At 32.1% G+C, this 72,089-nt stretch overlaps 2 protein-coding genes across 9 annotated transcripts in view; both read right to left on the reverse strand.

Annotated features, from left to right (window-relative positions):
• Positions 1-3,890, reverse strand: part of LOC100806636 (uncharacterized) — an 8,237-nt gene extending 4,347 nt beyond the window's left edge. The window contains exons 1-3 of one of the 4 annotated variants that reach the window (XM_041012461.1): positions 3,548-3,890; positions 1,056-2,818; positions 693-932 (exon numbers count right to left, since the gene is read on the reverse strand). In XM_041012461.1, coding sequence (XP_040868395.1) covers positions 693-932; positions 1,056-2,330 — 1,515 coding nt within the window. In that variant the 5' untranslated portion in view covers positions 2,331-2,818; positions 3,548-3,890. Of the gene's footprint in view, positions 1-692; positions 933-1,055; positions 2,819-2,906 lie in introns of all 4 variants that reach the window. The other 3 variants (XM_041012462.1, XM_041012463.1, XM_041012464.1) reach the window with 3 other exon arrangements.
• A 9,306-nt stretch (positions 3,891-13,196) lies between these two features.
• On the reverse strand, positions 13,197-23,829 carry LOC100775799 (uncharacterized protein At2g33490). 5 transcript variants are annotated; one of them, XM_006604105.4, is made up of 11 exons: positions 23,458-23,829; positions 23,029-23,104; positions 22,136-22,210; positions 21,950-22,011; positions 21,779-21,847; positions 17,615-17,643; positions 17,331-17,538; positions 16,996-17,235; positions 16,707-16,760; positions 14,116-15,043; positions 13,197-13,532 (listed from the first exon to the last, which is right to left on the reverse strand). In XM_006604105.4, the coding sequence occupies exons 1-11, from the start codon at positions 23,569-23,571 to the stop codon at positions 13,522-13,524; spliced, it is 1,866 nt and encodes a 621-aa protein (XP_006604168.1). In that variant the 5' UTR covers positions 23,572-23,829; the 3' UTR covers positions 13,197-13,521. The 5 variants fall into 5 exon arrangements, with proteins under 5 accessions (XP_006604168.1, XP_040868399.1, XP_006604166.1 ...); XM_041012465.1 differs by having other exon boundaries at positions 23,029-23,101; positions 23,458-23,828; XM_006604103.4 differs by having other exon boundaries at positions 13,197-13,541; positions 23,458-23,827.
• Between the last annotated feature and the right edge of the window lie 48,260 nt (positions 23,830-72,089).

Consider the following 72,089-nt stretch of genomic DNA (forward strand, 5'->3'; position numbering starts at 1 on the left):
TATTTTTTGCCCAAAAAAATATATTTCGATAGCAAAGATACAATTGTTGGCACAAATATGTGGGGACTAGCTTATAGCCCAGTTCACACCAGCTTACATGAGCCTGCATTTAAATGGACCAACCTGCATAAGCCCATATTTAAATGCAACTACATTTAACTAGCCATACAAGCCCACAGTTTAACAAACTGATTTAAGACCGACCAGTCTACAAACTGCTAATCCTTTTTATTCTCAAAATGCTTTTTTTTAATAAAAAAAAGTAAGTTAATAAACAATTGAGTCCATGGATTAGTCCACAAGCCAAAATGATTTTTCTTTTACTTCTAAAATGGTTTTTTTTTTTAATATTTATACAGATAAACAACTTGGTCCGCAACCAAATCCGTTTAACACATGTGTTATGCGAACTAACCTGCATAGGCTAATGGAATAAGATTTTGCTGACCTAAGCCTGTGCAGCCTTGTGTGTCATGTGAACTGGTCTGCAGGCTGTGTAACCCCACCCCACCCCCACCCACCCACCCCTTATTGACACACAATTTGTTATTTATGAACAGTACATTTGTCCCTTAATGCTAAGGATACCATACTTCTCCTGCACATTTAAAATGAAGGCTCTAACAGATTCATCTGAAGGCACTTAGATACAAGGGTTAAAACTTATAACAGTGAAATGTGTATATCAATACCAGTTGAATCCGTCCCTTCATTGGTATACGCAAACGGCTTTTTACAATTTGGGAATCATTTTTTCCAAGCAATTGGCCTCTAAACTTGTTTGAAGAGGAATTTCCTGCAAGATCTATTGATGCATAATACAGTAGATAGCAATCTCCATCCACGCTAGTAACAGAAAATGGAAGCTTCTGAGATTTAGGAGAAAAGTTCCCCCCAGTAATGCTTAGCACAGCAAGAAAACCATCAATTTTCTACATATAATAAGAATAGCAACAAACAACCATGGGTCAGTTGTCTAAAAGTTTTCAGTGCACTGAATTTTAGAATCATGAACAAGATCAATTGACAGTATGGTAATTAGCATATAGCCAGACCTTGCTATTGTTTCCAGATAAGAACCGGCCAGATAAAAGAGACTCCTCAAATGAACCAACTAAAGACCTCCTGACCGAAAGCCCACTCAAACTTCTAGTGAATCTCATCGAGTGAGAAGTGGGAGCTGATTCTTGACATAGTGGCCAACTCATGTCGGCAATGTCATCCAGAGAAGATGGACAGAAATCTTTGCATAAGAATTCAACATCATCAAAAGATTTGCGTGCAACTCTGGAATCATCATCCTTATAATTTAACATGAGACGTGAATTGGAATTGTCAAGTGATTGTTCTATACTCCTTGAAGTTATATTGCAATTCTTTATCTCTTCAACAACATTCCTACATCCTCCAGCAGTTTTTATTCTTTCCGAGAATTTACGACCAAGAGGTGACAAGGACAGAGGAGAGCTCACATTTTTAGGAGATATGGATGTTATGCCATTTTGAGGCCTAACCTGACTCAATTCACTAAAGTGATCAATTCCAGCAGTGGGTGAACTACCCTGAGACAGAAGTCCTCTATTTTCCTTCAAAGGACCATCACTTTGAAAAAAGGATTCTGTACTGTGTGGCACGATTCTTTGCTCCAAGCAATTTGTCAAGGACCAAGAAGACATTGTATAACTGCTTTTACTTCCAATATTTGCCTTCTTATTATCATGTGCAATGGAATTTCTAACATTGTCATTCTTAACAAGGGATCCAGTCTCATTATTTCTGCAGCCAATGTCAAGAGGATCACCTTTGAAATGACTTGGGGAGAGGATACTGCTCAGTGGAGATAAAAGTCGCTTCCTGACCAATGAACTGGCTGACTCGTTGTCATTGGCTGGGAAATTAGTAGAAACGGAAGAATGAAGATTTACAACTGAAACATCAGCCAAACCATCGGTTGAAGTATTAGTTTGGCCTGATTCAAAACCAACAACCCTTAAAGCAGGAATATGAACATTGCGTCCACTTTTTGGAGCAAAAGGAGTACTTTTATCTGTTGAACCAATCTTCAAACTGTGGACATTGGAAGCGACTTCCATGGCTCCTCTATAAAATGTATCGTCAGAAACATTTGAAATTTCTAAGGAGGCATTCTTCGGGAAATCATCAAATGAAGATCCCAGAGTACACCCAGCCAACCCACCAGTGTTTACACTGTTCAAGCTGTTTATGGCAGAGGGGCTTGCATCAGAAAAATGTGGCGAGCTAGTTAAAGCTGCACCCACAAGTGCAACCTTTTCAGCAGTTTCATTTGGGGGAATCTGTGGCAAGCCCATCACTAATATTTAATTCAACAATGTTGATCTTGATCAACCTAAGGAGATGAAAAACTAGCTTGAAATTACCAATGTGGTCCCTCGGCAAGGTCTTAAATGTTCATTTCACCATTTTTGCTTACCAGATGATAATGCTAAGACACACGGCTATCAACTTACAACTGCAACCCTAGCCTCCAACCCTTACCAGTTTTACACTACTCAACCATTCAATCTACCTATCAGCAACTACAATTACAATTGAAATGCTATCATTCTGATCAAGTAATTCTAAACCTATAAGAATTTCCAAGTTCCAACTGTCATGTATCCATCAGTGGCATCCGCATTTGAGACATTGCAATCATCATTTCCTTTGCAGGGCATACAGAAAAAGTCCAGGACATGATAATATACATCCAAGAACGACAACAAGAACAGATCTCTCGACCTCCGTACTGGCAGCAGATGAATCCCAAACAATTCATGGTAGGTAACCAAATCAGTGCCTGTAACAACATTTGAATAAATACATGAAATTCCCAGGGTTCACAAGCCACAAGAAGAAGCACATAAAAACACATATATATAGCTCACAATTTTCTCAAGCTTCCCACTTCATTGGTTGCATTACATAAACATATTTTCACTTAACATAAGATTCATATTAAAAAAAAAAAAGGCTAACTTCAGATGTTAATCCTTGAGAAAGGATGGAACTGAATTTTGATCAATCAACAATAGGGTGGAAAAGGAAATGAGGTAATAAAGTTGAAAATACCTCAAAGAAAAAAAATAAGGAATAAAAGTTGAATAAACCATCCATCTGAGCCAATTTTCAAGCTGAAGTAATAGTAATCAATGCCCATATACAGAAGGTTTCTTCAGAAACGATCAACATGAAGAGAAAAAGAAAATAAAAACGCAGACTTGCAAGACACACATTCACCGAAAACCCCTCAAAGCTTTTAAGTTGCCATCTACCACAAGCAACAACGGTGTTATTTTTTTTATTTTTTAAATTTATTTCCTTTAAGCTATTCTAAAGTAGAACCTTAAAAAACCGAAAATCCAAGAAAAAATAGAAAGAAAAAAAAAAACAAAGAAGCAGTTTTGTGATACCCCATAAACCCCAGAAGAACAAAAATCAAAGAAAACCAAAAGAAAAATCAAAGCAAGTCCAAGAAGATTCAAGATGATCAAGATAGCAAAGAAGAAAAACTAAAAAAAAAACGCACCAATGAAGGCTGGTAACAGAGGAGTCCAAGAGATAAATCATATCAATAACCCTCTGCAATTCAACCTTCAGATCAAATGATAACAACAATAACCCAAGAGGAAGAAGAGAAAAAGAAGAAAAAAAAAAGTAAAAGGGTGTTCCCCAAAAATGAAAAAGAGAAGATCTTTTGTTTTTAGGTAGTGGGAATTGAAGAAGGTGAGAATGAAGAAGGGTTATGTGTTGGTGTTGGATTAGGGGTGTGGAGTTGAAGGAAGACCCATCAGTTTGTGTCTGTCCACAACAGCATCACCCCATGTTTATGTTTATATTACCAAAAATACAAAAAGATTAGCCCCATCATCATCATCCTCACTGCAGGGTAACAATTCACTTTGCTTTACCATCAAAAAAATTTATGCAATTATATAACCATTATTATTATAAGAAAAATGTTGTGAAAATTATCTCTGGTGTATTTTTTACACAAGTATATACAACAAATAAAAACTAGGAATAAGAATATTATGTGTCAATTACAATAAATAACTCAATGTAATCGAGTTAATTATTACATGTTTGAATTAAAGTATTATAAACTTAAATTTAGGTCAAATTTAAGTTTGTAAACTAAATTTATAAAATAAAATCTAAGTTTTATTTCAACAGAACTGAATGTCTAAGTACTTTTAAAAGGATAAATTAACATAATCAAAAGTTTATTAGTTATCTCTTATAACAAATTGATTAGATTAGTCTAGTCGTTTGATTCTTGTAGTTTTATAATTCTTACCTTTTTTATTTCTATAGTTTGAAAAAGATTTTTTTAATTCATATACTTTATATTTTAATTCTCTTTTCGTCCTTATAGTTTTGAAAATAATTTTTTTAGTCTTTATTATTTGTATTTTAATTCTCTTTTAGTCCCTATAGTTTGAAAGTGATTTTTTTAGTTTCTATACTTTATATTTTAATTCTCTTTTAATCTTTATTACAAAAAAAATATAAAAATAATTAGCTACAGATATCAATTAGTTTTTTATTATAAATTATCTTACAATAGATTAGTTACGAATTACTTATTAATATTTTTGTAGTTAATTATAATTGATAATATTGTTTATATTTTGATGATAAGAATTAAAAGAAAATTAAAATATAAAATATAGGAACTAAAAATACTATTTTTAAATTATAAATTATAAAGACTAAAAGAGATTTAAAATATAAATTATAAAGACAAAAAAATCACTTTTAAGATTATAAAAATTAAAAAAAAATTAAAATATAAATATAGGAATTAAAAAAATTACTTTCAAACTATAAAAAAAAAATCGTAAAAATATAGTGACAAATAAGTAATTTAATCTTAAAAATTTATTAAAAATCCGTCGACTATCTAATACTTTTTTCTTTTAAAAAACTAAGTCACAGTAAAAAAAAAGTGATACGTAGTTTGTCAATATGATTTTTTTCACATCATTCAATTATAATAAATTATATATTACTATATATAATAAATTTGTTAATTTTTTTAAAATAATTATTATAAAATTTAAAAAATATCATATATTATATATGATAAATTTGTTAATGTTCATAATAATTATTTTAGAAAACAATTATTTGATATTCACAGTATGTTCTTATTAATTTTAGATATACTAATACAAATACAACTATATATCATGATATTATGTTTGTATTTCTATTTTGTTATTGTATTTTTTCATCAATAAATAAAATAAAAAAATTTAAATTTAATTTAAAAATCTCAATTATAAAATCCCTTATCATTTGAAATTCCTTTTATACATTTATACATAAATCAATTGCCAATTGGGAAGGTGCTTATAAAAGGGAAAGAATAAACTAACGGTGTGAGGAAGTGGGTAGTTTTTTTCTTCTCACATGACAAATAGTACGGGTGGTTACACTACCAGTGGAGGACAAAAAATTTGAAAAAATTGCAGATAAGAGAAAATTATTTAATACAGGAATAACTGTAAAAATATTAAGCTTGAGTGTGAAGTTACTGTACTAGTTGAAGAATAATTTAATTCAGCAAAATGTGTATACGAAAACATGCCTTTATATATTGTTATAAATATATTAAAACAACTCTTATAAAGTAAATAAAGCATAAAAATTAAACTCTACTAATTAATCAACGTGAATATATAACCCAGTAAAGGTATGGAAAGTCTGGACAAGATCCTACTTTAACTTTGTTACTACCATTGTAAAAAAAATGTGAATATATTTCATGTCTTTACCACACACCGTCGTGTAATCGTGTTCCATGCGGTGTGATTATGAACTTCTTTTCTTTATTGTACATTTTTTTATCTTCTTTGGTGTTTAGTTATTTGCTTTTGTTTCCGTTACCTTTTGCAGCTTTTGTTTTTCACCCTTGAGTTTGATGAGTGGCCGCAGAAGTAATTTTAATTTTTTAAAATTCGAGATTCCCTTTTATGTGATTTGATTTGATAATGTTCAGTTTTGTATTTATTTTATCCTGATACAAAGTATTTATAATAAAATTTAAAAATTATATACGGATAGTCTAAAATAAATTTACACAATCAACTAAATAAAAATTAAATAATTTTTATAAAAATTAATAAACTTATTATAAATACAAGTAATTGTTATTGATAATGATTATTTGTGATGGAATGAAATATTAAATTTTATAATGCAGCAAAGGCATCCTCGACATGAGACCCCTAACCGGTTCATAAGGGGTGGTTTACCCAACTATATAAGCACTTATCATGTTCATGAATTACCCGATGTGGGACTATTCTTAACATGAAATTATATAACCTATTTTTTTCATTAATTGAAGTTATATAAATTTATTTCCTTTTTACTTGAATTAGAAAATTAACTATTTTATCAAAATAGATTGACACAGATTGACACAAGTGATTAAAAATTTGAAATGAAGTTTTACCTTTTTTATGGGTGAGGGTTCAAATCCCTTCATACTACATTCCTCACTTGGTAAGTAACCCTCTTTATAGGGAGATCTCCTAATGCCTAGGGGCTACTTACCTAACTGTTGTGGTTCGAATCATGGGTGACACGGCTGACGGTTTGAATCTTTTAGGTGAGTCTCATCCGGCAACTCCAACATATCATTGGCGACCTACTCGGTATTATTGAGAGTGTCTTCTCATTTTATCATTTTATCCTAAAAAAAAAATTAACTATTTTGTTAATGCTATTAGACACTGTTTCAAAAGATATATATATATATATATATATATATATATTAAAGACTAAACAAGTTGAAAGATTAAAAAATTATGAGGGCTATAACAAGTCCAACCCAAGTAGCCATCTCATCTATTTTCTATGGGCAATGTCACGGCTTTGTGAACTGAATTGGACTTTCATGCGTGAATCTGTTTGAGTTGTGCTTTTCCACTGCGTGCTTTTCTCTTGAATTATATTATTGTTTGTTGCTGGTTATGTTTTCTTATCCAACTAGTGGTGAAATAGAGTAAGATAAAATAAAAGATAAGACACGGTTGAAGTAAAATGAGGCAGCGTATAATAAAATTATCGTACTATTATATACATATTATAATTTGATTAAAAAAAGTATATTTTATTATTTAGAAAGTGAAGAAATAACAAGGAAATTCATAAATAATAAATTCAATTCATTTTATGTCTTTAAATTAAAAAAACAAAAGTATTATATGTGTGAAAATGCCAAAAAGTAATATGTAGCATGAGAAGAAACAAATTCTTTTATATTATATTTTATCTGATTCTAAATTATACAAATAACAATAGTAATAGGTAATATTATTTTACTTTTTTATTTTATATCAATCTAAATATAACTCCTTGAAGATTTTTATTGATTTTTTTGCATAAAAAGCATACTTGAAAATTTAATTATAAATGTATGTTGTTCATGTTATTCATATAGTGTTATTTTTAAAGATATAAAAAAAGAAAATAATTGTATAAACTCTGATTACATAATATTAACAAATAATGTTGCTTTCCATAAATAAATTAAAAAACAAATAATGTTGCTCAAAAAATATTTTTTAAGAGCAAGAATGTCATTTATATAACTTTAACTTATTTATACATTTGTGGTCCTGATATCACTATTGCCTACTTAAAATGGCTTAAAGATGGCTTCCTCCCTGATTTGGTCAATGTTACCAATGTAGTTCTAATTTCTAAGTGTGATCAACCCTTCTCTATGAAAGACTTGTGACCCATTTTCCTTTGCAACATTCTTCATAAGATTTTTGCCAAAGCTTTGGCTAACCATTTCATATCAGTCATTGACAAATGCATTTTAGAAGAGTAGTCAATCTTTATCAAAGGTTGCTCTATCATTGGCAATGCCCTCATCACTACAGAAGTTCTTCATCACCTTAAATGCAAAAGCAAAGGAGCCAACGGAGAGATAGCCTTGAAAATAGACATTAACAAGGTGTATGATAGGGTCAACTGGGGTACCTTTCAACAATTATGACCAAGATTGGGTTCCATTCCAAGCGGGTGAGGTGGATCATGGTGTTTGTCCAATTTATTTCATACTCCATCCTTGTCAATGAAGATTCAATTAGCCCAATTTCTCCCTAGCGTGGGCTTCATCAAGGCGACCCTATCTCTCCCCTTTTGTTCATCCTCTGCCCGGAGGGTGTTATAGATAGAGGGAGCAACATGAAAATCAAGCTTTAAAGAGTTTGACTTTTACATGCCCAACTCCTTATTGAGTGAGATTTGTATTGCTTGTTGTTTTTTATTCTTAGTTTGTTTGTGTGTACATCATGCATCATTATATAGAAGTAAGAAGATAGTTTCTTAGATGAGAAACATCTTCAATGTTATATAACTTTCTATTTTAATTGATTACACAAGTCTTTTAGAAACTTGCAAAGAGATCATAGTTGTAGTTTAATCGATTACCATATATCTATAATCGATTACACAATTTTTTTGAGACCATGTTTGTTTTCGTGGATCTTTGGTTTAATCGATTACATCATTCTTGAAAGTATTTCTAGAAATGATCAAGAACATTTTAATCAATTAAATCAATATTGTAATCGATTATATTGTTCTTGAATATTTTTCATATTTTGGGAAGAACACTTTAATTGATTAAAAAGAGAATATAATTTATTACTCTCACGAGATAATTGATCACATTGTCATTTTAATCGGTTACATGTGGTTATAACTGTTTTTTCTATATAACCCCACCTTGTGTTCTCACTTTGAAGCAATTCAAAAAATACGTTTTTGAACAAACCTTTACAACTCATAAACTTCAGTTTTCGTTTCTTGGAGCTTTCAAAAGGAAATATGAGTTGTAAATACTTTTGAGATTAAGAGAGGTCCATTCAATCAAGTTTTTTGTTCTTGTATTTGAATGTAAAGGTTGTATCTCTCCTTGACTCTGTTTCATGTAGTTTTTATATATTGTTACTGCATATGCATGAGTTTTACAACATGCTAGAATAGGTGTTTCTAGTTTGAAGTTAAGAGTAGGTTTCTCTTAGGCTTAGATTCACAAAGGACCCTAGGGTTAGGTGCCTAAGTTTCATTTTTTAGGTAGAATTTGAAATTGCTTGTAAGAACTCACATTGCATTGTGAAAATCTAATTTAGGTTGAATTAGATAATTGGAATAGCTTTTCTAGAAAGAGAGAGTGAACCAGTATAAATCTAGTTACTTATCTTCTCTTGACTCTCATTTCTCTTTATTCATTGTTTATCAATTTACTAAGGTTCAAAGATATTTCAAATTGATGCACGTTAACAAAAAGATATTATGTTCGGGTGATTGATTCAATATTGGTTTTGAACAGAAAGTTGTGATACGATCCTTATGAAGCAAAAGTTTTTAAAACTTTATTTTTCTTTAGATTTGATTTTAAAACCAATTCACCCACCCTCTTGATTTGGTGAGTCCATCATCTTTTTCAGAGGGGTCGTCTGCACTCATTAAACAAGCAGAAGGAAGGGGTCTACATGGGGTGAAAATATGCAAAAGGGCGCCCTTCATCACCCACCTTTTGTTTGTCGATGATTGCTTTTTGTTTTTCAGATCCTCTCTCAATCAATGTGCAATTTTGAAGAACATTCTCTCTATTTATGAATTGGCCTCGAGTCAAGCTCTTAACCTTCATAAATCAAAACTCTTCTTTAGTAGGAATGTGAAGCAAGAAGACAAGTTGGTCATATTACAGTTCCTCCAAGTTATCGAGGCACACGTCGTAGGGAAATATTTAAAAGTGCCACCTATTGTTGAAATAAGCAGAAAAACAACATTTAATTATATCAAGGAGAAAATGTGAAAGTGAGTCAACTCTTGGAGAGGCAAAGCTTTATCCATGGTGGGTTGAACAATCCTTCTTTAATATATGGCGCAAGCTTTATCCATGTACACTAAGTACTTACCTTCTTCCAGTCACATTGAGTGATGAGTTTAACAGAATGATGGACTCGTTTTGGTGGGGCACATGCAGGAATAGGGGAAGAGGTATTAGGCGAATGGCTTGGGGCAAACTTTCTATGAGGAAGGAATTTGGAGGCATGGGATTCAAAAACCTATACGCCTTTGATTTAGCAATGCTCAGGAAACAAGGTTGGAAATTATTAACCAATCCAAAAGCTCTTGTATCTCATATTTTCAAAGTTAGATATTCTCCAAAAAGGGGATTTCTTGGAGGCTTCATTAGGTCACAACCCATCCTTTAGTTGGAAGAGCATTTGGAGTTCACAAGTTTTGTTAAATAAAGGGTTCAGATGGAAGATTGGAGATGGAACCAAGATTAACACTTAGTCTCAACCTTGGATCATAAGTGAGTCTAGCCTTAAGCCCACTACTTCACCCAACCATGACTTATTGTCCCTGGCGGTGCACAAGCTTATGGTCCTTAGGAAGAAGAGATGGAATTCATAGTTTGTTGCTATGATTTTTAATCAACAGGACTCGAGTGCTATTATTTAGACCCCTTATTTACTTTAGTAAATGAAGACTGGCACATTTGGTTCTTGAAAAAAATGTCTCTCATTCTATTCAATCATCTTATAAATTGTTTATGGTTAAAGTTGCTAATGGTGGTCATTTGAAAGTTGAGGGAGAATGGGATCTCATTTGGAGGTTAAAATTTCACCCAAGGGTTAAACTTTTTGTTTGGAGGGCTTTGAGAGATTGTTTACCAGCAAGAATCTGACTAAGGACCAAGAATATTGATTACTTAAGCACTTGTGTTCAGTGCAATTCTGATTTAGAGAACTATTGGCATGTCTTCCTGACCTGCCCAGTTAGCCTTCAATATTGGAATGAGGCTGGTTTTCATTAGACAATCAATGACAAAGTGTGTAGTGTTGATTCTTTTAAAAATTATATTTCCAGGCCTTGGATGAGGCTTTAAGAGTAACTTTTGCCTCTATGATGTGGGGCATTTGGAAAGGGCGCAACGACATTTGTGGGAGAACAAAAAATGTAGCCAACGCATATTGTTTCCCTTTCCTCTCGCTTTCTCTCAGAATGGGAAAAGCCAAGGACAATCAGTTACAATGTTAGCCATCTCAATTCTTTAGACCTAAATATTACCTCTTAGGAGCCACCGCCACCAGACTATCTGAAAATCAATGTTTATGTGGCTTTTCACAACAACCAGAACTTATCCAACTCGGGATCGTGTGCTAAAGACAGTCAAGGTGATTTTGTTTTGGCATTTTCTAGTTGGCAACCTCTTTGTGTAAGAGTTTTGGAAGGTGAAGCCTTGGGCTTGTTGAAATTCATTTGGTGGGCTATTTTTTGGGATATGACTCATGTTATTTTTGAAATTGATTGTAAAAAGATAGTAGATAGAATCCTAGAGACCATTGTTGACTTCTCTAAACTTGGGATAGTAGATAGAATCCTAGAGATCATTTAAAAATCTCATTTTAGACTTTTATTTTTTTCAAAGGATTTTGTTTTGGTCCTTTTTTATTGAAACGTTAAATATGTTAATATAAAAGTGTGATGTGTCCATTAACACTGACCGAGATGATGATGTGACATGTTAATTGAAACGACGTTGTTTTAAATGGTTTCATTTTAATCCTTTATGTTTTTAAATGATTCCATTTTGGTGTTTTTAAGTTTTTTAAATGGTTTCATTATGGTCAATCAAGTTTGTGAAATGGTACATTTTTGTCCTAACAATTACATATGATATCAGAGTTTAGTGAATGTAATTGAAGATATTCTATCAAAATTATTTCCAGTTAGATGTGTTGGATGATATAATGTATTTATTGTTTATAACTTTTTTAGCATTACTAATTGACTTATGTGCAAGTGTGCATATGAAAATCATTTTGAAGTTAGACACATTAGTCATGTGTATACCCGCACATTAGTCATTCGTGATGTTAAAAAAAATGAAAACAATAAATGCATTACAACATCAAACCTAGTAAACCAATGTTGTGTTGCAACAAATTCAATCTTCAATTTCTTCCTTATTCTAGGTAAGACACTATCTTTCCAAGTAGGATATGTGGCTTTGATAGCCCTTCATAACATTTTCTTAGGAAAGTGCTTCCTGAACTCATTGTACAGGTATTTAAGACAAATTTTGCGACAATTTTGATAAAATATCATCAATTACATTCACTAGACCCAAACATTATATGTAACTGTTAGAATCAAAACCTTAGTGACCAAAACGTCCACAACATTTGTTTAAGGAAGTGCTTCCTAAAGTTATTGTACAGGTGTTTAAGACAAAACTTTTGTGATAGTTTTGGTAGAATATCATCAATTACATTCATCAAACATTGACATCATATGTAACTATCAGGATCAAAATGTACTATTTTGCAAACTTGATGGACCAAAATGAAATCTTTCAAAAGAAACTTAAAGTACCAACATGAAACCATTTAAAAAAAACATAAAGGATCTAAGTAGAACCATTTAAAACAAAACTTCTTCAAATACCAACCCTAACAATCTAAGTTTAAAAATAAAAAATACTTACATTTAACTCATTTAAAGAAAATAAGAGTATAACCTGATTGTCCCCTATTACAAACATTTTGGTGCGATTGATGACTATTCCTAAGCCACGAGTCCATTGCTCATGACAAGGGACTTGTCTTTCGCGATTTGTTTGACACAAATCCCATATATTCCCCCATAAAATTTAACTTCATTGCAACGAGTGAATGAAATTACTTTCTGCACATCACTTGGTTCATGCGTCCTCTCCATGTTTCTAACATTTGTTAAGCCATTCATGGAATAACCCAAAGCCTATGCTTCTCACATTTCTTGCAACTGAACTAATAGCATATTCGTTCACTCTACATTATCTTCAACGACCGCCTCACTGAAATATGCTATTGCCAAAATATAGCTATCTATAACATTCAAAATTAGCTATCTATACACCTCCAATGACCGCCTCACCGAAATGGGTGCATAGGGAAAAAAGGCAATTGTAAATATAGTCGTGACAAGAAAGTATTTCTCAAATCATAATCCAAAAGTCAATACCCAAATTAAGTCTAATAAGTTCATATTGATGAATATTCAAGTGTCATCTCACGGCCAATAGAAATCAGTTTGAAATTTGAGCACCAGGAAAATGGAAAAAATAAATAAATGGGGTAAGCAGCTCATTCCGTTGCTAAAGTTCTTTCATTGTCGTCATGTTGGACTTGGGAAGTGAACAAAATTTTTCATCCGAATATGTACACAACACATTATAATGACAATCATGTAGAGTTTAGTTCCCATCATCACTAGTTAAAGTAAAAATAATAGATACAAATTGAGATGAGAAGCTAAACAATACATAAACAGCATATTTACATATATTAGCCTGAACCTTTTTGTTGGGAAAACCCTATAACTCCACAATGCAAGTGATTTAGCTCCCACATAGAATAAAGACACTTAAACTAAGATTCAGCAGAACTCAACCTCAGTATGTGCGCAAGAGATTTAGCTCCCACCTGCATCCACTGAAAAACCTCATACTCACATTTGTTTCCCATCAAGATGAAGCTGACAAGGTAAACCATAATACAAATAACAATGGAAACTGTTGACGCCAAACACACATGCCATAGACCACATTATTGCCAAAGAATGCTTGGAAGTCTACAAAAAGCCTGTACTTAAATTATTTAGGTTTAATTGCAATTCTAATCCTCCTTTAATTCTTAATCCACAATTTTGATCCAATGCTCAATTTTTCATACATTTATTTTTTCATATTTTAATTAATTAAATTACTTTTTTGATAGCATCTTAAATGAAATGTTAGATTTGGGGTTCAATTGAACCAAAATACAAGAAATAAAGCGTATGCAAAATTGAAGATTGGACTAAAATTGCAGATTTTCTAAAATGTGGAGGCTAAAATCGCAAAAAAAAAGAGGGGGGGGGGGGGGGGGGGACCAAAATTGTAATTTAGCCAACTATTTAAAATAAAGTTAAGGAGCAATCATAAAGAATATTATCTATTTGAAAAGCATATTCAAATTTATAAAAAAAAAATTCCAATAATGAGAACTACAACAAATAGTATCTTACCTTGGATTTCGCTAGAGTGAGAAGCCAGGTCAGATATATTAGATGCTCTCTGGGACATGGGTGTTAGTGGAGGTGACACGGCTTTATCAACCTTTGAAACTTGGGGAGTATCCAAATACTTAGTATTAGAGACATTTAATGCCACAACTCTCTGACCACTAGAAGGTATAGAGAAACTCCGAGAGACAGGTGGAGTTGGAAGTGGAGATGCTGCACTAAATACAACTGAAGGAAATTTATTAGTCATGGCAGCCTCTGGATTTTTTAATACTAATGGAGCAGAGTGACCCACTCGTGGCTTGCTAGATTGATTACCAGGAGGTCTAGGAAGTTCATGAAGCTCACTTATCCTGGGTGAAGAAACCAGGGGAGGTGAAGCATTAGGAGATGCTTTTGGAGATGAAGGCTGGGGCACTGGTAAACGTGGAAAACCCCCAGAAACAGGTTTTACTGATAATGGTTTATTAGTCAATGGACCTGAAAAAGCTTGTCTTTTTATTTTCTTAGTATCAGTAGCACTGAAAAGATCAACTTGTGGAGGTGAGAGTCCATCAGCTGAAGGGCGTGGTAACTGGGTGTATGTAGTATCACTGTTACTTTCTTTGAGAACAGAGTGAGCTCTAGGGATAGTCGGCTCTGACAATTTACTATCAACATCTTTCTCATTCTTTTTTTCATCCAAAGGGGAAGAATGCCACAAATTATGCAAAGATCCACTTGCACTAATGTGGGGGGCTGAGCTAGTTTTGGTTTCTTTGATGTTGACTGGTGTAGGGAGAACATATGCATTAGACTTTGCTGCAGATGATGCTAAAAGTTGTCTTACTTTTTCAGCTGGGTCAAATTTCTTTTCTGCAAGTATTGGAGCTGAATAACTGCTGACTCTATTTGAAACTTTAAAATCTCCTTGGTTCTTGTCTAAACTTGTCTGCAGAAGGCAAGTTAATAGAAGTATTAGAGGATGACCTAAGTTAAATTAAAGAATCAATCTGAAATGATGACCTGTTAGACCAACACAAAAATAAGAATTAAAAAAATGTCATAGTTACAATGCTAAAACCTATGTCCTTAAAATGAGATCTCAAATGATACCTACAGTGCTTATTCTAACAATTAATATTTTTTTGGATAAAATGTCAAGAAACATATTACATAATTAAACTTGATTTGTGAGCTTTATTCCTTCTAGGCATCAAAGATATTCAGACTTTTAATTTGGCCCTGCTCGGTAAATGGATGTGGAACCTTATGCAGCACCAAGGGTCTCTTTGGGTTGCAGTTTTGGAGGCTAAATATGGGGGCTGGAGGGGTTTACTTGAAGAAGGAAGAGCCAACCTGCAGTCCATTTGGTGGAGGGACTTAAAAAGAGCCATTCAGCACTCTCACCATGGTATAAGTCTTCAACAGAAACTCAAATGGAAGGTAGAAGCTGGGGACAAGGTAAAATTTTGGGAGGATAGATGGATTTGTCATGATCAATCTCTAGCTGAAAAGTATCCTAGGTTATATCTGATTTCTTCCCAGCAGCAGCAGCTAATTGGTCAAGTGGGGGAGCATATTAACTCCACTTGGGAGTGGCGTTTTATCTGGAGAAGACCGCTGTTTGATAGTGAAGTTGATTTGGCCATCACTTTCCTCTCTGAAGTTGATGGTCAAGTTATTCTCACTCATGGGGCTGATAGGTGGGATTGGGTAGCAGATCAGTCGGGCATTTATTTTACTCAAAGTGCTTATGAAGTGTTATGGGAAGGGGTTACAGAGGAGAATATAGAGGAATGTTTCCAGGTGTTATGGAAAATTAGGATTCCAAGTAAGATAGCGGTTTTTGCTTGGAGGCTCCTTAGGGACAGGTTACCCACAAAATCAAACTTGCAGGCTAGACAAGTGCAGATTTCGGATATGAATTGTCCCTTTTGTGGAAGGATGGAGGAGGACGCATCTCACCTTTTTATCCACTGCAGTAAGATCCAACCTTTATGGTGGGAATCAATGTCCTGGATAAATTTCAAAGGTGCTATGCCATTGAGTACAAATCAGCTGTTCATGCAGTACTCCTTTTTGCAGGATGATGGTAGAAGGAATAAGAGGTGGCAATACTGGTGGTTGGCTATCACTTGGTCCACTTGGCAGCTTCAAAACAGAATTCTGTTCTCTGGAGCGACCTTCGATGGAAACAAATTGGTTGAAGACGCCACTTTCTTAATGTGGACTTGGCTTCATAATTTGGAGAAGGATTTTACTATCCATTTCAATCAATGGTCCAGTAATTTCAAACATAATTTTTTGCAGTAGTAGGGGTGGCTTTGGGATCAAATCACATGTATTTTTTCTTCCCATATTTTGGTTCCCAATCAGACTTATGCTGCCTGATTGAGGAACCATATTTATGGTGACTAACTCTGTAATCAGTACCTCTAGTACTTCTCTAATATATATATATAATTTATCTTTGCTGATCAAAAAAAAAAAAATTCCTTCTAGGCAAGAATGAGGTACTAATTGGCCTATATTTTTTTTACAACCAATATAAGATTTAAACCAAAGCTTCAAAATGGACAAATCTTAAGTAGTAATGTAGTAATGAATGGCACCTCTGCAGTTTCTGGGGTTGAAGCTCGAACATATGAACAGCCTGATTCTTCCACCTGGCAAAACATTGACAGTGATTATGTTGAGATGAATTTAGTTCAGATTATGAAAAACAACGATGGTATGTTTTTAATTTGTAGAGTGCTATAGATTACAACAAGTATAAAATGACAACTGTGACAAGGTTTTGCAATATTTTAAATAAAAAAGCAAACAAGCAATAAGAATAAAGTTCAATATGCACCCAGGCTTTAAAAACCATTCAAGTTTTGAGTAATACAAATTGCCAACCTCTGCTGTGTTCGGTGATGTGGAAACAATATATGGCCCTTGCTTATTTGCTCTGTAGTCAAAACTCAACTCACCACCTTCAATGATGTCAAAATCATTTCCATCATCATTATTATCACTTTCACCACCATCATCCTCTAGGCCGCTGAATTGGTAATCAATATGTTGTCGCACAGCAATCATCCTAACATGTGGCTCAACAGCCTCTAGTGATTTAAGTCCTTTCCGGAAGAAATTCAACTACATTGAAAGAAGAACAAGAAGAAAGGTGCATCAAGCTTAAGCTGAAGAAATGATAAAAAATTTGAACGAAAAAGGTCATAGTTCAAGAAAACCTGGGCAGCATGGTGGCGTGCTGCTTGTGTTAGGAGACTGCGAGACTGGCCTTGCTTCAGCGATTTCAACCGAAAGGCACAGAGTGTTGCTTCCTCTTCATATTCAGCATGAGCTGCTTGCAACTGCTGTAGGGTGAAACTTTCACCTTTACCACTTTTTGACTTTCCTTTCTCTTTCTGTTGGGCAATCATGTATTCATAAACATTTCTGAAGGCAATACAACAGATTCAGGAAACATCACATGGTGATGAGAAAAAACAATAGCAGCTGCGTCAATACAAACCTTTTTTCATCACATTGCCTCTTCATGTCCTGCATGAGGAGGAAGAGGTAGGCATTGAGATGTAACAAGACAATTGACAGTTCTATATTAAATATAAATTTATACAGCAGCAAAGTCAATAGTTCCAAATTATTAATCACTGTTCTAGGCAAGACATTCTATATGGTCTTATAAAGCATCAAAGAGGACATAGTTTTTCAAATCTCAAACTTGAGTTTTGTAAAGAAAACTTACTTATATGAAAGCTAGGCTTAAAATAAGAGAAGGTCAAAAACTGAACAACACTGCTTTTTCCTTCACCCTTTAAGTTTTGCAATACTTCTCCTACAGTCCTACACCTTGCTCAGTTCAGCTTCAATCCCCACCATTATTAACAACCCTCAAATCTCTTGCATACAAGTACAAAATCTAACAAATCATCCACTAATGACTAACCAACTTCAAATGCATGAAATCCATAACTTAACAGTATTTTCATAGCAGAGTCAAAAATATTAAATTTCAAAGATAGGTTTCTCTACCATATATTTCCCAAGCAAATTTTTGCCTATATCAATAACAATCATCCAACTTATTCTCCAACTATGAAAATTCAGGATGAACTTCTAATAAATTATTTTTCTATTGCCAACCTTTCCCCTTTTTTTAGTTGGTGGCAGCAAACAGGGTTATTTGCTGAAAATATAAATCAATTGTTAGACATAAAAATCAATCACAAGACAACATTCAACAACTTAAACTGGTGATTTGGTCCATGAGATAGTATCAAAACCTCTATTACCAAGTGGTCAAGAGTTCAATCCTTGTTGGCCCCTTTCTTTCAAATAAAAATTTAATTTCAGCACAAGATCATGGGTGAATAAATTGTCATGCTTCAAGCTCAAAGGACTCTTGAATGATGAGGTGATAGATATTAAAACCAATCATATGGTCAATCACCTAGCAACTTATGCTTTTGGGAGACATGGTCCTTGACATGTTAAAAGAAGCAATTCCTATGATACGGAGTTTGATCCCTGATGCTCCATTCTTCTAAATAAAATTAAATTTCAGCATAAGGTAGGGTAGGCTGTGCTTTAACCCCGCTTCAGCCACTAAGATAGGGTAGGCATGTGTTTAAAACTATTCATATTTCATATGCCTTCATCTCCCACTTCAAACTTTTGGAATAGTTAGTTAATGGAAAAACAACTTATTCATTGGGCAAAGATAAAAAGATAATTATAAACATTATTACAAGAGTTGGTTTATGCTTTAACTTGATAAGTGTTTCAACAGAAACACCACATATTGGCATCTCTCATCACAAGTTTTTCTTACAGTGTCACACAGTCTTTAGGAAACTACCTGAGAGGCCTTAAAAAAATTTGTGGCCATAAACCAGTGTTGTTAAATAGGTCACTACAGCAGCACAGCACTATAACACTATGGTGTTCAGGTGTTGCAGCTATCCTACAATCTGGTACCAGGACTCCATTGCAGTGTGGTTTCCACAAAACAGCTATCATGGCCACAATGGATGTCTCAGTTTCAACAGGCATCGCAGCCATCACGGTTATTAGAGAGAGATGTGGGACTACACGACTTTTTCCCCCTACATCCCATTGTCCCACTACCCCCACTAAAGTAGAAACAGGCATCATGTTTTTAGACAAAGATGTGGGACTTCACAACTTTTTACCCCCAGTCCCACTGTCCCTCTCACATAGAAACTCTTAATCTCCTCCCATATGTATCATGTAAACCACTATTCACAAAAGGAAGGACTCTTCTACTACTCCATTAGCATCTGTTCACCTCCTCCTGCATCCTCTTGTCAACTCCAGGAGTAGAGCAGTCCCTAACACAAATTAGTGACTGAATTTGAACATGATGCAACCTTGGAAGCATTAGAAGAGCTAGAAGACATTGACTTTGTAGACTTAGAAAGAGAAGAAATTGAAGGATATGTCTCACTATTCGACAATGAGAATGGTAATTATATTGGGAAAGAGGAAAAGAAGAATACATTTTGTTTTTTATGTTCAACTTCTTTATATTCTCATCAGTATTTGTCTTGAACAATTGAATTTTTGAGTTAATATTATGTCAATTCTTATGCAGCTTATTGTTGTTTGCATACAACTTAAATTTTGATATAATTGATTAACTTCAACCCCTATGCAACTTCTTTTGTTGCCTGTGACCCTATCTCCTATATGATATAGTGGATTTTTTGGCTTTCTGCCATTCTCCACAATCTGCTTTTGATAATACTGTCATAAACAAGTTAAGATATAAAACCCTGTCCATTCATCAAGTTTCAATGATTACATTGTTTATCTGAGGTAGAGAGGGTTTCCTCTGTTTTCAAATTATTTTACTGGATTTATTTAATAATATCCGCGATTACGGAATCATATGTGCTTAACAAGTTAATGAACTCTCAAATATAAAAAGATTATGAAAATAACATTGGGAGAACCACACCAAAAAAGCTAGCCATTGTAGTTGGAGAGCCTGAAGCGTCATTAAGCCCACACTAGAATCCCATACTTCCAATGTGGGCCTCAAGTCCCATTCGTTGCAATTGGATCCTAACATCTTACTAATACGTATGGATTGAATTCTTTAACCTAAAGGTTTATGCAAATTCTTTTTATCAACAGCAGCTTTAAAACACATTAGATTTAGTGAAACATTTTTTAGAGTTTTTCCACAGCAATATTTTGCAGCAAGCACAACCTAACAACTTTTGAAAACATCAGTGTATCCACAAACTCAATGTGAGGATAGCTTAAATGTTATATGTGATACCTGGGTGTGTGAGAACAAGAAACAGTCAGATTTACAAAACCAACCAATGGATGTGTGTTATATGACAATGGCTTTGTGCTAGAAGGTAACAATCAATTCCCTCAAGATCTCAGATAAGGAAACAATGTTATTGCAACAATTTCAAAAGTTAAGCACTTCATGGAGGCTACACATAAACCTCATGAGATTCACTCCAGAATAGATTATTCATTAAACAGGGATGAAGAGATCAAAAGAAGAAATCATGACATAATTTCAGCATCTCACATAATGGATGTGTAAGTGATAGGACAATTATGCAACATCTCTTTAGGCAGTTAGGCAGTTATGGATCTGAAACATTACCCTCTGTTTGAGAGGAAAGAAAATGAAAGCATTTGAATTGAAGAGAAAATGGAAGGAAAGAAATATTTGAATTTTTGTTGCTAAGTCATTTTTTTTTCTTATTTTTTGCCTTTATTTTCTATTCAACAAAACAAAAAAATGTATCACTGTCTGTATTTTCTCTCCTCAGTCCTCTCTATTTTCTTTCCTCTCATCCAGATGCACCATTACCCCTTGTTTGGTATAGTGAATCAAAACAATTTAGGATGAATGGAAATAATTTTGGGTGTTTGAAGGAGGAGAAATAAGGTGGAAATAATATTAAAAATGGTGGACCCATTATACTCTTTTTCACCTATTTCCACTAATCATTTTTATTTCCATCCACCCTATTTTTCTCCTATCTACCAAAAAGATTCTTAGTGTTACTGTTAGTGAGGTATTTGCATCTTTAGGCAGTTATGGATTTGTGTGACAGTTGCTGTGTGGTGTATTATTATATATGTATATGACATGGCAGTTTCTGTATTCAGTGGGTAGTTTGTACTTAGTGTGTTTGAGAGAGAGACTCTCTGTTGGGGCTTAGGTCGGTGTATTGTTCTAGTTGCACTACAATTCTGATTTGATCCAGAATTTCTATCAACAATAATATCCAATTTGTAGGTTCAAAATCTTTAGTCTAACAGTATGCCTATTTAACCAGATAGGAGATCATAAATATTAGATAACCAGCCATATATAAACTAATGTATGGGGATGAGACTTTAGTATCATTTCCGCCCAACGCATTATAAATGCCAAGCATTGCTATAAGTCCTGAAACACGATCTTCTTTTAATCGCATTCTGTTCTGTGTTGATAGGAAACCACATTTTCTAATAACCATTATTAGTAACAGCTAGTAACAACTAAAATAAAAGTGTAATGAACTAAATGAGGGAAAAGTGGAAAACAATGAGAGGACAGATGTGCGCACTGTAGAGCCCACTAGGAGTGTTTTATAAAGATAAATGAATCTGACAAAAAATAAATACATAAACATACCTCAACAGTTCTTAGCTCATTAAGAAGAGACTCTGATGGATTGGTTATTGTCAGTACTATGTGAGAACGCTGAGGAACAGAAGGATGGAATCAAAATAAACATTTTGTGAATGAACAATGCTCAAGGAAAAGCAAAGCAATAAAAAAGGTTACACCCAAATAAAAGCTCACATAGCTATCAACAAGCTTCTGAAGTTCAAGCTGCACACTTCCAAGCATCCCCAAAACTTTACCTGCATACAGTTCATAACCACAACAACTGTAGCAACAAGACTATATAGTATGCATAATTTAAATCAACTAGCAAAGAGGCTAAGTAACTTGGATAGGGAAGTCATGAAATGTTTACCCACTCACCACTTTCTTCATCATCATTTAAGGCAGTTTTCTCCAGTAGGCAAGTACCCATGTCCTGCAGTGACTCAGCAAATTCTGGAACACGTAACACAATAAAGGATACGCTACTGACTTTAATATTTTCAAGGCAGTATATCTCATCTAAAGAAACTAACTAGACAAAAGTATTTATTTATTTATTCAAATGACCAGTAAAGATAATACAGTGAAATAGGATGCCCTATAGAGTAGAGACTGATATGAAATACCTCGATGCTGATATCTCACAGCACTTGAAAGGTAGTCACAACAACAAACAATGTCAATAAGAATAAGAAGGCATGCCCAATGCAGGTGCGCAAGTTCACCACTATGAGCTATTTCCCTATTTTGGGAATGAACGGCAATACTAGACTTTATGGATTAATAGAATTTAGGTAAGAGAGAAGAAAGGGGAAAATGTAATCTGAGTATTAGATTGAAAATTACAGAGATGAATATTATATGCTGAGTCGGCAAGAAACTAAATAATAACAGAAAGGCTAATTCTGTTACAGAGAAACTAAACAAGATTACAAATGAAAATGAAATGAATATGTAGATATACACTCTAATACTCTAATATGGATAGTGCAGAAGACCAGCCGGCCATGGACTATGGCAACTGGAAATGCAAACTTGTATCTTCAATTGTTTGAGACATTACATACGACAAGTAAATGAAATATAAATGTGTGTGTAAGTGTGCATGTTTAATTTGTGACCTAAACATTTGGAGACATATACGAGGAACTGAGGAACATAGCAAAACAAACCGCACAACCAGTTCAAAAGCTTTGAATACATTATAAGTGAGGAATACAGAGAAACAACATGGGCAGTGTTTACGAACAAGTGTGAAGAATAATGTTTACCGTGAGCACTGTTTTGCGTAGCAGCCGCTGCAGCAAGCAGGCTATCGTAGCAATCTCTCATGTCTTGCATGTCCTGCTAAACGGTGAAATGGAAACCCTTAATGTCACTATAATTAGTAAGCCCAAGTAAAAGCAAATTGCCAAATTGGGCATGAGATCGTTCAACATTTTCCACAAAATCGCCATCATCAAACACATTTTTTACACCCTAAAGCCTGAGACTACAACTACGAGATAATAAATTAAAGTCTTCACAGCAAGGAAATAACCAATTTTCCATAAACACACACACGTGTCATCTCAAGAACAAAACCCCTCCCTACGTTCCATCACTGACAACAAGCGATGATCGCCACGACAAAAATACGATAATCGAAAAAGGCAGATAAGAACGATTCGATAATAATACGGTTAAGAGAGTGGTGAAACCTTGGCAGCGAGGGCGAGTTCGTCGAATTTAACGGTGGGGGGAAAGTCCTTTTTGTCCTTGGAGACGGTCTTGTGAAGTGCAATTTTCTTCAACTTGCTGAGCGAGGACTTCATCTTTTCTGCACCCTAGGAAGGGAAAAAGAGGGAGAGGGTTTGTTTGGAGTGGTGGGAATTGGGGGAGAATCTCAGGGGAAAGAGTGTGGGAATGGATTGAGGAGTGCAAAAGACATTGAAGGAGAAGGAGGAGGGTGGGTCAAAGAAGGGAAGAAGAGAGATAGATCAGACAGACAGCAAGAGAGAGAGAGAGAGAGATGCGAAATGGGAAACTAGAGAGGCATCAGTCCAACGTCATCACGCAACCAAGCCTAAGCCCAGAACCCCGCACGCTTCCACACCTCACCGCACGTGTCTCTGCTCTCACTTCCGTCATTTACTTATATATATTCCTAATTCCTAAAATTACTATTTTTTTCGCAAATTATCATTTATGAAATTAGGAAAATGTCAAATAAGTTTATGAATTTGAAATCCGTTAGTTATGTTAGTTTTTTCCCGTTAATTCTGTTATGAGCTTTAGTAATGGTAGGATATAAAATATATAAATTGTGTACATGTTAAAGGAATAAAATAAGGATATTTATTATCATTAAATTTATGTGTAAATTTTTTTTATACTTAATTAGAATGATTCATTATGAACCCCAAAGAAGTTGGTCGAGTAGAACAAAATAGGTTCTTGCATATGATAGGTCGCAAGTTTAAATACATATATTTTAAACATTATAAACAGAAGATTTTATCTCAAAACAAAGTGTACAAGACACAAACTAAAAAAGTTCAACAAGAATTTAGTATTCAAGGCTAAGAAATTAGAGAAGCTAGGTGCCTATAGCTTAAATCATTGATGTGTGTCTAAAGTGAGAAAGAGACTCTGTCAATGTTCTTAATTGAGTTGTTATTCTCACTATTAAGAGTGATTGTTAGCAAATTGTTACTCAAAGGTTTTAATTATGATAAACCATTAGTAAAGCAAATTATAGGGATGCATGAGGAAAGCTATGCAAGCTAACATATATGCTAAGTGTTTCAATTGAAACTATAAAGAGACTATCAAGTCCAAGTGTTTTGATGAGTTCAAAACAAGTTCAAAAAGGATGTTCAACACTGCTTTAAGAGAAAAGTCTTAGAAGATTGAATAAAGTCTCATATGTATGATGAAATTAGTGCTTCCTCTAAAGACCACAACCTTAGCAAGTTGCAAGGATATCAAGAAAGTCTCATTAAGAGGAAAAATATCAAAGGCTATAATGAGAAGACAATATCAAAATGTTGCTAAACTAAAGTCAACATCAAAATGATGTACTAAAAGACTCTGAGAATCTAATATCAGAAAGATGTAATGAAGTTGAACCAGAATCAAGACATTGAAAGATTTTGAGATAGATACATTAGAATGATGTGTTGAAGTTAAACCATAGTCAAGATTTTGAAGGACTATGAGATTGGTGCATCAGAATGGTGAAGCAACAACATGTCATTCATATCATTCACAAGTATTAAGATTTCATTAGAAGACTAGAGTTGGCAACTTAGAATGGTGCATGAAGCAACATCATGTCTTTCATGCGAATCACAATGAATGATGATTTATTAGAAAACTCAGGTTGACAACAATAGAAAATACATAAAGCAACATCACATCTTCCATATGAACCATAATGAATGAGGATTCATCGGAAACTTGAAGTTGGCATCATTGAATATGCATTATGTTGACGCAAAGATATGTCCTTGAGAGATTTTGATGTGGAACATCAAAATGAGTTTATAAAGACTGTTTAGAAGCCTTTACCAAGGATAGTATACATATAACACCAAAATAACTTACATAAGTTGTCAGTGTTGAAGTAAGCTACATTAGAATGGTTCTTATTGTAAAAGTTGATAAGCATGATGAATGTATGGTATCTACAAAGTCATATCATGAAATCTTCATTAGAAGGAACCTACATCAAAATAGGTTTTTCCTTAGCAACATCATAATGTATTTCTGATGGACCTTCAGAAGTTGCTCAAATTTGAAGATTAGAATGAGTACTTCATAACAAATTTAAATTTGTCAAATCAAGTACAACTAGCATATTTTGAATTTCACTTTAAGAAGTTGTAGAACAAAGGACCCCACTTCCATTGACTATCTTCTTGGGGTTTTAAAATAAAATTAAGAGGAAAATAGACTTACCTCCCCTATGTTTAAGACTTATTTCACTTGCATCCCCCTTGTTATTAGACTCCTACACAAAACCCCTTTATTATTGCAAATATGTTACATAGAGACCCACTGGTCATTTATTCCATTAACTATAGGAGGTTATGTACCATGCAGATGCATTTTAATGAAATTTTAGGTCCTAAATGTCCTTGTATTCTTCATGAGCAACCATGATGTTTTTCTTTTAAGAAAAAAACACCAAGAACACCTGAAGAACAACTAGAACCAAAACATGCCTAAATAAATTCACGTGAACAACTTGTAATTTTTTTAAAAGAAAATGCATTTAACAGGGCAACTTGAGCTAAAAAGTTTTTTGTAGTAGATGGATATTGCAAGAACTTACAAAATTAATTTCTTTAATCTTATAAAATTTCCAAATTTTCAAATACATATAGCACAACCTAATAATAGACTTAAAAACCCTTGAAACTTTGACATCATAAGAAGAGAAAGGCAAACCAATCAAAATTTACCTTCAACCATATAGCCTCTAAAACACACAACAGGAAACCCAAAATTATACAAACAAAACTCACAAACCCAGAAAGAGGTTATGCAACAAACACTTACATCTACACCAACAAAAAAAAACATGGATATTAATAAGAACAAATACAAACAGATCAATAAATTATAAAAATTCCAAATACAAAATAGAGCAAAAATCATGGAATTATCAAAATTCCAAAATCAAGAAAAAAGATTACAGTGATTTCGAGACATACAAAATCAGTAACAACTTCCTCCATTGCAATGATTCCACCATATCAACAATCACCTTTCTAATATTCCAAAATCACCTCACAAAGTAGTGATTATGAATCTATCCAAGAAAAAAGACCAACAGAAAAAAGGTTTAAGTGTGTAGGAAACCCTATGACACATGAGTTTGTGGTTCCCTCTGTCACCAACCCTCCAAAGGGTCATTCACGTCGTTGTTCCTCATTGTTGCTTCCAGCAACGTTAGATCTTATCTAAGCACCGTTCATACACCCTCGACCCAAACACATTTGACAATGTCCGAGATAGAAATGGATTTAAGGGTATATGATATTTCAAGAAGGGGACAATGCTATTGCTAGTTAAGGAGGAGATTTTAATGACGACGACATCATCGTGGTCGGTGCTTTAAAGTAGAATGGGAATGACACCAATGAGGTTGGTGGGTAAGATGGCATTGTAAAAAGGATGGTTAAAAATGTGAGAAGGTTCTAGGATTCTAGTTAGGTGAGAAGGGCTTTTTACTAAAAATTAACACTATTACTTAATGGTGTTTGTTGAGGAAGGGCAAAAGTAATGCATTTTAATAGAGGGGGTGCAAGTGTGATAAGTCCTAAACATAGGAGAGACAAGTGTAATTTGCTCTAAACTTAAAGGGAGCCTTATGAGGATAACTTGAAGCAAGCAAGAAAGAAAAAATGAAAAGCATCACCTATGTTGAAGATTTTTCACAAGAGTGTATTTTGCTTCAAGCCTCTTTGCTTGAGAGTGAGCCACTGCTGTAATAAACACGAGTGTTATTCATTTGTAAAAAAAAGAGGTGTGATTTATATTTCCTTAGTGGAAATCCCCTATGTTAGGAGAATTTGTGTTTTGTGTAGTTATTCATAGAAAATCTTTGTTATATTGTTGAAGTCTCCAAGCCAAGACCAGGTGTGATGTTGTGGTGAGGGAGCAAGTGTGTTGTGAACCTTAAAGAAGTGTGAGTACATTGATTAGGGTGTGTTATTGTTGCTTTAAGAGCTTGGATGAAGCTTTATGACGTTGTGGTGAGGCTATACATTGGTTATTGTGTTAGTGAAAATCTCACTAAGAGAGTAAGGTTGGATGTAGCCCTGAGATTATGGTGAACCAATATAAAAATTTATGGTGCTTCTTCTTCTTCTTCTTCCCTTCCTCTATACTGTTTTGAGTAACTAAGACTTATTACTTGTTTTACATAAACAAACATTTATAAAATAATATTTTGAACACAAACACAATTTTTAGTAAACCTCTTAAATTGAACCAAAGGTTTGAAATTTTGTTATGAGGAAGTAATCCATAAATCATTAAGTTTTCATTTTGAGCTCAGAACAAATATCTATCATGAACATTCATTTTCTAATTTGACTTAAAAATAATCTGTTGTTTTTAAAAAGAACTTGAAGTTTGTAAAAACACAATTTTCTCACCCTTCTTGTGTTATTTTATTCCCTTCATTGAGGCCTTGAAGGCTTATATATGAGAAGAAAATGTTGTTTTAGTTAGGTTGTCAGTTGTAGACATAATCAACCCATTGCTTCTTTGTCAAATTCATTAAGGTATATGATCCTTAAGCCCATGGTCTAGGGTTTAGAAATGGGTGTCCTTGGGAGGTTGTCAAAGGTGCAAACATATTCAACTTCGTTTCTATAATCGTTGACTTGGTGGGTAAGTGTAGGGTTTAGAGAAGGATGTCCTTGTACAGTTGTCAAAAGTGTAAACATAATTAGATTTATCTCTATAATTGCTATTCTTATTGAAAAATCTCAAGTTACTTCTGGAGACCAAACCAGTATAAAAATCACCGGTGCACTCACTTATAACCCTTAATCTTGAAATTGATTTACTACTACTACTACTATAAGTTACTTTTATAATTAGTGTTATTACTTATGTATGCAAAGTATACAAGATCAAGATTTTGGAATATATAAACTCTCCCTTTTACTAAGTAGAATATGGATATATTTAATTCCTTTGGGATTAAAGGTTGGGCAGAAAATGACTTTAAATGAATTCAATTTGCCCTCTTCTTGAGTTACTAAGGCTACATGATAAACTAGTGGTATCAAAGCTTTACTCTTAGGCCAAGCTTAACAACTTGAAGAGGATATAGTATATATTTTATGCATATAAAAATAATGCGATAATTTGAAAGATTTGATTTACATGGGAAAACTTTTAGTTTCCAAAATCAAAAGATGCAAAAGTCAAAAAAGGGTTATTTAAGGGAAAATTAATAATTAGAAAAAAAGGTCTCTTAAATTTATTCTAATTATTAAATATCCCCTAAGTGTGAGACTAGAACCTAAATAAATGGGTATACTTACATCAAATATACCCTATTTTTTTATAAGTAAGATTAATTTCTCCATTCCTTTGTCTTTTAGAACTTTGAAACCCTTTCAAGGTGAATAAAATTTAATATGCCTTCTTAAAAATTATTAAGGCAAATTAGGCTTTCTTTCTATATCTCAGACTTTGAAAACACTATTCTTTTAGATGTCTACTATGAGCTTATAAAATAAAACTTGATGATAAAATGTGCCAAATAAATCTTGCATGATAAAATTCACGAAATGATGATAATTTAGTGGAGAGTGGTAAAATGTGTAATTAAGCCCAAGAATTAAAAGAGAGGCAAAAAAGATGACTCCGTAGCTATGGAACTTCAAAGCACTCAAGAAGACTATATAATGAAGTTCTGATGATGATTTTTTTTTAAGACAAAGTCAACAACTAAAGTACTTTCAACACAAGTCAAGTCAAACCCAAAAGTAGAAGAAAGAAGTTAACAAGCCAAGGTTTAAGATTGAAGATTGAAAAGAAAAAGTTTGTGTCCTAGATATATCTTGTAAACTCTTAAAGTACCACTAGAACGAGCATCAATGATCCATCTAGGGCTTTAATAATAAATCTAGGTCAATGTCAATCTATCTAAACAAAGGCTTTCATGAGAAAATGGGCCTAGAACTCTGAATACTCAAAATTGGGTCAAATGGGCTAAAGGAGTCGAGTCTGAAATCTCATATTCAAGTTTAAAAAGCTTAGTCTCGAATATGAAATATGAGACTCAAGTCTAGGAGTGGCCAAACTCAAATTTGGCCTAGTAGACTTAAGTTTTACAAGTTTGTGATCCCAAATTTGATGATTTTGTGCTCATTTTCAAAATAAAACTTTCCCTAATTAAACATGGTTTTTGAATTATGAAATTATATAGTATCTTAGGCCAAAATCAAGTAGCTTTTTTAAATATGAGAACCTTTCAAATTAGGATTAAATCTAATATTTGAATTACAAATGTAAAAATTATCTTTGCCTTAAAACAAACAACTTCTCAAATTAAAGAGATAAGGGATACTTTTTAAATAGATATTTCTTCTAAAAAGCTCAAATTCATATTTCTTAGACACTATAATAGAAGTCTATGTCTAAGAGCAAAGTGAACAACACACAAACTAGGAAAGCTCAACATGAATTTAGTATCTAAGCCTAAAAAAATTAGAGAAATTTGGTGCCTATAGCTTGGATAGTTAATGTGTGTCTTAAGTGATAAAAAAAAGTGTGATAAAGTTCTTAATTGACTTGCTATTCCCACTATTAAGAGTCTTGTTGGCAAAGTTGTTACTAAAGGTATTAGGGCCTTGAGGATTTATAATTAAGAAAAGATTGTCCTAGCCAGGTTGTAAAACGTGTAGACATAGTTAGCCTATTGCTTCTTTGTTAGATTTACTAGGGTATGTGATTCCTAAGGGATGGGTCCAAAAAGGGGTTTCCTTGTGAAGTTGTCAATGGTGTAGACATAACCAACTTCATTTTTGTATTCCTTAACTCGGTGACAAAGTGTAGGGTTCAAGAGGAGTGTTCTTGTAAGGTTGTCAAAAGTGTAAACATAATCAACTTTTTCTTTGTAATTGTTATTCTTAGTGGGAAATCTCAAGTTACGACTTGAGTATTGGATGGGGGTCAGGGTTGATCAAACTGGTAAAAAAAACATCGGTATATTTTCTTTTGATATACTTTTAAATTGATTTACTCCTTTTTATAAATTGCTTTATTGCTTTTATAAGTATACATGGTTAAGATTAGAGGATATATAAACTCTCTCTCTCTTACTAAATTGAATATAATTAAATATATTTATTTTCATCAAGATTAAAGTTTATATGTGAAATGATTTTAAAAGCTCAATTCACCTGCACTAGAGTTATTGAAACCACTTGATTAACAATATATATTGTTCAATAATATTTTTAGAAGATAAAAAAATCATTTATTTTAAAAAATCAAGAATGTCAATATATATTAAAAAGTATTTAATAAATAATCTATAAAGTATTAAATAAATATATTGTTGTGTTTAATAATTTTAAAACTTAACTACAAATTAAAATTTAACAAAATCTAAAATTTTAATTATATTTAAAAAATAAAATAAAAATATATAAAATATGAAAATTTTATTCAAATATATTTTTTACTCATTTGAGTAACACTTTTATTTCATGTAGTTATAATTAATTTTTTAAAAATAATTAATATTTTTTAATTTTAAAAATATATTAAGACCTTATGATAAATAAACACAATTTAAAATATATTAAACTAAGTGAGAATCTATCTATCTATCTATCTATTTATATTCTATATACTATATGTAAAGGACGATTGAACTTTTTTAAGCCGTTGTGATCGAAATTTTAACTCCATATGAAATTCACTTAAAACTATTACAACCATTGATCAAAATGTATACTTCGTAATAGTTGTTGATTTGAATTAATATGATCTAACATTGAGTTTTAAAAAATTATGTAAAATTTCATTTATTGATTATCTATATCTATCTATTTATATACCATATGTAAAGAGAACTTAAACTTTTGTGAACCTTTGGATCGAGATTTTAATTCAATAGTAGTCATTGATCTGAAATTCACTTGAAACTACTACAACCACTTATCAAAACATATATTTCGTAATAGTCGTTGATTTGAATCAATATGATCTAACACTGAGTTTTAAAAAAATATGTAAAATTTCATTTATTGGTTATTTATATTTATGTCTTGTGAATGTGTATCATGCATGTCTTGATGATGCCAAAATGTTTACTTGATGAGCACGAATTGAATCAAGTCAACAAAAAAGATCAAGAAAATCTAAGATAAGAACTTAGTCAATTTGTTAAAAGAATCTCAAATTTGATTGTTATGGTTTGACCTCAAAATCTTTACAATCAAAATTCTTTTATCAAAGTTAAATCAGTTCAAAATAATATCTTTTTGAACCGGTAATCGATTACCAGGTTCGTGTAATCGATTACCAGAGAGATTGTGAACATGACATTTTGAAATTTTGAACTGGTGAAATAACGACACAAACTTATTTGAATTTTGATCTGTGTAATCAATTACCAGCGAAGAGATTTTAGAAAAAATTTTGAAAAGTCATAACTCTTCAAAAACATAACTATGTAATCAATTATCAGAATCATGTAATAGATTATTAGTGAAAAAGTTTCAAAAAAAACTTTTTGAAAAGACACATCTCTTCAAGCTGTTTTTGAACAAGTACAATAGGCCTATATATATGTGTGTCCTAACTTCGAAAAGTAGAAAATTCTCAGAGAACTTATTTGTCAAAATCTCTCTAAAATTTTGGTCAAACTCTTGCAAATTATTGAGAATTCTTCCAGGAACTTCAAGTTGTATCATCTGCTCTAAAAGAGAGAAATCATTATGTTCATCTTTTGAAAACTCAGTTGTAATCAAGAGATTGTTTGTCTCTTGGTGTGTGAGAAACTTGAATACAAGGGTGAGGGATCCCAATGTGTGTTCAAAGATTATAAAGAACTTACAAGGATAATGGAAAATTTGAAGTGAGTTACTTGAGGACTAGACGTAGGCACGAGAAGTGGCCGAACTAATATAAATTGAGTTTGCAATTCTCTCTTCCCTTATCTCGTTTATTTTATTGCAACTTGTTTTGTCTTGCACATTTAAAAAATATTATTAAATTGATTGATGTTTCTTCTTCTACATTCTAAGTCTATTACATATCATTTAAAAAAAAGGGATTAAAACTTGTTAGTCAAAAATTTTTTAAGACTTAATTCACCCATTTCTTAAGTTATTGAGGTCATTTGTTCAACATGTCTATCTATCTATATGTCATGTAAAGAAAACTTAAACTTTCGTGAACCGTTAGATCAAGGTTATAACTCCATAATAGTTGTTGATCTGAAATTCACTTGAAACTATTACAATCATTGATCAAAATATATATTTCATAATAGCTGTCAATTTAAATCAATATGATCTAAAATTAAGTTTTAAAAAAATTGTATTTGTATAGCATGAAGTAAAAACATGTATATTTGTATGCAAAATTAAAGAAAAATTCAATGTCTAGAGAATGATACTTTTCCGATGGCTCAACATGCTTTTTTTGTTTAGATATTGATTGATCAAAGTGATTGTTGTATATGATCAACACATAGCACACATCCCATTTTATGTATTATTGGTTTTCTTAGGTTTCTTCTCAAATTCATGTAAATCTACAATTCCTTTAACTTTGTTTAATTTAATTTTTTAATATTAAATTTTTATAACTTCCTATACCAGTTTGTGTTTATTAGTATAAGTTTGCTTGCCTCTATATGTTAACTTTCTATTACTATATGCATTTTGTTTCAGGGTTATTTGATATGGTGTTTTGATCATTTCAAATAATGGATATGTTTGAAAATTTTAGTGTTCAGAGCATGTGGTTAGCTTTTATTTTTTTTTTCCCCTCATTTACATTATCTTTGTATTATCTCATGTTGTGTGAATATTTATTCATATTATGATTTACAGGCATGGTGCTAGCTTCCATGTGATGCATTTGAATCAAATTGGATAGAAGATGCGATGAGAGTATGAAGTTCAACAAATCATCTTTTGTTGAGGATAAAAAAAGTTGAAGCGCAAAAATACAACTTTGTCTCTCCAACTTATATTTTATACAACTTTATATATTTTACTTTTAATTTCTTATGATTAGTTTTAAAATAATGATTCATTTTTAAAATGTAGTTTAAAAGTTTCCTTATTAACCTTTGATGGGTTTATCTTGCTAAATAATCTTTGGACGAAAGCAATATAAGAGTAAAATTTTTGTAAATGTGGGACACTCTTAACATTAATCAAAACAAAGAATTAATTAGTACAAATATGATCTTTGTTGATGAAGAGGTCTCAAATTTTATTCTACTCTTTAACACTACAATCATGCAATATATTTTATGCTTATTTTTATATTTTTTTAAGATCAATTATACTCATGCTACGCTATCAAGAAATGACTTTTAATTATTCAAAATGCCAGTGTTTCCTTAGTGTTATTGTGATCGTGCATAATCAGGTAATCTTTCATCTTACTCCACATTATTGCTTCATTAAGTCATCCATCCATTTTAAATTTTCAAATTAAATTTAGATTTTAGATTTTAAATTTCAAGGTTTAAATTTTCATTTTTAGATTTCAAATTTTAATTTTCATATTTTAAAATTTTAAATTCTAAATATTTTAACTATTGATAATTTTATTTATGTGTATATATGTTAAAAACTATTAAAAAAAATATAAAAATATATAATTAAATTTATTCAACGAGAAAAAAGTGTGTGTAATAATATTAAAAAATATTATCTGTATAAGTAATAATTCTTATAGCTAAATAATATTTATAATAGTTAAATTTTAAGATATAAAATTTGGATCATGTGATAATCTTTATGAATAAATGTCTTTTCATAAGAAATTATTGTTTAATAACTTTAAAATATAGCAAGTAATTAAATTAAAATTAAATGATCATAATAATAATAATAAACAAATTTCATTATATTTATAAAAAGTGTTCCATTTAAGCTGTAGTGAGGCTAACTAATTTAAAACTTCAATAATATCGCATAATGAAAACTAACTTCTTTAAAATGATTAAAAATATCATTTAAAAAATTATTTTAAAAATAAAAAACATTTAAAATTATTAATTACAAACATACAAAATACAAGTACATGTAACCAGAATGTTCAAAAAAAAATTGAATACTCAAATTTAAATAATTATATACTTATATTTATTATATTTTTTTTGAATTTATACATTTTATATATGTATTATGTCACTATAATTACTTGGATAAAAAAATTATAATAAATTTTATTAGACTTAATATTGTTTTAACATATGCTCAATTAAAAATATATTTAATCATATTTTTCAATTTTAATTTAATTACATTTAATAAGCCACTAAATGTTTTAAAATTAAATTTATTTATGCATATATATTTTCAAATAAATATTAAATACAAATATAAAAAATATAGTTTATACGAACCGTATATCACACGAGTTTAAAATCTAGTAAAGAGCCGGTGAAGCACTCCAATTCGAAAATCAATGAAAATTTAAAAGTAATATTTTAGGTTGGGTTGGGATTTGAAAAGGAAATTGTGTGAATAAACATTGTGTTAGCTTTAGGAAAAAAAACTCTCCCTACTTACTTAATTAAAGCCTTTCTAAAAAATTGTTTTAAGAAAATAAATTACTTCTTTCTTTAAGCTTTTTTTTTTTTATAAAAAAAAAAGCACGTGGCCTAGTTTCTCTTATTAAGAAAAGCATAAAGTCAACCGAGCCAAATACTCTTACATTGTATGAGTGACTCAACCTATATTCTAGGACATTTAAACAGAAACTTTAGATGGTACAATTCTATCAATTAAGTGTTATAATTAAATTAATAACCTCCATAAATAATATTGCTAATAATTCAAAAATAAATGTTTTAACTAATTAATATTATTCACAAATAAAAAAATCTACAATATTTATATTATGCTTTGTTTTTTGTTTTTTGTTTTTATCTTTGAATAGAGGGTTAAACCCAACTTAAAGGGCTTGGATCATTACAAGTTGATTGAGAGGAAAGGTTCTCCGTTCAGGTCCTACTTATTAGGCATGCTAAAGAGCTATTTTACTCAACAAATAATATGGAATTCGGAGCTTTATTTACAGAACTTGAACATATAACCATGACAAAAAAATTAGAAGAATGGGTATGTAGAGTTTTTAATTACTCTAAGAAATTTCCCTTTCACTAGGAGAAAAAAAACTATATATTCTGCTACTTGTTTAATATTTCTACCACTCCAAAATGATAAATATATAATAGAAAAAAAACATAGTGAAAAGCAACAAGAATTTACAAGTATAAATATCACGAATGCAGCTATGAGGGAATTAATGTTAGCAATATATTCAAAAATTCTATTAGATCTTCTACATATAAAATTTTAAATCATGACATTTTTTTTTCTTCTACGCCTGATGATTGACCAATTTTAACTAACCCTATTGGAGAATGTATTTGATGTGTCATTTCCTCAAGCAGATTTTGCAACTATTTTGTTGAAAGAAGCTTCAGCATGGGACTCATTGCTAGCATTGTAGCAAGCGAAGTTTAGAAAATTTCTTCTCCCTCTTACCTTTCCCTTATTTATAACATTCCTAAATCCTCGTCCCATTCTCTCTTTCTTGTCACTTTCCTGCTGAAAGAAACGGAAACAAAGTTTAATGAACAAGGTATAACAAGACACAAATCTTCCAATGTAGATTCATAGTTCATTATATCTAATGAAAATTTGATGTTAATTTGAGATCCTCTAAATGTTTCATATAGGGCATATTTAATCATAAATAAAAAAATTGATTGCCTATATGATTCGTGAATACGCTCCTCTATGTAATAATTTGTATAAATTATGCACACATAATAAATTTAAAGTTTATTGAATACATCGATCGATTGCCTATATGATTCATGAATACGACTCTTCTATGTGATTATTTGTATAAATTATGCATACATAATAAATTTAAAGTCGATTGAATACATTTATTTTTTAATAGTCGGGCCCTTTTTTTCTTTTGTCTTTTTTCTAGTGAATCTCTTATTTTACAGTAGTTAAATTCATGCTCAGAGAACTAAAATAAACATTCTAGTCGATTTAACATTACATATCAAAACAAATAAAAACCAAGCAAGTTAGGATACCATGATCATCTGAATTACCTTTTTTGAATTGGCACTTTCCTCATTCTTTGGCTTATTCTTATTGATTGATGAGTCTTCACCTATAAAAGAAGCAACCTTTAGAATCCATTGATAATTTAATTCATATACCAATCACTTGTAGTTAAAATTTATTGCCAATTGTGATTGATATTATGTTTTCATAATCATTACCCAATATGTTGAAAATGCATGCAGGAAATAATCATATAACACAAAACTTATAAATAATAAGCCACTCACTACCATTCTTGATGCTTTCCATAGAGTCATAATCATTGGAATCTCCTATGGAAATTTGATCCCCACAATCATAGTCATTACAATATTCCCTAAAACTCGGTGATCTTGGACCAACAAGGAGTCTGTTATCCTGATCCTCATGCTCTTCTTCAATATTATTCTTTTCACAATATTTATTATAACCACCGCTATGTTTTTCTTTTTGTCCATTCCCAAACACCTTTTCTTCCTCCTTATTAATATTATTCCTTTCCACAAAGCTTTTCTCTTTCAACATTTTCCCGTTTGATCCTCCATCCTTGCCTTCATCACTACCCAATGGCTTTGTTACCAAGACAACATCCTTATCCTTATTATTATTATTATTATTGTCATTGTTGGTATGCAACAATGCCCCATCACCCTCATCACCATTCTCAAAATTCTTCTTTTTGTCTACAATGGATGGAACAATGGCATGGCGACGACCCTTTGAATGTTGATTAAGGGATGCATCTTCAACATCTAGCGTTGAGATGCCACAACCCATATGATAGAGTCAAAAAGATCAAAGAAGGGCAAATTAATCAGTGCCACAAAGAAAGGTTGTGAGAATGATTAATTAAATTAATGCAATCATAGTGGTAACAATCAATATTTAAAGAAGGAAAGAAATGTGAAAGAGATTAGTTGGTGAGGGATGAGAATAGAAGATGTAACCATGGTTACGGTGTTGAGTTTGTTTTACAGGAGCTTGTAATGCAATGTTTGATCTTGCTATTTGTTTGTTGTGTAGTTATTTGTTAAGAATTTTCCTGGCCTAATCCTCATTGTTCTTTCAATCAATAACACCACCATAATGACAGTGGAATCGATGAAAGAGAATGATAAAATAGGAAAATTAAGTTAACAAACAAATGTGAGAAACAAAATATCTACAAACAAACAAATTAGCAAGACACTTTGGAGAAAATGACAAGCCAAAGAAAACACATAAGTTTGATGTGTCGTTGACAAATGACAATTGTGCTCTACCCGTCGGATTTAAGGCCAAATGAGAAACAAGAAACTACACTGCACTTCATATTTTTTTTAAAGTAAAAATTATATTCTAAATTAGTCTTTTTTTCAATTATCTAAACAAAGCACTTTAGATGAAATTAAAATGGTAAAATACGAAACATGACATGTGTTCAAGAAGTCACACATAAACTTTCCATTGATTTTTAATTTTAAAAATAATGTACTCATAAAACTTTATATTACATATATCCATAAAAATGATTAAATAGAAAGATCAGTTTTATTATATATTTTTAATGATTAAAGTTACAAATTTTATATGATATATTTAATCAACTATCTCATTTTTTAAAATTTTGTTATGTCTCTAATGTGATTCTAAGATTTTTTTTATAATTTGTTTTAAACAAAATAACAAGATATTTTATAATTTGCTAATATGAACCCCTCATGCATGATGCCTCAAGAGTCTTTTTTGTTAATTAGAAGTTGAACAAATACGTAGTTCTTAAATACTTTAATTTAATGATAGAATTATTGACTAATAAAGCAATAAATATCAATTTTCACGCGGGGAAGGTTTAACCTGATTAATCTAATATCTGAGTTAGGTAGAGTTACGAAAATTCTTTTGACTCGACGTAGTCGAGTTCAAAGTTTTATTGATTGGAGCCTGGCTGACTTTTGATGGGTTATATATATATATATATATGTGCACTATGATTGGTAAAATCAGAAGTTAATATTACATGTATTATTAGTTTCCATTATGTATATTTATTATTATTTTTTACTTCTAACACTTGATTGTTACAATTGATGTGCTTCATTTTAATTCTATTATGATTATGATATATTATCTTTATTCGATACTATTATTAAAGTAATAAGATAATATAAAATATAATAAATTATTTCTATATTTTTATTTTAAGCTATTAAAAAATATTTTATGAACTTGTTATATAAAAGTTTTTTTTATAATTTTTAATTTTTATACTTTAAAAAAAAGAAGTGACTCATGAACCATGGTTTGGCCCGTAGTCTACCATGAGTTAAGTTGAGTTAGCAAATTTCTACTTTATCATGTTAAATTGACCAACTTAACCCAATAAAAAAATGTATTGATCCATGATAGACTAGCTTGAATTTTCAAGTTGACTAAATATACAACTTTAATTTTAAGGGAATAGTGTGTGAATTAAATTTAAACATGGTTTAATTTGAAAGTGAGTATCATGAATTCACCAAAAAAAAAAAGTGTGTATCAAGAAAATGTATTGTAATTTTATTAAAATGAATTGTTTCTCTTATTATAAAAATTCAAAAAAAATGATTGAGCATTAAGTTTTTTTAACATAAGAATTTAAGATTATATAGTAATTTAAATAAAAATAAAAATTCTGAAAATAGCTAGCTACTAAAAATAATGTAGTGCCCAGTAATCTAAGAACTCTTGAAGGATTTGGACCAAAATTGGCATAGACTCAATCTTGACTGAAAATCCAAATTTTAGAAATGTTAAAATCCCAAGTTATAGATTCCCGAGTCTCCTTTCAAAAAATATTCCTGAGTCTGGAAAATCATTCCATTTTTATAAAATCATTTTAAAGAACAACATTTTTGCGGATCAAAGCTACTTATTAAGAATTATTGATGATCAGTTAATTAGTTATAATAAAATATAGAATGATGCATGTACCTAATTATTTTATGGTTAAATTAGCTTTTTAGTTTTTTAATTTATTTTTTAGATTCAATTTCTTTCTTTGATTTTTTTAGATTCAATTTGGTCCTTTAATTTTTTAAACTGATTTACTTTAGTCTAAATTATAAGAAATCACATTATGTGAATGTTTAAAACTATCACTAAGTGATTTTAAATCGTCACAAAAGACATATTTTCCAAAAAAAAATGAATCAATTTTAAAAATTAGAAGTTCAAATTGAATAAGTTTTAAAAATTAGAGAATCAAATTGAACAAAAAAAAATTAAAGGACCAAATTGAAACTAATTAATAAATTAAAGGACTAAAAAAATAATTTAACCTTATTTTATAACATGTTTTTTACTCTTTGAAGTTAAGACTTGGGGTTGTTTGGTAAGGGATAAGTTTTTTCATATATGGGAAACATGATTCATGAGAAAGTCGATTCCTGGAAATGTGTATAGTACGTTTGGTTAGTCTTAATATGTTTCTTGTGAATTAAAGATTCTTTTAAAATACTACCCCCGATCCTATATATAAGCAACCCAGTACAAATCATCAAGATCAAGGAAAGTGGTGGTCACATTTAATACTACCATAAATTTAAATTTTATTCCAAAAGGACCCTTAAGTTTAAATGATGTAATGATGATCTCATTTAATGTTAAAACTCATAGTCTAATGAGTGGATATTTGGTAAATAGAATTAACAATAAATTAAGGGTATAAAAAATATTTAACTTTGAATAAGTTTGAAAACTAGTCATTACTAGAAAGTAGACTTTTAACATTGATTATTAAGGACTTTCAACATCGGTTATTGATTAATGTTGAAACTATCAATGTTAACACCGGTTTTCAAAAATCAATGTTAACGTTGATTCTAAAAACCAATGTTGTTTTTGTGCAACAACATCGATTTTTCTAAATATTAATGTTGTTTTTTGGAATTTTTTTAATATCTTATTTGTTTTTTTAATTACCTCAAATTAACCTGTAAATTGAAAAACAGAACCAATCCAAACAGTTTTCAGAAAGTTTTTATCAGGCAATTCAAATTTGTCCATAATAATTGAATATTTACTATCAATTAAAAGAAATATTTAAAGTAATGAAAGTCAATACACATAATCATTTGTAACCCAATAATCTAAATTAACATAGCTATACAATTTTAAAATTACTTAAACACCTATTGTTTCATTTTTAACTTTTAGATAATATCTTGCCCACTAAATGCGAGGAGGAGGGCAACTGGGTGGTGTAGCCATCTGCCTGTTAAAAAACAAAATTAATTAAACTCAACTGAAAACTATATTAAGTTATGTAATTGAATTTATGAAAGCAAGTAAATATAAAATAAATTACATTATACGATGTTAATTAATTCTCCTTCATCATGATCATTATGATTTGCGAGGACGTCGTCAACTTATTCTCCAGTGACGTTAGGTAGCATTTGTGTGGAGAAAGGACTGAGACAAGTATCAACGATTGAATCATCATCTTTAACATTAACACCAATTGTTTTTCCGTGTAGAACCACTGACAACCTTTCATCACAAGGATCTTGAACATAAAACACTTATTTAGCTTGTTCTGCCATGATGAAAGATTTACTCTGATAAGCGAGCTTCTTCATATCTACCAAACTAAATCCGAAATCATCGGTTCGCACACCAATATTGCTATCAACCCACTTACACTTGAAAGCACAGACATTGAATTTTACATAATTAAGCTCCTAGATTTCTTTAATGACTCCAAAGTAAGGCATGGAAGCTACACGGGGATTGTCATCATGTATAGTAGCAAAGTGTTGAGATTTAGCCTTTAAATCGACTAACCCCGTTGTTTTGCATTGTACACTTGTTGTCTTGTGATTTCGTGTAGAACACATACTTGTTGATATCGTATCCTTGCCAAGTTATAACATTTCTTTTAGGCCCATCTGCTAACTTCCTTAACGTTTTAGAAGCATTATCATCACCAAAGATTATATCTTTAAACCAATTTAGGAAAGTATTGTTATGCTTTTTCAACACCCTATTCTTGGTCATTTTTGGGTTACTTCCTTTGACTAAAGCTTTGTGACAAACTATGTATGACAAAACTTCATTACTATTAGTCAGTATATACAAATGAGTTTGTTGCAAATTTTCTAGACTTGGAGTGATAACATGTCGTCTTTTTGAACCTTTACCTCCTACTCTTTCGTCATGTCGAGACTTAGGAAGCCCAACAGGTTTTGCCTTTTCAATGTACTTTGAACAAAACTCAATAGCTTCTTCTACAATGTACCTTTCCACAATAGATGCTTCAGGATGATGTAGATTCTTTCTATACCCTTTTAAGATCTTCATGTATCGCTCAACCGAATACATCTACTGCAAGTAAACGGGCCCACACTATTTAATTTTCCTCACCAGGTGAACAATTAAGTGAACCATGATGTCGAAAAATGAAGGAGGAAAATACATCTCCAACTGACACAAGATAATAACAACCTCATTTTCCAGCTCATCTAACTTGAGAGGATCAATGACTTTGCTACTTATGGTGATAACTATGAAATTTGATTTAATTTGATTGTCAATTTAAGCTAAGAATGATTACAATTTCTTCACTTTATCGTTGTTTTTAATGAAATAATGAAAAAAATTAATATCATTATCATTTTTGACCAGCAGGAATCAAAAGAAGAAAATTTTAAGTGCTTTAGAGGAAAATTGATGCAAAAACGTGAAGAAAAAGCCTTGAAGAAAATGTTGAAGATTGGGACAGCTCGCTTAGCACACAAGACAGACCCAGCGTATTTCGTCGCTTAGCGGCCAGTTCACGCTTAGCACGTAGAAGGCCCATGAAGAAGCCTAAAGGCACGCTTAGCACGAGAGCCCATGCTAAGCGTGAGGTCGCATGGAAATTAAGCTACCTTAGGCCTATAAAAGGAGTAGGAAGTAAAGGAGAAAGATATCCCTACACACCAAGAGACCGTGACTCAAAGCAATCTAATAAATACATCCTAAGCCTGAGTATCTCAAATAAAGGAAACCCACTTTCTATGCCCATTATCTCATTCTCTTCCTTTATCTATCTCTTTCCTTCTTCTATGCACATCAGCCCCTAGAGTGTAAAGCCTCTCATGGCGATAGGCTAAACCCCTATTGTTAGGAGTCTGACAAACCAACTCTTGTAATGTAAGTCTTTCTTATTATCTATTTAATGCAATTTTGTTTCTATTGCTCTTTTCTGTGCCTAATTGTTTATGTGAATCATGCAGGTTTTGATGATGCTGAAAAGAATTCATTTGATAATGGTTGTCATTATCAAAAAGGGAGAGAATGTAAATGTATGAATACAGGTTTTTGATGATGCCAAAAGTATAACCAAACAAGATTGTTTCAACAAACATTCAAGGTTAAGCAAACAGAGGTTGCTTCAAGATTAATTTAAGGTCAAGCAAACAAGATCAAGAAAAAGATAAGGTCTTAAGTTTATTTGTTAAAACAATCTCACGGGTGGATCAGTTTTTGGCCTTGAACAATTATTTTCAACAACTCAAAGGCACTGGTAATTGATTACCAGAGACAAGATTGCAAATGGCTTTTCAAAAAGGGTTTTGAAATTTGAATTTTAAATCTTGTAATCGATTACCAGATGTTTGTAATCGATTACCAGTAACGAAACTCTTGAAATTCAAATTGAAAAGTCACGACCCTTCAAAATATAACTGTGTAATCGATTACCAGAAACCTGTAATCGATTACGAGTGAGAAAACTTCAGAAAAACTATTTGAAAAAGCTCATCTCTTCAAACCATTTTGAAAAGGCACGATGGGCCTATATATATGTGTGTCTGACTTCAAAAAGTAAAAGAGAGAGATTTTTCTAAGATAACTTAATTTTCAAATGCTCTCTGAACAACTCTTGGCCAAACTCTTGCAAATCTATTGAGAATTCTTCTAGGAACTTCAATTTGTATCATCTACTCTAAAGGAGAGAAATCTTTCTATTTATCTCATAAACTCAGTTGTAATTAAGAGATTTTTTGTCTCTTGGATTGTGAGAATCTTGAACACAAGGGTGAGGGATCCGAAGGTGTGTTCAATGTCTATAAAGGATTTAAAGAGATAGTGGAAAATCTCAAGTGGGTTGCTTGAGGACTGGACATAGGCACGAGAAGTGGCCGAACCAATATAAATTGAGTTTGTATTTCTCTCTTCCCTTATCTCAGTTATTTTACTGCAGTTCACTTTGACTTGCACATTTAAGAGAACATTGTTAAATTGATTGCTTCTTCTTCTTCTTCTGCATTCTTAACCTATCATTTAAAAGGGGGTTAAAGTTTGTTAGTGGAAAAATTTTAAAACTTAATTCACCCCCTTTCTTAAGTTATTGAGGCCACTTGTCCAACAGTTTATTATGGTATGGCCATCCATATAGTGTTTAGGGGATAATGCATTGAAAAATGATTATTTTCTAAAGAACTGGGAAAGAGTATCTAAATGAAATCATTGCTAGAAATAGATTGATATTCGTTTAGCCTATTTCATGCATCTTTAATCTTAATGCGATTTATTATTTTTATCTTTGCAAAGAAATTTGGGAGAAAATAATAGATAAATTAGGCTCTTCATGCGGGAAACCAAAGATAGAGTGTCTTAATAGATGTGGGTGGAAATGAGGATGTCATTAGATAGAGAAAATTATTAACATTGCATCACAAGTAGTTTTGGCATGCTAGGCTCAACATATTTGAATTATGAATTTATCTTTTTATCTTTTACCTTTCTTATCTTTTACATTAAAATCTCTTATTTATTTTATCTTCTACTTTTTTTATCTTTAAATCTCTTATCTTTTATTTTAAATCTTTATCTTATCTCCTACCTCTCTTTATCTTCTATTTTAAATTCTTTATCTATTTCTTGTAAATTGGATTTGAATCAATCTAAGTACAAACAAAGTCCCTATGAATTCAATACTTGTCTCGTATCACCACGACTAACAATTGTTGCATCAAGACGTGGCGATCATGAGACTTTAAGCCAACTAACTTTAGATCTTTGAATTGCACAAGACTCTTAATATTTGAAGAGTATCCTTGTGACACTTTGACACGACACAAACACTAACGAAAAATTATCTTCTCCTTTCTGGACAAAGTATGACAAGCTGAAGGCAAGTATATTTTCTTACTATTAGACCTTGGATGTAATTGGTCTTGTATACCCATCTCAACTAGATCTTGACGAGTATTCAAACCATCATTTGTCTTGCCTTGAATGTTAAGAAGCGTGCCAATGACACTATCACACACATTTTCTCCACATGCATAACATCAATACAATGTCTAACATCTAGATCAAACCAGTATGGAAGATCAAACAATATCGATCTCTTCTTCCATATGCAAGTTTTAATTTTTTTCCTTCTTTTGGGTCTTTCCAACAATAGTATTCATGTCCTCAACCCACTCAAGAACCTACTGACCAATTAATGGTATCGATGCATTTTCATGCTCTTGGATTCCAGTAAAAGCTTTTTTCAGTTGCTGGTAAGGGTGATAAGTGTGACACCCTTTACCCTGATATGCATATTTATATAATAAGATATATGAAAATACGGAATTACATAAAATGAGATTTTATTTTAAGCATAAAAGAGTTCACGTAAGTAAAAGGTTCACATTCACTTCATTATTACCAAATAAAACTTGTCAAAAACATTTTCAGCTCAAAACATCATGCAATTAAAACAGAAACCCATGCCCCAATGTCACATCCTATCAGAGCATTGTGTCCCGACATCCTCCAGCACAAGGTTCCTTAAAGCAATCCACCAAGTCATCTGCTCTCATGAACATAAGGTTCGAGATCATCAAAGGATCCAAACACAAACAACACAGGGGAGTGAGTTATCACATTCCTAACTAATAAAGAGAAATGAGACAACATGTAGATATGCATATCATATAAATGAAATATAACTTACTTAAAGATAGATCACGTTATTCCACCACTTATTGCGTAACATCACATCTCAACACTACACGTCTCACATATTTTCACATCATTCACGTACTAAAGGATCAAAACACAATATCACTCAGCCAATCATTATCGACCCATACACAAGTGTTATGCAACATATATATTGAGACTCAATCCTATATGCAATGTGGTACCATATCAGTGAAAAACCTCGTCGGGCGCCTAGAAGTACATGACAAGACAGACCATACACTGGTAAGTTAGGTCTTCTCACTAGGTAAAATCATAGGGAGACCAGTCATAGTTACTCTGTTTTGCGAGAACGCTCCAATCATATGGGATCAACATAGACTTCAAGGAACATTCAAACCAAGTGTATTTAACCCCGAGGCCTACACTCTGAAGAGTCCGTCAGGGCCTCTCCCTCCTGATTTAGTTCCAACCTAGAAAACATTTTAGCACACAGACTCTATCTATGAACTGTACAAAACAAATGACTCCTCAATTGTTCTCAAAATAATTTTATCTCATCGTGCCTCAAAGTGATTAAACTCGTCAGGTTCCCACAATGGTTCCCATCACAATACTCGTCGCGCATTAACTTGTCGCCCTTAAAGGGTCTTATAGTCATGTGATTGTACAGTTCATAGCTCACAACTCAATGGATACAACATCTTAATACACATGCATGTTACAATTCAACACTACTCAATTTATCACATACACTCAATCTCAATCACAATATAACAATTTATCACACTAATCTAGTAAATCTTGTCCAAAACACAAATGAGTTATACAAAAATGTTTCTCACAACATGGGGAGTAAAACCCCTTAAACAATTTCATATAATCACATCAAAATCAAAGGAATCAAAATCATAGGTAAAAAACACCAAAAGCACTCAATTTTATCAACCAATTCACATCAAGGACATCAATTGGTTTTTCAAACACAATAATATCATAATTATAATCGTAAAGGAAGAATTATAATTCAATAAACATCCCAAAATAAACCTTAATTTAATCCCTTAAAGATCTCTACACATATTAATTGTAACCCCAATTGCGATAAATTCATCCCTTACCTATAAGCAAGCTCATGTGTGTAGTCCGACAGCAATAGCAGCGTTTCTAGCAGTTCCCTAAGATTCCTCAAGCTTTTTCTTTGGTTTCTCTGCTAGGGTTTCCAAGCATTAGAGAGAAGGAGGAGGGATTGGAGCCTCCATTTCACTCTCTCTGTGCAAGGGATATTTCTCTTACTGCATACATTATTTTGCAAATCCCAACGGTGGTTATGTGTGGAAACAAGTTTCTAACCTGGTGTTCAAATTTTACGATAATCCAACGGTTAACGAGTCCAACATCATAGTTTTAATGGGACAAGTTTTGGTGTATGTGGGAAAAATAGAGCACTGTGCGAGGGACATTGCTCTCAGCACATACATTATTTTGAAAATCCCAATGGTGGGGATGTGAGAAAATGAGTTCTGAACCTGTGTTCAAATTTCACGATGATCCAACGGTTAACGAGTCCGGGATTAAAATTTCACTGGGATAAGTTCTAGTGTATGCGAGAAAAAGAGAGGATTTTGGGAGAAGGAAAAGGGAAAATGAATTTGAGAGGAATGGACAATAGAGACGTATAGTAAAATGTAAAAATTGACCTAATATGTCTATTTATTGCTAAGGTACTCTTAGCCTATTATTTACTCTATTTTTATTTTATTTTATTGTTTTATAAAAGGAAACTTTATTTTACTTCCTATCAAATGAATAAATAAAAACATCTTTTTTTTATTTGCCTTCAAACCATTATTTTAATTAATAAAATTGTTTCTCTTGATTTATTTAATTATAAAAACTTCATTATTTTTCTAAAACTCTATTTATTTTTAAATAAAACACCTTTTAATTTATTTTACTAAAAATGAGGTGTTACAATAAGCTTTCAGAAAACGTTGATGTCGAGTGTATACTATTTTTCTTCCATGTTTCAGTTGTATGTAGCTTGTGTCTTCTTCACAGATAGAACATGCACGATGACCCTTAACATTGTATCCACTCAAATTCTCGTATGTTGGAAAGTCATTAATGGTACAAAATAGTATTGCACACAACTTGAATGTCTAATTTTGATACCCATCAAACACGACAACCCCCTTGTCCTATAACTTTGTCAAGTCTTCAATCAAGTTGTCTTTGGCCCGACATCATAACTTTCTTGGTTGTCTTTGGCCTGACATCATCATAGATAACATCATGTATTTTCGCTTCACGCACAACCAAGGAAACAAGTTGTAAATTACTAGCAAAATGGGCCACAACTGTATTGAGTGCTTAAACTGCCATAGGGATTCATTCCATCAGTGGCAAGTCCAAGCCTAAGATTTCTTGTCTCTTTCCCAAAATCTGGATATAGACTATTAATCTTCTTCCATTGGGAGGAATTAGTTGGATGGCAAACCATTCCATCACAATTTCTCCCACGTGCATGCCATTAAGGTCTTTTGTGCCATTTGTATTAGCAAACAAATGCTTGAACCTTGCAATGATCATAATATACCATAACACCTTCGTTGGGGGGCCTTTGGTTTTGCTTTCATCATTGCTACACTCATTATTATCCTTCACTTTGTACCGTGATACCCCACACCTAGGGCATTTATGCATTTCTTCATACTCTGTATGTACAATATACATTCATTAGGTATGCATGCATTTTCTGATACTCCATACCTATCAGAGACAGTATCTTCTTCACCTGATAATAACTTTTTGGTTACGTGTTTTCTTCTGGAAGCATTTCCTGCCCTACCTGAAGCAGTGAAGTGAAGCTTTTGTTACTCCACCCATATTTGGCCTTGGCATTAACCAAACTTAACACCGCCGACAACAAGGTCAAAGATTTCTTACACCCCGGATACAAAGGCTTCTTAGAATCACTTTCCAATGTATTATACATAGGGGCATGTGCTTGCTGAAAAGACTCTTTTCCAAGATCATGAATCATTTCCTCTAGGCGATCTCTCATTTCTACATCAACTGGTTCAATTTGAGACCCCTCTGCATGCCTGCCAATTGATCATGTCATATCCATGTCGTATAGTTCTTCTTAATCCTATCACACAACCGATGTTCCTGTATATTGTCTAGTACTTTTCGTCTTCTATTCAAACAAATTATAAAAAAAACTTCGTACCCCATTGCCCAGAGGCTCTTCGCTATGCGAAGGTATGGGGGAGGGATATTGTACGCAGCCTTACCCTTGCATATGCAAAGAGGCTGTTTCCGGATTCGAACCCATGACCAACAAGTCACCAAGGCACAACTTTACCGTTGCACCAGGGCTCGCCCTCTATTCAAACAAATTATACCAGAAAAAAAAAATTATTTTCCATCCTCATCCGGCCGGCTTCTTTCGGAAGCAAATTATAAGAACTCTTCAATGCCTTCCTTATACGCATGGCTGATGTGACTTGCATTCATCCATCTTCGATCCATCTAATTAATAACACTATCATACTCACAAAGCTAGTGATTCCATGCATGAAAAACCTCACTTTTTTCATTGAAGGTGTGGCCCTATCCCATTCAGGAAGATATTTATTTTTAGTATATTTATACATAAAGGTTAACTTTATTTTCTTAGATATGATGACATTTCAGCAGTATTTCACATTGATCTTCAAGTACACGACATGAAAGTGGTGACATGAATTTCACCACAGTCAAGTATGCACCCAAAGAACAAAGTAAAATGCACTAACCAAAATTTCATCAAATTTAAGAAAAAAAAGTTAACCTTTACGTATGAATCTACTATAAATAAATGATTCTTCCCAAACTATCCAAATGAACAATTCAAGATTTAAAACAATGATTAATACAAACTATCCGCAAGAATCATTGTATTAAATCTCAAATGGGAATCTAAGGTTCACTCATGATGAACATAACTTATATATAAAACAATAGTCATTAATCACAGTCAATAAGTTATAAAAGCATTGGTAACAAAAAAAAGCATAAAAAATTTATGAAAAACATTTATACTTGTGATGATGGTCACTATAATGTCCAACAAAAAATGTTGTGATCAAGAATCAAACAAGAAAACAAAAAAGTCACTACAAATTATATTGAACATTGAAAATTAATTATATATATATCTAGTCAAATGACAGAAGATTCAATTACATAAGAATTGTGCAGTGTATATATAAATACATTATTCCATGATTGATGACTAGATTGAGCTACATCATTTATATGTCTCCACCATCTGTATGCTATGTGAGAGAAATGAGAAGCAATGTCTAATGTTTTTTTAATACCAAATTAAAGATTTGAATTTATTGCTTTTAATATAAGGAAGGCTTCTGGTTGACCTAAGTACATCTTTAACTAATAACTCTTACGCTACAAGTTGATGACGACTGACCAGAAACCAAAGGAAGATATACAATTAAAAATAATGTTACAAACTTTTTCAATGAACAAAATTGGATGTAAAAGGATCACTACAACTCTTAGAAATTAAAACATTACTCAAAGTAATGTCTCACAAAACAAATACAAGTTATTAAAATAAACTTATTTACTAATTGTTGTTAATATTGTCAGAAAAGCTTTTTTATACCGACAAAAGAAATAGAAAATAACTTAAAATGCTTTCCTGACATATTTCAAGTCTTTTTTTATATAGTCAAAACCTACTGATTTTCAAAGTATCCAAAATGTTGTTACTTGTTTATGTGTGTGTGTGTGTGTGTGTGTTCGATGGATCTAAGGACCCCCTCCCTCTCATCACTTCGATTCTTCATATAATAAAAGCTTAATTCCAATGTCTGCTTGCAATTGCATATTCTTAACTGTTGAAACATTCATATTTGCTTTCATCACTACTAAAAAAATCACTTTTTACGACGCGTTTTCTACGACGGTTATTTAGAGAACCGATTTAGAAAGTGGTGCGGTGGCATTTTTGTAATTATTGTAAAAAAATTGCATTTTACGACGCACATTCTAAGACAGTTATTAAAAACCGCCTTAGAATGTTATATGTAATAAACTTTACAACGAGTTTTAGTTAAAGACCGTTGTAATTGGAAAAAAAAACAAAAGCGTGAATAGCCTCTGAACCTCCCACCTTGCATTGAAGCAGCTAGCTAGCCTCTTCATTGCTGTTACAATTGAACCCTAGCCCCTCATCGTTACAATTTGAACCCCAGCCACTCTTCGTGATAATTGAGTGAAGACTTAGACATTTCAAATCTCGTACCCCTTCTTCGTTACAATTTGAACCCTAGCCCCTCTTCGTCGTAATTGAGTGAACACTTAGATATTTCAAACCTCGTAGCCCCATTTCATTGTTATTCCATTCAACCCAATGACGTGGATGACTCTTCCTGGCTCGAAGTTCATTTGAATCAAGGAGTGACAGTTTGTGAAAAGCAGGGCTTTGTCCACGGTACGTTAGTCACTTACTTAGTTAGGTAGGTTAAGCTTCGTGTAGTGTTGAAGAGATGTCACGGGTATGATTTAAGCTTGTTTTAGTGCTGATATATGGTAATGGTCGTTGCAGGGAAGACGCAGGTAATCAATGAGTTCTTTGTGACCAACAATTGCTACATTGTTGACTTAGCTACAAACAGGTCAGTTGCTATTTCTTAATTTTGACTGCTAGATGCGTTGTTAAGGTTTGGATTGTTTGAAACATATATGTAATAAAAATATCAATATTTAAAAATATTAAAGTAGGTTTTCAATTGAAAGAAAAAAGGAATGTACAAAATGGGATTAGATGTATAGTTCGTAAGGGAAATTTGTTGTTATCTTTTAAGAACTAGACCTTGGAACAACCTAAGTTGGTATGAAACCCATTCAATATAGGTTATGGATGCACCTTCTGCTTAAATTTCATTGTCTCTTCCTTCGCAAGGTTGCACCTAGCACTGAAGCTAGTGTGGGCCCTTTGTCATGGATTGGCATCTGTGAAACTAATTCAGCATTACCTTAGAACTTTTCCCTCATGTGCTTCCATTGGTATTTCTATTTTATACTTGTGGTCTTAGTCACCTATTCTTCTTGGTGTTTGGGATTTACTTTTGTCACAACTGATATGGGATTAAAAGTTTCATAAAAAAGAGGAAGAAATGCTTAGAATTGATCTGTTTTTATAGTTCATGGATTCCTTCACTTAACTATGGAAGATGAATGCACTTTCTATTTTGCTTAATCTGATCATCTTGACCTGTCATATCAATTGAAATTGGTTCATCTACTCTTTTAATAATCCTATTTTTGCCTCTGATACCAAGCGAAACATTTTTTGTGACTTCCAGTATTGTTCTCTATTTTGGTGACATGTTGTTGCTTACTATTAAAAAGGTTAGGGCTTCTTAACATGATATTGTTCCCAGATGACCTACGTATATGTATGTATGTGCATAATAATTGGTGATTAAACTGTTTGAACAACTACATGGACTATTGATGTCATCAAAGTTAGTTACTGCAGAATATGAAATAAGTAGAAGTGAGATAAGCATTATAAATCAGGTATTTGTCCATAAGTTACGAATTTATCATTAATGGTATAGCTAGATCAATTAAAGTTGTCTACTTCTATTATTGTAGGGACTTGTGCTTGGTCTTCTGCTGTATCCAATAGCTTTGAAATATATTCTCCAAATATGGGAGTGGTTTATAAATACAGCTTCTGCTGAAGCAAAAAGATACTATGATATTGGGAGATCTCTTATGTTTGTTGCTTCCCTTGGAATTGTCCTGATTTTGATTGTACCATCATAGATGCAGTTTGTGCATGAATTTCAAATGCATCCTTTTTTTTTGGTATCTCATCAATATCTGATATAGGTGGATTATTGTGTTTGCTGCTTGCTACTGATGTTTTCAGATGTGATATGATATAACATGTAAGTGATAATAATAGGACACTTGGAAAGTAGTTTTGTTAATGCTATAAATTGAGTAGGATATAGTTTGTTATGATGGCTGCTGTGATGCATGCTTACCTGTTAGGTGATAAGGCAATCTAAGCTGCTAATTCCACTAGAAACTGTGGAATGAAGAATGTTGTGATAGTATTTGATTCCACTGCATCCACACTCATTTACAGAGTTAAGCTTAAGCACATATATTTCAACCTTATATTGACTATGGTTTTATTTTTATATGAATGTGCTCATCTTAAAAAATCTGAACGCAATTCTCCAAAAAATTTGGTTTGATATAAAAGCAGCATAAATTTATGCTCTCCTATATAATGAATCCACATCAAATTGTATGGAGAGAAATTAGTGATAGTGTAAATAAAATGAATCTAATTCAACTAGATTCTAGGCACTTCAAAAGTTGAGGCTTGTTAATATACAATTATGACTATGATGGTAGTTTCAGGTTCAAATTATTCTGTGTCAAACAATTGTTCTTCACTTTATTATGATACCTGCTATTTTGTTAGATTACTATATTTTCACTTTTGAAGCATTTCATTGCACGGTGCTTTCCTTTGTTTTCTCGAAGCCATCCAAAAGATTGACTTTATGTATCTATTGGGGTGATGTCATATTTTAAAAAGGTTGTTGTGTGAGTGTGTGTTCATTGTTTATCGTTGATGTCAATAGTGCAGAAGGAACCAAAATTTGAATTCAAATACTTAAAATTTGAAGAACTGCTATGAAAGAACATCCCACCATTTAGATTTTTGAGAGTATTTATTTGGGTGGGTCCCGTGAGATTTATGTGCAATTGTCCCTATTTTGATAACAAAAAAAAGGGGAAAGGGGTAAGAATATGTAATTAGGATACATTCTACAAGAAAAAGTTTTTTTAAAATGTCATGAACATTAGTGTTTTGGATTTCATGAAAATTTGTTGCATCATTTATAAATTATGACTAAATGTGACTTAAGAATTGCAACAAAAGATAGATAGACATTTCTTGATTGATTTTATATTAACATTGTTTGACAATTGACCTAGGTATGGAGAATCTGGCCTTTGGGACACCCAATAAATCAATTTATGAATGTATTCACTTTTTTTCTTTTCTTTTTTATTCCATGTCTCCCTAATCATGTTATATTTTCTAGTGCATGTTTGCTTCTATGTTTAACAAAATTGGATATGCGTCCTGATTGAAGCAACAAATAGTTAGTTGTTTATGCATTTACCCTTGTTAGATGCACACATTGAATGTGCAAACAAACACGTGCTTAACTTAACGTTCAATTATGATAGTTACGTAGGTCAGTGAAGTCGAATGCAAGCAAACATTCTTATTTATGTAATGCAAATGCTTGTGTTTTCCTCGCTGTATGTAAGCATTATAGACGATATGCACTAATTCGAAGATCCATGGCTTCATGATAGTGGCCATCAACTTGATGCAACTCATAAAATTGAACGCAGGACACTTACCTCTGCTCATTCATGGATTGTGACATGTATTGTTGTTTGAGTTTGTTGATGGTATCCTGGTTCTTGATGTGTAGCTAAAATGATTTTTCTAACTCATTGCATTTTCATTAATTAATTTGATAACATGCAGGAGACAAGACTCAAGGAACTTTTTGATTGTATTCCTACCTTGGACGAGCTTCATGCTCTGGGTGGAGAGGGTTTTAAGGCTGATATCATTCTTATGGATTCAGAGAAAGATAAAAAGCTATCCATGTTAAAGAAATTAATTATGGCATTAGTTAGAGGATTAAACTCTAATCCAGCTACCGTAATTAAGAAGATAGCTGGATTAATATGTATTTTACCACATCTTACTTTGCTGCCCTTTTTTATGTATAAGGATATCCTAGCATATTATTGTTGCTTTGTTGTCATAATTGGAACCTGGAAGTTAATTTTTTCCTTCTACAAAAATGTATTTTACAATTTTGATGCATATTGTTTTGAAACAATTTTCAACATTATTTTTTATGTTAGTCATGGGAAATTGTGACAATCACTGGAAATGTTATTGGACAATTCTAGAATTTCTAGAGTTTTAATGTTAGTCATGTTGTGTAATAAAAATTGAAGGTTCCATTGTATTATGATAGAACTGGACTAGAAATAGAGGAAAAAATGTGTATTATTATTATGGTGCTTCCAACACCCAAGACATAATACAAATGAGTTTTGAGGTCTTAGCACCCTCCACTTCCAAATTCTCTGTCTGTAATCTTTACTAATTTCCCTCAATTGACTATTTATAGTTTCTTAACTAACTAACAGTTACTTATCCTAGTTGTCCTAACTAGCTGACAACTACTAAGGCTTTTAGCTGATCCTAGGATATCTCCTAACAAACACCTTTCCCCATCTATCATATTATTAACCAACTTTTTCAATTTCTGTTGTATTATGCTACAAATTAATGTGATTTTCATTTTTTTTGTAATAGAAATTGAAATACTTGATTAATAATGCTTATTTTAAATGGATTGAGGCTTTCCCAAATTACAGGCGTGTTGAAGAGTTAGTTCGATTACCAGATAGCTTCCATTGTTACACTCCTTCCCCTAAGGCTGGTCCTGTTTGTCTAACTCCTGCTCTTTGCAATGGCTTTGACATTTGGTAGTTTTAAAAATCTTGCTAAGGTAGTAATATTCTTAAATATATCATGTAATTTTATTTTGATTATCAATAACATTGTAAAAGGTAAGTTGTGTATCCCCTGACTTATGTTGTTTTATTTCTTTAGATTACACCCAAGGTACTACAAGTCTGGCCAAAGATACTATGTGCAATTCCAAATTCTCTTCTTGTGCTTAAATGTAAATTATTTTGTTGTGATAGTGTGAGACAGAGGTTTCTTTCAACACTAGAGAAGTTAGGTCTGGAACCACTACGAGTTGATATTCTGCCACTTATTCTTCTTAACCACGATCATATGCAAGCTTATTCTCTATTGGACATAAGATAATATATATTTTTGTATTCCTTTTTTTTTGGTCCTGCATAAGCTCTGGCTTTGTTATTATTTATTCATACATATGTTGGTTTTGTTGACTATGAATGTTGTATTATGTGTGGCACCACTTTTTGTTTCTCTATTAAGTTTTAACCTTTTCCATACCGTTGGTGATTATTGGATATGACTACAATTTAGTATAAAGGCTAAAAGAGTGACTCAACTAGACATGTAGGTAGTAGCATTGTGTAAATTAAAAACTTGGTGTGTGTTTGAATTAGTTTATTTTTGTATCTGGAAATGCTGTCAGTCAAACTGCTTGAGAACTTCTACCGAAAAGCTATTTTATGAAAAAAAAATAGCAAAGCCAAAGAATGTTCTTACTAATTTGTTTGCATCCTGAAATCTAGTAATTAACTAGTTATGCTAAGGATGGTTGTTTGTGATGCTAATCACGTCGTAGTAGGAAAACAATAAAATTTACATTAGATTTTGGAATTTACATTTTGTTGTCAAAATCTAACTTCATATGTATTTCAGTGTCATAGTTATGTAGTTATTTAGCTATTTTTTAAACAAGATTATATGAATAACATCTACAGAAGCACGAGATAGTTTACAAATATATATTACTAGGTTATTTCTTGGTTGTTTTGGTGAATGTTAAACATGTATTATACATTTTTACCACTTTATTATTTTGATTGTTTGTATTTCTTGCACATAATACATACATGCATATGAAATATGATAATTATTCTAACTACTGAATGTTGGGCAAGTGCTTGTGATCAAGTATTACTTATGATGATAAGAAGAATGCAATATTGTGTGTTTGCTCAATAACTTGTCTTATGCCCATGGTAATCTTTCTTTTCTGTATTTGTCATTTAGTTTGGACACATTTTCATATGCTGGAACAACCACGACTTGTGAATCTTTATACATGGGAGCCCCATGTGTTACAATGGCTGGTTAAGATGCACACAATGTTGGCGTTAGTCTTCTTAGCAAAGTTGGTAAGAATCTGCAATATTTCTCAATGAATTAGTGTGTTTGTTTTATGCACATAAATTTTATCCAATTATGCCACTTGAAAGAAAGCATGTATCACTGCCCAGATAATTCACTAATGTAGTATCTCATTGGTTTCACTTGTCATTGGTTGTAATCATATGTTGTTAAAAATAGGTTACTTAGATTATATTATATTTAAGATGCTATTGAGTTGAAAATTGTGTTCCAATGACTTAATTTATAAGGCTATACATGTCTTTTTTAGTTTACATTTAGCTCTACTTTTAAATAGAGGTTTCTTATTCTTAGATTTCATATAATATTGTGTTAGTGTGTAGCTCACCCTGGTTTTAGGATTTTTAATTTGGTTGGCTTGTAGAAATAAATTTAATTTGTATGTACTATCTAAGACGGTTATTAGGAAATAACCGTCTTAGAATGTCTTTCATTATAGGCATTCTAAGACGGTTAATAAAAAATAACCGTTTTAGAATGTCTTTCATTGTAGGCATTCTACGACGGTTATTAGAAATAACCGTCTTAGAATATATACTTTTTAAGACAGTTAATAAGAAATAACCGTTTTAGAATGTATTTTATTTTAGGCATTTTTAGACGGTTATTAAAAAATAGCCGTCTTAGAATGTCTTTCATTGTAGGCATTTTAAGACAATTATTAGAAATAACCGTGTTAGAATATATATTTTCTAAGATGATTAATAAGAAATAACCATCTTAAAATATATACATTCTAAGAAAGTTATTACAAATAACCGTCTTAAAATGCCTACAATGAAAGACATTTTAAGACGATTATTTCTTATTACCGTCTTAGAAAATATGCATTTTAAGACAATTATTTCCTAATAACCGTCTTAGAAAGCGATGTCAGTCAAAGTTTTCTAAGACGGTTATTAAAAACATTAGGTTTTTTATGACGATTGTTATAAGAATCGTCGTGAAAAAACTTTAGATTTTAACATCGTTATATTTAACGACGGGTTTTAAGGCTATTTTAACGGTCGTTAAAAAACCTTTTTTTAGTAGTGCATCTTTCAAATATTATGAGTTTGTTTACGAAATGGCTTTTTTTTGTTTACCTGAATGGTCCATAAATTCTAGTGCACCCCTTAAATTTCAAACTATATTCTAGGGCACCCCTTAAATAAAACTAGAGTACAACAATCCTAGAGGAGTTTAGAAAGAATCTAGCATTTACTTGAACATCAAACAGAATTGCCAAAAACAATAATTAATAATATATTTCACGCATAAATTGATCTCATGATTCCATTATAATTAATCTTAATTAATATGAAATGAACATTATTAACATTTTCCTTGTAATGGATAACAATCCTCTTTATCAAAATATAACCAACGTTTCTCACTTTGTCAATCCTCTAACAATTTTCTTCATCAATATGTAACATGCATAATTTCATATTGTAAATGTCAATAAAGTCCACTCGAAGAAAGCAACGTTAAAATAAAATCTATGAAATGCTCGTAAAAAAAAACAAAAAAGAGAAGAAGAGAACAAAGCAAAAAACATGTGGTTATTCCCTTCGTCTCAACCCAAAACATGTGATGCCGTTTAACAAGGCTCTTGTAGTTATTCGCTCTATCTCAACCACCACATGGTGACCACGCCACGATGTTTCTACCAACGCTAAGCAATAATGTTTACCTTTTTTTTTCTAGTGACCATCACAATAACCACAGGGCAAAGCATTGAAATCTAGTTAGTTCGTGCCTCATCGTCGAGACTGATAGCGAGTGTGAGTGGGAGACTGAGACCGACAATGAGTGTGAGTGAGGAGAGCAAGAGGGAGTGGGAGTGAGAGTGTGCTAAGAGGAAGAGAGATCATCAAGGTGAGAGTGAGGAAAGTGAGTGGCAATGCCGTGGAGGAAGCAAAAGCGTCAAGGTGAGATCGAGGAGAGTGAGAGTGGGTGCGAGAAGAGGGCCAAAAAATTATATATATAAGAAAAACAACGTCAATTTTTAAAAAAATCGACGTTAACATCATCTCATTCATATCGATTTTTGGAAAACCAATGTGAATGTAACGATGTTAACATCGGTTTATGAAACCCGATGTTAACAAACTCGTTTCATTTATAATTATGCCACCGTCTTTTTGTTAACATTGATTTTCGTCAAAACCGATGTTAACCTAGCAATATTAAATCCTATTTTTGTGGTAGTAAGCCATTGTTGCTTATAATTAGGACCAAAGAAAAATACCATTTGTTGCTTACATATAAGACCGGAGGTAGTATGTAACTAAAACTTTCCCTCCAATTGGGAAAGTTGGATTCTTGTCCCCCTCCTTGGGAATATTTTGCAAGAAAATGCGCTAAAATTCATTCCCGAGAATCATAGTTTCCAAACAATTTTTTTTAATTAATTACATACCAAATATGGGAATCATAGTTTCTCACTTTAAGATTCCTGAAAAAGTAAAAACTTTTCGTCTACCAAACGCCTTACGATTAAGTTGTATTAGATTGAGACTTTAAAAAGACTATTTTGACATAAAAATAAGTAGATTTTAAAAGACTATGTAAGAATGTAATAACTTAATAATATTTTTTAAGAGACTTTAACAATCAAGATTTTATAATTTGAATTTTAATGGATTTCCATCATAAGAATTTCTAATATTTGAAAATATCTTTTGTTAATATGAGATATTTAGGGGCTTGACATTTTTTTTGTCTTTGGTTCCAACAATTTATGCTCTTGTGATATATTTTTTGAATGATGACTTGTCATTAACACATTCTCATGGTAAACCATTAGAACCATAATCACAATTCATAACACTTAAAATTTTCTTCTTAACAATTTGTTGTTATAATTAAAAACTCCTATGAATAAATTTTAAGTTTTCTCAAATAGGAATTATAAAATGTAACATAAACACATTAACAACTTGAATTTTGTTATGAAAGGGTATCCCTACACCTGGTCTGGTAGTAAGGGTGCTCCTAATGCTATTGAGGAGGGCTTGGATAGAGCAATGGTGACTAATGATTGGTTTCATTTGTTTTCCTGAAGAGAAGCTGAATAATATTTTGGCTCCCACGTCTGACCACAACCCTATTCTTTTCTTTGCTGACAATACTTATCATCAATGTAGAAGGAGGAGATTCAAGTTTGAGAATGCATGGTTGTATGAAGAGGATGTTACAAATGTTTTGCAAGCTAGGAACCTATCGGCATGACAGTCATCTGCATTTTGTGAGCAAAATCCATGGTTGTTAGGAGGAGTTGGAAGCTTGGGGGAGAAGGGTTAGAAACATATTTAGAGATGATATAAGGAAGACTAAGCAAAAAATGGAGAGTTTAAGAGGTAAGGAGGATGATGAGCTGATTAAAGAGTATAATAGAGAAAAAAAGAACCTTACCAAATTCTTGTTGCAAGAGGAGAGATTTCGGAAACAATGCTCAAAGGTTCATTGGCTTAGGGGAGGAGATAGAAACATCAAATACTTTCATGTTTCAGTTAAAGCTCGAAAAATAATTAAGCAAATTAGTTCTTTTGAGGATGAGGATGGGAGAAAAGTGGATAGTCAGAAGGAGATTTGTGCACTAACCTTTAATTATCTTCCAGATCTTTTCACTGCGAGTGTTGGAGATTATGATTCTGTTGCAAATAAAATATCCCAAAAAGATAATGAGATGTTGATTCATCCCTTCACTAAAGAGGAATTCAAAGAAGTTGTCTTCTAGATGAAACCTGACAAGGCTCTTGGCCTAATGTATTTAATCCATCCTTTTATAGAAAAATTTAGGGTATTTGTAGAGAAGATGTGTTTCTTGCTTGTTTCTAGTGGATTGAACAGGGTGTTTTCCTTGCATCTATCAATGACACCATTATTGTGCTCATTCCAAAGGTAGACATCCCTAGAGGTATGAAAGATTTAAGATCCATATCTTTGTACAATGTGGTCTATAAATTCTAAGGTTCTTGTTAATAGACCGAGGGAGGTTATTGATATATAAGTGTGTGCTTGAAGAGCAATAAGCTTCTGTGCCTGGTAGGTCTATTATTGATAACGCTTTGGTGGCCTAGAGATTTTTTATTTTTTGAAGTGTAGGAGGAATGAAAAAAAAAAGATGTGGCTTTTAGAATTGATATAAGTAATGTCTATGGTAGGATGGAATGGGGTTACCTTCGTGCTATGATGACTAAGCTTGGCTTTCATAATCTTTTTGTTAACTAGATCATGATGTGTATTTCTATAGTTAATTTTTTTTAATGTCAATGATGATTAGGGTTGGACCTATTATTCCACAAAAGGGACTTTGTTAGTGGGATACATTATCTTATTTGTTTATTTTATGTGTTGAAGGACTGTCTGTGTCCATTAAAGATGCTGAGAGAAGAGGTGATTTGCATGGAGTGAAAATTTGTAATGAAGCTCATATTATTACCCATTTGCTTTCTGTCCAAGGAATAACAAGTTGTGATAGTTTTTTCACTTTTTTTCTCTCCTTTGGAATTGTGTCAAGGTGACGTTTTTGTTAAGGGTGACAAACGAGCCAAGGCGGTATGAAAATCCTGGCCCGCCTCACTTAGGGGTGGGTTGGTAGGCCAACCCGCTAAATGAAAAAAAAGAAAGTTTTAAGTATCTGATTTCATAAAATTAACCCAAATTAATAAATTTAGTTTTTTTTTTGAAGAGGAACAAATTTAGTCAGAGAACGTAAAATATATCAATTGTTTATGTTATATTTGATTATAATATAAATGTCCTTATCAGTATTGGAAAAATTAAATTTATAAAATTATATAAAACAATAACAAATATATATTTTGATTTTGAACAACACTATAAACTTTAAAAAAATATAAAGTGGAAACCCAAATCCTAAATACATATTAGTATTTACATTTTTTTATAAAAAAATATATGTATGATGGGTTGGCGGGTCAACCTGTCCCACCTCATAGTTGGCCCGCTTGGTTGGTGGGTTAGGCGGAACAGGCCAATGCAGGCTAGCAGATTGATTCATCTAACCTAGTCCTCCATTTTTGGTGGGCTAGTAGGTTGACCCACTGGGTCAAGACCCAAATTGTCACCCTTAGTATTTGTGTCACCAACTTTCCATGTGTTTAGTATTAGAGGTGTGAGAATGGTAAAAATTGAAATGATAAAGTAGTAAAATTAATATCAATATATTTTATTTTTTATCTTGTAATTTTCTTTATTTGTTTTAAAATAAAAAATATGTATCTTATGAGCACAAAACTTTTTTTTACGGGAACAAAAAAATTATTAAATATGTTTAAGTAAGAAAATAAAAAATCATGTGGGGACAATTACCCCCCACGTGCATTTGACATAGATGTTGTGGGTCAATTTTTTTTATTTTCCATCTCTTAATTGTTTTCATTGTCTTCAACTTGACTTTTGGATCTAAATAAAATATCACATAAGACTTAAATCATTAATCCAAATTATTGTGAATTTATGTGCCTGTTATATATTTTTAATATTTTTTATACTTTAGAATTGTAGCTTTTTGTTAAAATTTCTATATAAAAATTACATGTTCACAGCTTATTATATTACAACCCATTTGTTTTGTTCCATGCTATAGATTATAAGTGTCTTTTAACCTAATGGACTAAAGATTATCATTGAAAATTTTGCACGTGATGAGAATGAAATACATTGAGACATTATACATGGCGCCGACCCTTTGAGTTATATTACGAACCATTTTAGTATAAACTTAAAGATAATCATACAATAAAAAATAAAGAGTGACTAGGCGAGGGCACCGGTCAACCAACTAGTTTTTAACAAAATAAATATCTTAAAATTTTAAATTAGCAGAAGTAAATAGTATTCTTTAAAAAAAACTATTTTAATCTGTGGTTAAACTGATTTTTTTATAACTTCACTCAATCAAATCTTGTTATTTATTTGCATATAATTATTTCTTTTAAAATACCAAAATATTATATTACTATATTATTTATTTAGTTTGATAATTTGTTCATTAAATTTATTAGTCAATTTAATAACATGTTACTAAAATATTTCAAACATTTGTTACCTTATACAAATTAAATTTTCCTATAAGTTGTGTTTAAATATGATTAATTTCTAAATTAAAAGTCTTTTTAATACAGATTTAATATTTTTTTCTAGGTTAAGTTTAATATGTTTTAATTTGTAAACATAAATGAAACTTTAGAATTTATAATTAAAATTTATCAGATCAGTTTTTGATATTTTCTATTTTATAATAAATAATTTTCTTATAAGATTAATTATTATAAACAATTTCATATTTTTACAATTTTATCATTAAAAGTGACTTTTAAAAATAATTTTAATTAAATAAATTACCTTAAAATTATTAATTTATTCTTCACTATCTTCAAACACTAACTTGATTGTTATAATAATAATAATGTTATGAATAATTATTATTATGGTAGACGTCCATTTGCTTTCTATCTTTTATATTCATTCCTCCCTAATAGTCTTAAATAAATTGTAATCTTTCAGTTGAATATAACTTTTGAGTTGTATCCTTTAAGTTGCTATTCGTACCTATAAATAAGATGCTCCTTCTTGGTAAGAATACACGATAAAATAAGTCTATTCTCTCTATTCTCTTTAGTTCTTTCTTCTATATATTCTCTACTCCAAGTTTATATTTTTATAACACATTATTAGCACGAAGCTCATATTTTTCAATTCGAGCTTCAAGAACGTGTGTTTTGTTTTGTCATAGAGAGACAAGGTGATTCTACTTCTATATCTTCTCTGATATTTTATTGCTACTGACATGTTCTTACAACTGGAATTTTACAATTACAATACTATAATATTCATCCTTTGTTTGTATATAAATTATGCATATTTTGTTCCAAATAAACATCGGTAACATAGTGTGATCTCTGTTGTGAAAAATTTCTAAGTTTGAGAAACCTAATCTAGTTTCAATGGTTAAATTTTTGATGGAGAAAAACATAAAGGGTTAAATACACATTTGAAGAGAGTCATTTCAATAAACTAGTTTAGTATGATTTTGCACACTTGAAAGGTGTTATTTCAATGAAGAAGATTTAAATAACACAATTATGCACATGAAATAATGAAGCGCTCAGACAGAAAGATTTAATTTGAATTTAAAAGAGAAGTTACAATGGTTGACAAAAAAGGTTACCTAAAGATGTTAGAGGTCATTAGATCTAAGTAATTAGGAACTTATTGCACACAATTTATAATTTGATTGTTAGTAGTAGAAGTCTATACATGAAAACCTATGGTAACCATTTTTGTTAGATTGAATCACTACCACTCAATTCCTCAAACACTAACTATGCCACTCACTCGAAAATGACTCTTGATTTGAAGGTTACAGTCTATGTATTCGTCTCACTTTTTATTCAATCCTCATTGCTTATTATTATCGAATTTATTGTTGACATTGCCATATGTTATTGAATTAGAATTGTTATCAAAATCTTTATTAGAATCATCATAGAAAATATTATTATCATCAAATATGTGTTTATCGAAATTGTTATTATAGGAATTGTTAGAGAAACTATTTATAGAAAAGCTTCTATAATGTTCATTACATAAATTATCATCACCATTTTCATCAATATTTAGACAATTCTTTTAAGTTGAAAACTATAATTTCTTGTTCGATGAAAAAGAACTTACAATTAAAAATAGATTTTATGTCTCATACTTGAACATTTATTTGTTAGTAGAATTATTAGTGAAAATTATTATCTTAAAAATAAAAACTATCCTGGAAAAAATTATTTACAATTTTCATAGTTAACACATAATACCGCTACATCATTGTTCATGATGTTCCTCCATAATAATTATTTACACACTACTGATTTGTTTACTCACTGCATGAAATTATCAACGCATATTGATTGGAGTATTGGAAAATGATGCAGTGATACTTTGTAAATATTGGTTGGAACTACTCAACGGATGAATAAACCCATTAGTGAACCTGCTAACATGAATTACTCATTTTGTAACATGTCTGCAACATGTTTCATTATGTTACTATAATACTGGTTGGGAAATATACTGTGTTTGTAATCATGTTACCATTATTCATTTTGATTTACATTTGTAATGTTTGAAACATGCCGTTTGGTAAACGTGACACTTAGTCAAAAAAGAAAAGCTTTTACCCTTCCAAACTAATTTGATACACTACTAAAAAAGCTATGTTCTACGACTACAGTACGACATCGGTGCTTGGGTCACTGTTGTTGAATATAACACGGTGACATTTTTGTAAATACCACGAGATGAACAAAAACATTTTCAGCCAAATGCGAAGTGGTATTTGAGGCTGTTCATTAACGACCACGTTTTAGTACAAAATGTTGTTGTATTTAACTACAAGCATTCAATACAACCTCGTTTTCTAATACATCACCGTGGTCGTTGCATTTTTAAAATTAATTTTTCATTAACGAAAAAATTGTGCCGCCATTATCTATGAAATGGCCTTTCTTTTTGCCCTTGATCCCTAGCCTCAGAAAAACGATACCTAGCCTCTTCCATTACCTTATTTTGGAAGTGAGCATCAAGGGATCGGCAATGATCCAGGTGGCGGTGGTTCCAATTGGAACGGTGTCGTCGAACTTGCTGCGGGACTACTACTTTATGCTGCTCCCGTTGCACACGATCCCGCTCTCCGCGATCAGCTCCTTCTACACCGAGCACCAAAAGTCTCCCTTCGCTGTCCAGCCCTGGGACTTTGGCTCCCTCCTCTTTAAGTTCGTCGTCGACGGTGAGCCGCCGAGTCCATGGGAGGACTTCCAGTCGCACCGCAAAACCCTCGCCGGTGAAGGCGCCGACACCAGAGTGATGGAGGCTACAAAGGCTCTGACAGTTAGAGCGTAGGGTTTTAATATTAAATATTATGTTGAAGTTGCATTGGAAATCTCAAGAGAAATCACTGCTACACTTCCAATAGAAAACTTTCCATTTTTAATTCATCAAGGCACTGATTAGCATTTTCCTTAATGAAATCATCCCAAAAATATTATTTATTTAGTTCATATTTTATTTCCAATGATTCTTTTGATTCCCATGATATTAGTTTATTTTTTCTTATATTCAAATTTGGTGGAGTTACATTTTATTCACTGAGTAAATCTATTTTCCAACATCCTTGTTCCGTTAATTTTATCTTGTTACCAGCTTTGCTTTCATTTTTCATGTGAGTTCTTTCGTTTAGTTTGTTGCAACATTGTACTGAAAAGAAATCTTTGGTACGAATGGGTCAATACTAAGAAGATTAACTGGGAACTGAAAAGGCATGATTTGGTATGCCTTTTTGTTATTCGTGCAAATAACTTTAAACATTTTATCAGGAATACCCATATATATCCTTCAGTTCCTCTGAAAATTAGAGTCCTTGACTCCTTGGTATGCGTTTGAGAAAACTTCTTGAGGTTGCTTATTTATTAGGAAATAATATAACTTTGTCCAATAAATTATTGACTAGAAGGAAGAATAAAGAAAAGAAAATTTCCTAATATTCCTTTGAATGTGTTGAAATCTGATCCTGACTTTATTGAGGAATAGGAGGAAGGTACACATGGATTGACTTTATCTTATTATCCTTTTTATTTGTATTTTGCAGGAAAATGGTAATTGTTGTGATATATCAACTTTGTGACTCAGGTACCATTATGCCTAAGAAAAAGGGACGAGGACAACCAAAAGGATCGCAGGCGAAGAATTGTCAAGAGAGTGCCCTTGGCAACTTGAATAGTTGCATTAATCCATCAAATATGGTTGAAGTTGATCCTGGCTGTGAAGAACCAGAAGATGAAGGTATGTTTAGTGGTTTTTATTTTCTCAGGTTAAATAGGATCTTTTAATACAATGAAAAGAAATGGTCTTTCATTTCATACAAATAAAAAGCATTATCTTAAGAAGATACCTTTACTGATAGTCTGATATTGTTTACCTTCCTATATTTTTATTCATTATATCATATTCTACTCCTCACCCCCAACAAAAAGGTAGAATTGTTAGTATTATACCATAAAATTTTCCACTCTATACCAATCTTACCTTTTTCTGAATTTCCCCTTCCAATGATCACTACTAGCAAATAAATCCATTATTCTGTTCTGATATAATTTATTTTAATTGGAATGTCTATTTACCTTTGAGATAAAAGCCTCTCCATAAACAGATAGATCTTATTGTCAAGATTTAAGATTTTCATTTTTATTTATGGCCCTTATTCGCTTCAAGTGACTTAGACACTTCAGTCTTGTAACATGTTCCTTTAATTATCATAGACCAACAAATACATAAAAATTGAAATGTACAACAATATTTCAGATATTCATGTGCTGCTAGATTAAACTTTGTGGATCATTTTACTTCTTAAGTTGTAATTTTTTTTTACTTTTTGCCACTAAGAAGTGAGCTTTTTCTAACATAATTATTATTTTCACCTGTCTGAAATTTTTACTAATAATGATAAATTCCAGTTGTTCAATCAATTTTTTATCTACTATTTTACTCATTAATGCATTTTTTGTGACTGTTTCATAAATTTAATACTATTTTTATAAATATTGCTACTACTTTTATAAGTGGTAATGTCATCCTTCATAATATCGTTTATTTGTCTACATAGATTTTCATTTATATTGTTTGTCAGTGAGGATTGTACATGTCGTCTATGGGGAGTTGATGGTAAACAACTACAAGTTATTAAGGACCACATGTAAGTTATAAACATGAATTCTTGATTGTTGAGAGTTAAAATTTTAATTGTTAATATTTGGAATTTTCTGTGGCTCTAATTTAATAAGCATTGAAGATTATCTAGACTTTTGACATTCTGTGAACTGAGTATCTACAGGAAATTGCCATTGGTAGTTTTTTTATCTTGAGTTCCTTGAACCCATAATAAAAGTCATTGATTTATGTTAAGTTGTTAAGCCTTGAAAGACCTGACTCAAATATCATTTGTTAAGTTGTATAAGCCAGTTCTATTTGCCTTATATCTTGTAATTCTAGTGTTCTACTACTTCACAAGAGTCATAACCTGAGTACTACCTAAACTGTTTTAAGGTCAAAGGAGTGAGTAATGGTTACATGTTAACAATTTTTTGCCATTGATTAAAGAAGAGGTTAGATGAGAAATAGAAATGTTATACTATTTCTTTACACACTCTTTTAAATATAATGTTTTATTAATTGAAATTTATTAAAAATAATAAAATTATATATCTCACAAATTTTTATTTTATGGATTAGTTGAAAAATTCAAGTGTCAATCTTTATTTTTTTTTTATAAAAAATAGTAACAGTTCTTTTTAGAGAAAAAAATTGTATGTCACTTCTTATCGTAGTAGCTAGCCCATTTAATTTTGATGTATATCTCACCCGCAACTTGTATATCTCACTTCTTATCCCAGCTTTGTCAAACCAGCCTACTTCCATGTGAACAATTTTCTTGTAACACATCAACCCAATCCTTTTTATCAACAAGGGAAATAAACATTAATGCCCAAAACTTTGAGTCTTTATGGAGTTCATCTGTAGGCTCAAGGAAAGTATTTATCATGTTGGAGATAAGAAACCCCATAAGGGGTAGTATTGCCCCAGTTACTATGGCTGCTAGAGTCCCTAGGACTAACTCTGGGATTTCAAGCTTGTTAAGATAAACAAGGTGAAGAAATGAGACTTCGGGAGGTGAATGTGATACCACTAGAGGAAGAACTTCAGGTCCTTGTAAGATATGATTGATGAATCCCAAAAATAGTTGTTAAAGCAGAAACTAACTTACATGGAGGCATAAAATAGTGCCAAAAATATACTCATGACTTGAGCTGGTGTATAGCCTTTCTCTAGTACCATCTTTGCTCCAAACCTCTGTTGGTTACAACTTATATACCCCACTTGAAAGCAGTTGCTGAAAAAGGATCACTTGTTTGAGTTAGCAACTTATATTTTTAGTATTTCCATCAAAAGTCACCCCCTGAAGTGACTTATGACTGTTTAGACGTGAAAAATTACAAAAAAAACAACTTAAATTGGAAATTGCATGACTTACACAAATTCAACAATAGATAGAAATGAAGATCCAAAAGTGAAAGAGAATAAAAAAACTTAGCAGCTAGTGAACCAGAATAGGAAAACAGAGGAAACTAAGATGCAAGGTCCACCTGTAAAACCAACATGAGTGATCAATACAAGAATAAGTAGCAGAAATATGGTTTCCAATTACACCAATTTTTAATTTAATTGCTATTATGTATGACGCGGTTTAAATGTAATTTACTGTTTACTTGATGATTGAGAAATAATGCAAGTTATATTTAATTTAATTGCTTATTTAATGTCAAAATTCCTAATATTTTTTAGAGGCATTTGAGGAAGCTTTCCTTGAACACAAGGACTGTTCTACGGAGTCCAAAGTGACCAAGTTTTTGGTTTGGTTGTGGCTGGAGGCTTCTTTGCTCTGTTCATTTTGAGACAACTACATATTAGTGAGCACCATGATTGGTGATATTGGCTATTTGTACTGTTAGTTTTTGGGCTGGTCTGCCTATTAGCATTACTGAAGGTATGAATCTTAGAGGCCTCATTATTTTGTTGTATCTATGTTTGCGGCTGGCAAGTGTACCGGATCGCACAAGTAGTATAAAACGGTAAGAACCGAGTATCGAACTCTCGGGGAACTTGTGTTATCTGGCAAGCTATTTCGGTAAATAGGTGTCTGGTATGAAAAGATGATTGTGGTTATGAACAGGTATGTAAACTATCTATGCAAAAAGAAAGAAAATCACGCAAGAGAAATGTTGTGTAAAAACAAGAAGAGAACGCGTTGGTCTTCATAATAGGTTCCTAATGCTAAAATGGATGTTCTCTATCTAACAATGCTTATGTATTCCTATGTTGTCTCCTGGACTGCTAGACCCCGATTCCTCATGATAGCCTAGCCTAATTCTGATCAAACCTCGTCCACAGATTCCTCTTGTAAGACTAAACTCAACCAGGACCGCATTAAGACACACATACACAACTAAGTTCTTGTACCCCGATTCCTCGTGATAGTACAACAACTTAGCCTCGTACTATCAAGGACTTTAGAATCAGACCAATTTCCACTGTTGAATGACCCTAACAAAGCATGCATCTATGTGATCAAGGTAAAGGCATACTGGAATGAAAAGCAGATAGCATAGAGAACACACAAAACATCATTATGTAGATAGAAATATATTTACATCAGGTACCTACAGGGAAGATCCAATAGAGGATTTAGCTTTCCATAGTCTGGAAACCTCCTTTACAACACAGAGAAGAACAAGATGAAAGATTGCAAAAATACAAGTGGTGAGGATGTCTCCTTCACCTCTAGGATCTCACAATCACTCACAAACTCATCTCAAGCTCTCAGAACGACTTCTGCTTTGAGCTCTCGTCTCTGCAGATCTTCACACAGCAAAATCTCTCAAAACTCTTTGGAACTTGGACCTTTCTCTCTCTAAAACTTCCTAAACATGCAAAAGTTTCAAGCCAAGGCCAGACTCTCGTGCATGCAGAGGCTTCTCAAGGAAAAATGCCAAAACTCCCACAACAAATCTGATTTCAAGCTTAAATAGGTGGGTTGGTCCGTGCTCGCGCGCTTAACGGAAATCTGAATCGCTTAGCGCGCATAAGTGGATTTTGGCTTAGCGCGCTTCTCTCGCTTTGCGGATGAGCTGAAGCGGTGCGCTTGATGACCTGGAGTGGTGCGCTCAGCAAACCTGACAACTCATCTTCTTCTGACTTCTTCCTCGCGCTTAGCCATTGAGTGTCACGCTTAGCGAATGCTCGCGAAGCCAGCAGATTGGCTTAGCGAGAAGGTGAAAACAACACTTTTGCCAATTTGCCTTATTAACCTGAAATTGATTATTGAACACACAAAACAAAAGTATAAATTATCTATTACCTATATTTAACAGAAAGTACTTATAATATTACAAAACAACTATAAATTGGAGAAGTTTGATACAATATACACAAGTTTTATACACAAAAGTTAGTCGTATTCATCGACTAACAACTCCCCCAAATTTACAGTTTTGCTTGTCCTTAAGCAAAAGAGAACAGCTCACTTATCCTCAAGTGGTAAAACATGCAGCGTTTATGTACAAAGGTGTATGCATCAAAATTTATTGATTGCATGATGAGAAAGATGAAACAATGTGTACCTATCACTTGTTTTCATAGAATATGCAGCTAGACAAAAAGGAGAACAAAATGTGAACTATACAGTTAGATGAAGTTAATCATAAGACATATATCAAGGAAAGTAGCTCAAACCACATTCTCACGGCTACTGTTTCACTCAAGCACAAGTGTTTAAGCTATTCATTGATAACAGCTAACAGGAGGTCCAATCTTTGCATTTCATTTCATGCCATCAAGTCAGAAATGTATAAACAGAATCAGAAGGACTTTCTCAGGCTTGTACTGAGGTTTGGCTACAAAAATTCATTGGTTTTTCTAGGATTCAAAGGTTTAGATTCTAAGAGAGCACAAATCCTTGACTTATCCCAATGGTCTTGTATTATACAAGTAGCTTTCTCACTATCTTTTCCTCTCAAGTTGCTTTTGACATTATTGCAACAACACAATTTATTCTTTTTTTTTTTAACATACAACTTATTAGTTGTGTGTGCTGATGCTTAACCTTTTTCTTTTCATTTGAATTGAATTCCCTCCCCCAAATTTAGTGTAAATTTTCCTTAAATCATATGCTCTCCTAAAATCTAAACAAGGTATCAGTAGATAATTATTTAAGTTCAGGGTTCAAATTTTCTTTGACAATATCATTCAGCTCAAAAAGGGAGCAAAGGATGCAATTATCATTCAAGGTAAGCTGTTTGGTCAAAAGAGCTTGTGTATGTATAATCATGGCCTTCATCATGTCCTCATTTATACATTTCATTCTAGAATTTAGAGATTCATGCAAAGATTATCACTCACAGTTAGTCGTTCATTCATAGTTTAAGGTCACACTCTCACTGGTTTTGGTTCAAGCTTTTCTTTCACAATCAATCTGTCTACTGACTAACAATTCTAATTGCAAGTTCACATTCTTGTTCTTTCTTTGTCTAACATACATACTTGCTCAAACTCATGAAAAGAAACACAAACTCCATCATAATCATGCATTCAATTCAAAATAAAGTCATACATTCATTTTTCACAGAAAGATAAAAGTGTTTTAGTGTCATGTCATCAAAAATAAGTCAAACTGTTCAAAATGCTTCAGGATAAGCAAACTAACTATTCATAGATAAAACTAGCAGTATATATAGACATAAAGGAAATACTGTACGAAAACCAAAGTTATAATAATAATAAATCAAAAAGCAAAAAGTGTCATCAGGAATTAAAATTCCTGTGACTGGTCCTGATTGTCCTGTATATGAACATCCTTCTCATCTGTTAGATGCCATACTGGAGTAGCTGGAAGAAATGTGTCCAAAGGCAGAACTGGTATGGTCTGGCCCTCATGTATCTCTAAGACAAG

Source organism: Glycine max, chromosome 19, assembly GCF_000004515.6.
Source record: "Glycine max cultivar Williams 82 chromosome 19, Glycine_max_v4.0, whole genome shotgun sequence".
Taxonomy (NCBI): domain Eukaryota; kingdom Viridiplantae; phylum Streptophyta; class Magnoliopsida; order Fabales; family Fabaceae; genus Glycine; species Glycine max.

Bases quoted from the DNA above. Each gene is read 5' to 3' on its own strand.
- LOC100775799 (XM_006604103.4), bottom strand. From the start codon at position 23,571: ATGAAGTCCTCGCTCAGCAAGTTGAAGAAAATTGCACTTCACAAGACC. The intron at 22,012-22,135 runs GTGAGTGGGTAA...AACTGTATGCAG, and splicing joins AAATGATGATGAAGAAAGTG to GTAAAGTTTTGGGGATGCTT. The intron at 17,236-17,330 runs GTTTTCTTGAAC...CTTTCAATGTAG, and splicing joins CACGCCACCATGCTGCCCAG to TTGAATTTCTTCCGGAAAGG.